This window comes from Gekko japonicus, unplaced genomic scaffold (assembly GCF_001447785.1).
Source record: "Gekko japonicus isolate JY-2015 unplaced genomic scaffold, Gekko_japonicus_V1.1 scaffold135, whole genome shotgun sequence".
In the NCBI taxonomy this organism is placed as follows: Eukaryota; Metazoa; Chordata; class Lepidosauria; order Squamata; family Gekkonidae; genus Gekko; species Gekko japonicus.
This window is the reverse complement of record NW_015175359.1, coordinates 868,004-939,138: the sequence shown is the minus strand read 5'-3', so window position 1 is coordinate 939,138 and position 71,135 is coordinate 868,004. Positions and strand designations below refer to the sequence as shown.

General features: G+C 45.8%; 1 long non-coding RNA gene across 1 annotated transcript; it reads left to right on the top strand.

Moving 5' to 3' along the window:
- The first annotated feature begins 11,637 nt into the window (after nt 1-11,637).
- LOC107122290 lies at nt 11,638-68,223 on the top strand. The gene is made up of 3 exons (XR_001482903.1): nt 11,638-11,700; nt 22,477-22,517; nt 68,062-68,223. It is a non-coding gene; the product is annotated as an uncharacterized LOC107122290 (long non-coding RNA).
- The last annotated feature ends 2,912 nt before the right edge of the window (nt 68,224-71,135 follow it).

Genomic DNA, 71,135 nt, shown 5'->3' with positions numbered 1-71,135 from the left:
GAGTCTCAAATTACAAGAGAAAAAAAAACATAAACCCTCTCTCTTCAATCCACAGTGCCAATCAAGTGTTTGATTCCTTTGATTGTAATGCTTCATTATTGTTTAAAATCATCACTTTCAAGTCAATTCTTTTAGGCTTTTTTTTTTTTTTGTATCTGGGATTAAAAGGTACCAGTTCAAATCATCACCTTGGATTTTGATGCAGGCCCACAGAGCATACAAAAATTAAAAATAGTTATTGGAGAGAGATGATCAAAAGGAACTCTTTTTGAGATTGTGCAGTAGAGTGAGATTTCAGGGCCACCTTGGATCTTAGCTTCATATTACAAATACTTAGGGCCTCGATATAATCAGATCCAGGTAGAGAGGGATTCTGGATTCTGTAGGAGTCCAGCTTTGCCCCCTCCCCATCCCATGTTACAAGGTCTATCAAAACATTCCAGCTCTCACACATTGTCTCATGTTTGCACGGAGGCCACATTCTGTACATGGCCACTATATATTGCCAGGATGATACCAGCACCCGTACATGCCAAGTTTCTTCGAAAATAAGCCTCGACTAATATTCATCTTTGCTTTCAGATGTCTTCTGAAAAAGCTTTTCCATTCCTTTGTCCCATGTGCTGCCAGGGAATTAATGGTGTGCTGTGCCCAGGTGTTATGTAGGATCAGGCACACCAAATGAACTCACCTGACCCCCCCACCACTCTGGGCACAATCCAGCAAGTTGCTGGCAGCAACAATTAGTTAAAACAAACAAACAAACAAACATAAGAGACTGATAGATTTATTGTGGCAGGTTTCATGAACCAGATTCTACAGTAAAGGTAAAGGTTCCCTTGCTCGAAAGCCAGTCGAGTCCGACTCTAGGGTTGCGGTGCTCATCTCCGTTTCAAAGCCGAAGAGCCAGTGCTGTCCGAAGACGTTTCCGTGGTCATGTGGCCGGCATGACTGAACACCAAGGCGCACGGAACGCTGTTACCTTCCTACCAAAGTGGTACCTATTTATCTACTTGCAATTTCTTGCTTTCGAACTGCTAGCTTGGCAGGAGCTGGAACTAGAGACAGGAGCTCACTCCGTCATGTGGCATCCGTGTCTCGAACTGCTGAAACTACCGACCTTCCACAGTCTGCAGTTCAGTGTCTTAACCACTTGAGCCACCGCAGCTCCAGATTCTACAGTACGCAGTGTTATTCTTGATTGCCATACACACACACACACACAAGCTGCAGACCTGCAAGGAAACAAGCAATATGGAAATCCTCCAAAACCTCCCCCTCCAGGATTCTCTAAGCCAAAGGTCCCTGATGTGGTTCCTGTGGGCACTATGGCGCTCACTGACACCTTTCCTGGTGCCCACCAAGTATTTTTAGAAAGCGGGTGGAGCCAGGAGCGGCTTTTGCCCAGCAAGGCTTTTGCTTGGTCATTGGAGATGTGATTGGCTGTGCAGATATTTAAATATGTTGTTTTGGCAGCAGCCACCACCACAGCACAAGGATCTTCACTGCGTGACTGAAGAGATAAGCTGCAGCTGCCATTTTCTAGCTGGCACAGTCTTCTGCAGCAGCTGTTTTGTGGTAGCCATTTTGTGGCTGCACCCACCACGCTGTGTCAGAATTCCAAAGGTGCTTGCAGACTCAAAAAGGTTGGGTATCCCTGCTCTAAGTGCTCAGAAAATTGAGCAGGCTGATATCTTGTTCTCCCCCCATCTTCCCTTTAACGGTTCTCAGCTGCTTTCAATATTTCAGCCCTGCTGGAGCATTTTCAGACCTCATCAGCCAAAATGGTGCAGTGGTCGGAGCATCGAACTGGGATATGGGAGACCCAGGCTCAAATCCCCACTTTGCCATGGAAGCTTTCTGGGTATCCTTCAGCCAGTCACACACTCACAGCCTAACCAACCTCCATCATTGCTGTGAGAATAAAACTGAGAAGAGAAAATGGTGCAAGTTGCTTTGGTTCTCCATTGTGGAGAAAGGAAGGGAAAGTCAGGGATTTTTAAAGGGTTTCCCTTTCTTCAACAAACACAGTTCTCTGCATACGTGGGGAATCTCCTAAACAGGAAGAGTCTCCTGTCTTCTCTGTGTGTGGACCCATTATGCAACATCAGTTATCCTTATAAGGGACAGCCACTTGACTATTAGGTGATACACATGGGATCAGAGAAAGGGAAGCAATGGAACCAAACTCCCTGCAATGCAAAAGGTAATGGGTCAGATCCTATGGATCTATTCTGCCAATAGATGCGTTTTCGCAAGGGAAGTTACTCATGCTGGAGGAAATCATCTTAATTAGCAGAACAGAGCTGTGGTACCTAACCCACAGTGTGCCACACTCGTATGCAAAGCTCAAATGTACAAGGACACAGTGGCCCACTCACAACAGCAGTAATTGCTAGGAAGACTGTGTTATCACCAACAAGTTCTGTTGTGATACTTATCTTGTATTCAACAGAGCTTTTTATACAAACAACCCAGCCAGGACCACTTGTTTTTCATAGCTTTTTTGCTTACCATTTTTCCCCCTTTTACATTTCTTGCTCATCTTTTCGTCCTAGTATGAACCCCTACAGCAAGGCTCGAGCTGGGCTTTGATATCTACTAAATGACAATAATGCTTCATGCATCTGATGATGTGGGCTCTAGCTTTTGCCACAATAAAACTGCTAATGTCAGAAAAACTCTTTTTGGTTTTGATGCAACAGATACTATAGCACCGTTCCCCCCAAATATGCTGCAATTGATTCCTGTTTAAATTAAAAGGATTGATAAGTCACAGCTAAATCCCATCCCATTGCTTCAACTGCAGCATAAGAACAGCTAACAATAGCTAGCTTGTTCCTTCTTTATGTGACAACGTCCTAAATCAACGGCTGTATGCCTTCTGTGATTCAGTACATGCACAGGAACCCCCCCCCCCATAATATTTGCTGTTGGGTGAAGAGTTCACCCCAACCAAATATTTCACTCTTATTGATGTCTTTGAACCTAAAAGTGTACTCTGTAAGATTCCAAGGTTTCATATCCTTGCATAGCTGCAAGGATACTATTCAAAATAAATACACCCTTTTATTTGATCTACAGGAAACAGGAGCTATCTGTGGTGTCAATCCATTTGGGAAAAAAAAATTACCAGTAGAGTAAAACCTTTATCTAGGACCAACTAAAACATCCTAAACTAGTGTGTGAACTTTCAAGTTTGGCAGAATTCTTCTTCAAGTTGGATGTTCAGTTAAAAAAACAACAACACAAGAAAGGTGTAGAAAAAAGAATGTTGAGTTTAATGGAAAAGGGCCAGTGGTCAGATGGCAGAACTGTCTGCTCTTGAAATAAAAAACTCTGGTATCTGGCCAGAGCCGGGAACATTCTGGGCCCAGGGCCAGAGCCATGAGCTGGTAAAGAAGATATCATCCAGCAAGACAGGTTTCAGCTCAGCAGAAGCACTGGCTGTGCTAATATATGTACAACTAAATACAATCTGGCAGAGGGGGGAAACGGGCCTTGCGTCAGGTCCGGCATACACAATTGGCATCTTTGGGCATCTGGTAAGTTCCTTGGCCCAGTGAAGAGCCATCCTACCAGAGAGATTCTTGGTGCATCTGCTCCCACCAGGAATGGGAGATCACTCCAAAGCCCACGTTCCCTGCTGGAAGAAGTCCACGGAAGCAACAGAGTGTGGTTCTCACAGGAGATAAATGCGCTCTGCTGCCTCCCCATGCTTTGCTGATCAATATAGCAGGGGCCTCTGGGACAATGTCTCATTTACTTCTGGGAGTGCTGCCCCGAAGAGTGCCACAGCACAGTTCTTTTGCCACCTTTTGCACCTGAGAAAGTTGCCCTCCACACCCTCTGGCTTTTGGACCAAAGAGGGTTCTTGTATTCTGGAAGAGGACTGAAGCAAGAGTTTTCCATGATGATCCTCCTACCCTTGCAGGCACCAACAGGGTTTAAAGGAATGCAAGAGAGTCACGCTCTGCTCCCTCCTCCAGGAGACTACTCTATGTGTGCGCACACGTGCATGCACAAGAGGGTGGGGTGCATTCACGGGGAGGCCACTGGAGCGTATCTTCCCAGGATCCTCCAGAGCCTGGAACCAGCACTGACTTGCCCTTTGTTGACTAGGCCTGATTTTCCTCTGCTAATTGAACAACCCTCCTAGGCTATTGTGCTACATTTAGGTCCCGTCCTTAGGCATATAGCCACAGTGCTGACAGGTGGGTGCATTTTCAGCCCACAGTGGCTCATTGATAACACCAGCCAGGCTGTATAAAACTGGCAGCCAGCAGGGCCGCAGTAAACCCTGAAGGAAGAAGACAAAATGTGATGAGTGGAACTGAAGTGTGAATCAACCTGGATCTCAGCATTTTTGCAACAACCTGTAAGGTAAGCTAATATTACGGTACACAAAGGCTGAAACCAAGAAACAGTGGCTTGTTTAAGGCTATTTAGTGAGTCTGGGTTTCACATGAGATTTCACCCAAGGAACTGCTGGCTGTTGACTAGCTTCTCTTTCCTGAAATTGCTGCCAGTGCCTTGGCTCCTTGGTCTTTTGACCCTTCTGCTTCTCCTTCCTGAAATTGCTGCCAGTGCCTTGGCTGCTTTCTTTGAGAGAGGAACGAGTGAAAGAGACAAGGAGGCAGTCACTGTACCTTCTTCCCTGTGGGTGGTCCTGTTGACTGGGGCCAGAGGGAGAAAACAAATAGGTGGTGGTGAGATGGTGGTCCCACCACTAAGAAGATCCTGCTCAAATTCCATGGCCCAGGAAAAAAACTGAATTCTGAGCTACTGGAATCACCCTACACCAGCTTTCCACTATTCTACTGCTGCTTCTCAAACAACCTTTAGCAATGAGTTGATAGGTGCAGCCAGCATGGCATAGAGTGTCAGACTACAACTGGAGAGATCTGAGTTCAAATCCCTGCTTAGCCATGAAGGTCACTGGATGATTTGGGCCAGTCACTTGCTCAGCCTAGCCTACCTTGCAAGACTGATGTGAGGATAAAATGGAAGAAGGGAGACCCAAGTATGCTGTCCTGGGATCTGGGGAGGGAGGGGGGAAAAATGCATAAGAGACAGGCAGAAGTAAACAATACGGGATGCTACTAAGTCCCAACTGCCCGTCCCCAATCTGTATCACTTTAAGATAAGTGATCATCTGCTATGTGTTAAGATGGTTGCCCCCAAACACTACATCACTAAGCTCCTGCTTTCCATGGCTTTTTTTTTTGAACTATTGATTTTGCTGGCCATGACAGTTTCTAGTGGCAGAGTGTTCCACAGGTCAGCAGCCAGTGTGAACTTTTTAAAACAAAAACAAACTCACTCCTTTTATTTTAATGTGTTAAGTTCATTGTGGCTGCATGTCTTCTTCTAGCCTCGCTTCCATTTTGCCTCCATTTCAGTCACAAACAAGAAAACCTTGCCTCTCTGGGTTTTCACTGGGTGGGTGGGGCACATGCAAGATGCATAACAACCCCTGGGACTGATTTGTTTAGGTGAAGCATACTGATTAAGGAGTAAATCCTACTGAACTCAGTGGGGCAATTTCTGATTAAACACGGTTCAGACTGTGCTGTTATTATTAAGTTTTGGTTTGGTCAAAACATGATTTTATTGAGGCAGGGGGGAAAGTGGGGGAAGAAGGAAGACTTCCACTTACACCTTAGGCTTTAATTTCCACTGAATGCTTAGCTCAAGAGGCCATCTAGTCTAATAGGTACAAAAGTATAATCGTAACCTGTTTTCCAATTACGCTAAACAGACCCCATTTACTGTGTTTCAAAATGGCCCCTCAGAGAGAGATGGATATCAATTTTCTGAACCATATGGAACCTGCAATCTTACAACACACTCAAAAACACTCCTGGGGTGGGGGGAGGATTTTTTTAATGCTCTCACTTCAAAGTTAAATCCCTTTGCCCTGGAGGAGATGCCTAACACTAGCAGAGACCTGGGTAAAAGAACAAGTGTGTTCCTTGTTAAAGACCTGGGTAAAAGAACAAGTGAAAGCACATACAATGCTTTCTCTTTGCCCATTCTCTCACACTCTCACCTATTAATATATATTTGTGTACAGACACACAATATATCAATACTATCACTCCATCAACACACTGCACTCTTACACGTGACTTTTGCTTATCGGGGTCTTGATGTTGACCAAAACACAAGGATAATACTGCCTATTCCCTCCTCCAAGGTTTTTCAATCTGTTGGTCGGGACCAGTGTTTCCTCTAAGCTGAGTTAGTGTGAGATAGCTCACAGTTTTTTAGCCTCCGGCGCACACATTTTTGTCTTCGCTCAGAAAGGATAGCTCCAGAGCAAACTAATGTAGGCAGCAGCCCAATCGCTCGCTCACAGCTTTAATGCCAGTAGCTCGCAAAGTAGTTATTTGCTCACAAGACTCCACATCTTAGAGGGAACAATGGGTCGCGAAGCCTCTGAAAGTGGGTCACAGGCCAGCTCTCCAGAATGGCTGCCCCTGCCCTTTCCATGGCTTTCTTTTGAATTCTGGAAATCAAGATCTGACCCCAGAAACAGTATCTTCCATGTCACACATTAGTTGGTACTTTTTTCTTCCCTGCATATACCTGTTGATCAAGTAAAATGTGTCCTGATGGTTACTAAAGTGAGTTTCCTAAAATCTTATGAGGGATTAGAGGGAGTAACAGAGAAGGAGAGGGTGGTCAAGGGCTGGAATCTAAACTCCACACACAAATCCTGTGTGTCATGAGAACATAAGAACATAAGAGATGCCAATGTTGGATCAGGCCAAAGGCCCATCCAGTCCAACACTCTGTATCACACAGTGGCCAGAAATACCAGTGCCATCAGGAGGTCCACCAGTGGGGCCAGGACATTAGAAGCCCTCCCACTGTTGACCCCCCCCCAAGCACCAAGAAGACAGAGCATCACTTGCCCCAGAGCCCCTATCTATACCTTGTGGCTAATAGCCACTGATGGACCTCTGCTCCATATGCTTATCTAATTCCCTTTTGAAGCCGTCCATGCTTGTAGCCGCCACCACTTCCTGTGGCAGTGAATTCCAAGTGTTAATCACTCTTTGGGTGAAGAAGTACTTCCTCTTATCCGTTCTAACCCGACCGCTCAGCAATTTCATGGAGTGCCCACGAGTTCTTGTATTGTGAGAAAGGGAGAAAAGTACCTCTTTCTCTACTTGCTCTTTCCCATGCATAATCTTATAAACCTCAATCATGTCACCCCTCAGTCGTCCTTTCTCCAAGCTAAAGAGCCCTAAGCGCTTTAACCTTTCCTCAGAATGCCATTTGCTTGGGGTTCATCATGGGGGCAGCTGCGCCCTTTGTGTAATGTTTGCTGGGTTCTCAAAGACATGTGGTTAGCTAGTTGGGTGCTAAACTAGTTGGGTGCCAAGGTCATAGTTTCCCTAGGCTGGCAAAACACTTGAGTCAGCGCAGGCTGGGTCACCATACCAAGTAAATCTGGACTTGTGGGTCGCCATACCAAAAAGGCTGGAAACCACTGACCTACTCTGTCCCGCAACAGCATGCTGCCCTGCCTGTCCCTAGGCCTTTTGGCAAACAGACATCTGAGAAGTCTGAATGTTCATGAAGTTTCCATGCCTTCCTAATACATGAGGCAATGTCTCAGGCTTGCTCACTTCAATATATGGTGTGCCTGCATCCAGAGCTACTATGCTGTTGTGTGAGACCTTTTGAGCACAACTAAAGATGGATTTGACCCATAAAACATAACTATATTAATGCAAAATCCTATGAAATATATTTATATTCTATTTAAAGAAGAAGAAGAGATTGCATTTATACCCTGCCCTTCACTACCCAAAGGTGTCTCAGAGCGGCTTACAAACTCCTTTCCCTTCCCCTCCCCTCCCCACAACAGACACCCTGTGAGGTAGGTGGGGCTGAGAGAGCTCTGACAGAAACTGCTCTTTTTCAAGAACAGCTCTTATCAGAACTACGGCTTGCCCAAGGTCATCCAGCCAGGTGTAAGTGGAGGAGTGGGGAATCAAACCCGGTTCTCCCAGATTAGAGTCCGCGCACTTAACCGCTACACCAAACTGGCACAACATTAAAAAATAACCCTCATTTATATCTCCAACCACTAAATGCTTTCCCAATCTTAGAAGTCTAATATAATGGCAATCGTCAGATGTTAAACTTCATTGCCAGATGTGGGTATGCCCCTGTGTATATAATTTGTATTCTACACATCGGATACTTAAGAAGAAAGCTTATCTGACTGACAACCAATTTCTAACAGAAGCCACATTCTGAATTGGGCAAGAGCCAAAGGGCTAGCAACACAGGTTCTGTCCAACCGATTCACTCCCTCATAAGCCAAGTTGCAGGCAAAGGGCTCTTTAACCTCCTCTGCTCCAGTATAAGAAGCCTTTGCATGGTCCTCTTCTTATTGCACACCTCAGCTGCTCATGTCAAATAGGCAGGCAAAGGCCACTTTCTCTCATCCCACTGGGTGTTAACAGCAAGAGTGCTATAAATCAGAATGCTCTTTTTACACTCCACAGATGCTGATTCCTCATCCATGAGCCTAGGAGGCAAATGGGAGTAGCTGAAGAGCTTAAGGCAAGGACTCCGCTATTGGCCTCTGCTGCTCTTCACCCTGGGAGGAAGGACGTTAAAAAGGCTTTTGCTTGTTTCCTGGCTCATACTGTAGAAAGTAGGTAAGGTTCATATGAAAGCATTTGTGCATGGGGGGGGGGGGCTATGACGAGCAGCAAATGGGAAACCCCAGGGTGAGATTAAACCTCCCAGCCCTCAGTGGGAGGCAGAGGTCTTTAAGGTATGAAGGCAGGATTGCCAGCTTTCTCATTGGCTCTGTCCCTTTGCCTTTCATAGTAACCCGATGTGCAGAACTGAAGCTTTTTCTACCATAGAGACAGAGTGACAGAGAATGCTTTCCCAGACCAATTCCTACGAGCTTGGCTTCTGTTAAAGCCATTGGAGCAGGTACAATACGAAAACTGGCAAGCCAATACGGAGGGTTCAAGCCACCTAAACTTTGAAGGACCCCAGCTCTGAGCTCCCTAGCAGCTCAAGCGGAATGGTAGTTTTTTTCTTTTTTAATTAACTCCTAATTAGTGCCTTTGAAAGCAATCTCAGCAGGGGGTGTCTGAATGAGATTTTACAAACAGCGGCACATTAATACTTAAATCTTAAAGTTCATCCTCCGAGCATGGCAACATGAACTACATAACAATGGCTTCATTTTAAAGCGTGCAATAAGAGTTGTCAGCCATCCCCACCCCCCACTACAGCTTCTGTTTGTCATGTTTTGGCCCCCTCCTCCTAGGTCTCTAGAAATTAAATCTCTAGATTCGGAAGGGGGACAGTGCTCCTTATTTTTATTATTCACACATGTAAAAGTATGTGCATGAATGCTGAGGTAGAAGGGGTTGGATCTATTGACCTGTCCTCTGAACAGTGGTGTGTTCTTCCTGCTGTTTTTTTCCGTGCTGATGATGTAAGGATGCTCTCGTGCTGGAAGAAAGCACTGCTGTTAGCAAAATGGGTCCATGGCATCCACATAAAACACAGCCTGCCATTTCCCGTGACCCAGCATTCCTTTGGTACCTTACACACAATCACAGATGACAGGGCAATTGCTTTTGTCTTCAGTCAAACTGCCTCTTAGCTTTTAAAGCCACGCATGTCAAACCACGACAGAGGAAAATTAAAGACAGTGTACAGCAGACAATGGGAGAGCTGTCTGTAACTTGGAAAGTGGTGTGTGCCTGTGCAGAAAGCACGGATCCTTGCAGGACCAGCGTCAACATACACTGAGGTGGGGCAGCTGCTGGGGCCCAGGGCCTGTCAGGGCCCATTTCTGCCCACCTCCCTTGCCCACTCACTTGCTAACAGTCTGCAACCCATGCTCCCTGGAGCACAAGCAGTGCCTGGTGCCACTGGGGAAAGGGCTGCAGGAGGGCAGAGGAGCAGACAAGGGAGGGATACATCAGTAGGTAGGAGGCATGCAGGTGGGTGGGGAGCCTGGTGGCCGGAAGAGTGGGGGGAGGGCCCTTCTCTCTGCCTGGGCCCCCAAAACCTGAAACCAGCCCAGGATCCTTGGAGAGAGAACAGGGGTGTTACAAAGGTATTTATATCTCTTAAATGTTAGAGGGCCACCTAACTAGGCCAAAACACATGATACTGGTGACAAGTGTTTGGACTTCCAGAAATGTCATGGAGATGCAAAAAGGCATGGTGTGGATGGGCTCTTTTTGTATGAGGAACTCCTTTGCATATTAAGCGACACACCCCTAATGTAGCCAATCCTCCAAGAGCTTACAGAGCTCTTCTTACAGGGGCTACTGTAAGCTCTTGGAGGATTGGCTACATTAGGGGTGTGTCGCCTAATATGCAAAGGAGTTCCTGCTACAAAAAGAGCCCTTGCCAGCTTCCCTCTTCCTCCCACTGTAGAATTTGGGGGGGGCGCATCATGAGACCAGGGAAAAGACAGTTTGGAGGGCATTGAAATGCCTTTTGAGTTCCTTTCCACAGGGCAAGAAAGCTTAGAAGGGCACTCAAGAGTGGCACCTTCAGTACATCTCCAATGATCCCCCAGAAAGGCTTTCTTGCCCCGTGGAAGGGAACTCAAAAGGTATTTAAATGCCTTCTGAAGGCAATTAAATGCCCTCTGAGCCATTTTTTCCCTAGGAACTGATGCGCTTGCTGCCGTGTCCCTTGAAAGGAAGGGCTAGAAATGGGCTCAGAGCCTCCTCCTCTAAAGACAGGCATTCAGATTCATTTAATTAAGTGTAATTTAACTGCCCCCTTAAAAATTTAAATGTCCCCCGAACTAAAAAATCCTGGCTACAGGCCTGGGTGTGGTGGAGGCCCAGGGGAAGCCTGGAGTTTCACATTTCCACCCCTGCACTGATTACCTGATCAGAAATGCCTCCCCTCGTAAGGACAAAAGTCAAGCACAGTGTAGGTGTCTGTTTTATCCCCTCCTGAGGCATAAAAGCAGCCCATGAGAGTCATATGGCATAGGGAAGAATGACCCCTTACCTTCCCCGATTCTGTGCCCTGATCCATATCCCTCTTTACAGCTGCTTTTTGCAGCTCATTGACCCATATGTGGACCCAAACAGCTTCTTGTGTGGTTTGGCCCCCAAGTGGGGGCATGAAAGATTTCCTAGAGACAAGCAAGCTCCTCCTTCCTTTCATGGAACCATCTCCCCGTCACTGCAAGAAACCCAAATTCAGGACTGCAGTGTCTCTAACCAGATGGGAAGTCTAACACTGATTGAAGCTTCTTCCGTTTAGCTCGGAAATGCTGGAAGGGCACACAGGATCTCTGGAATGAGACTCCCCTGGGCATGTTTCTTGTGCAAACAAATGCTGCTTTGAGCTGACAGCACATGTTGGACTCAAGCCATCACTCTATCTCCCGCGCACGTAAAAAAAAAAAAGAATGCCCTTGGGACTTGAGCATGCATTTTCCCCTTGGATGCTCACACAGCCTCTATTACCATCCTGAGGAGCAGCAAGAATACTCACTTGTGATGGGGCAGGGGCGTAAACATCTCCTCACCTATAACTGTCCTCTCCCCCCCCACACACACCCCGTCAGATGTAAATGTTTTCTTTTATAGGTTTAATCTTTCGTGCCTGGGAGGCCTGAACTAGTGGGCACAGGAACCAGCTGGGAATGAGCTCATCCACGGAGCAGAAGAGGTACATAACAGACACGTCCCTGTAAAATATCATTGCCCGAGGCCACTTCCTTGGTAAATGTCTTCTCTTTATTATTCATGGGTTAAAGCCTGAGCCGTTCCCTCCCCCCCTTGTGCAAAATGCAGGGTGGAGGAATGACTTTTAATACATCAGAGAGCCACTCCATTAATAATGAAGACAACTTTAAACCAACTTAGTCTAACATGGCTGTAATTGAGTCATAAAAATTTCACACAGGCTCCTTGGGCCTAAACTGAGGAAGGAAGCGGATGGGAGAATACTTACAACTTCCGTGGCAGAGGGAAAGCTGTTGTTCTGGACGGCGTGGCTGAGGAGAGGGGGGTCTGTCACCTCTGTGGCACCATTTGACTTCCTAGAGCTTTTTGAAGAATGCTGGGACCGCTTCCATTTAGCCTTGCGGCCTTCCTCCTGGAACCTGGCTCTAGGCCTAAGTGGAACACAAGGCTGAGTGGTTACTGCAGAACCTGTCTGGAAGGGGCATGTTTCATATAAGAGGGCTGCTGGCAGGACTAGGGGGAATGGCGAGGCCTGCTTGCATGTGGAAGGGCAGATACAGGCCACTAAGGGGTGATGTTCAGACTTCCCTAATAATCAAAGGCTGTGATCACACGGGCAGTTTGGCCCAGGGGTCATTTCGTAGAAAAAGAGCGAGGGGAACTCATTAACATAACTGATTAGCATATGCCACACCCCCTGACATCACCGGAAGTGTGTCATAAGGCCACACCTCCTGACATCACCGGAAGTGTGTCATAAGGCCACACCTCCTGACATCACCGGAAATGTGTCATAAGGCCACACACCCCACCCCCAACGGTCCCGGCCGGTGGACCCGCCCCCCATGAGGGGCCCGGCGGTGGACCTGCAAGGCCGGCGGGAGTGCAAGGAAGCCCCGTGAAGGCCCTCCCTGGCCCCAGGCAGGCAGGGATGGGGAGAGGCAGGGAGGAAGCAACTTACCCTCCCTCTTCTCCTGCCTCCTCCTGGCTGAATGAGGTCTGGAAGCGGGGCGGCCGGAAGCAGGGGGCGGGGCTTCGTCATGTGCCCCGCCCCCCGTACCTTACCCGGGGGAACTGCGTTCCCCCGCGTTCCCCCCCAAAATGACCTCTGGTTTGGCCCGACACAGCCACTCCTCCCCTCCGGATCAAATGGGCGTAGTCAAACAGCCACATCTGTCAGGCGTTCCCCGGGCATACTTATCCCGTCATAGGACAACCTGGAGCCGGGTTAAAAAGGCATCACATCACAAGTGGTGTTTTCGGTTCCCCGCACAGTCATTGCACATGGCCGGATATCTGAACATGGGGGAGTGCACGAAGAACGGATTTGGCAGTCTGAACCTGCAGGTCTGTTCTGCCGCTAGGGGGCATTTTTTTTAAAAAAAACCCTGCCTATGTGTGCATGTGTGTGCATGCACATGAGCGCATGTGCATGGACACTTATGTGTGTGCATGAATTTTGGGGATTTTTTTGCAGTGCGCTCTGTCGCTGAGGTGCAGCAATAATGTGGATGCTTTACCATGGGATGTCTCCGTGGGTAACCCGCAGCAGGCTGTGCTGTGTGGCTGATATATCCCACAACACTTTAAACCGGTTCAATTAGAGGCGGCACCATATTGCACCAAGCCACCAGTGTGACCACAGCCAAAGTGTCTTGAATGCCATTTCAGCTTTCTAGGATGGTGCAGAATTACCTCAGCCATCTGTGGTACATTTTGAGTTCCTTCTTTATGGGCCACTGAAAGGTGGGATACACAACTGCAGGAGGCTGGAGGCAGGGTTGCCAACCTCCTCGTGGGGCCTAAAGATCTCCTAGAATTACAACTCATCTCGAGATGACAGAGATCACTTTCCCTGGAGAAAATGGCTGCTTTGAAGGGTGGAGTCTGTGACACTATATCCCACTGAAGTCCGTCCCCAAACCAACCCTCCACAGGCTCTTCCCCCCCACTGGAATTTCCCAGCCTGGAGTTGGCAACTCTAGCTGGTGCTAGTGTCTCTAATTTATCTTGGGTATATTCTTTAGAATATGTGGAGGGCCTAGAGTGAATATTTGTCAGGCTTGTGGTGACTCTTCCTAGCTTTGACGGACAGATGGACAGAAATCCTGTTTCAAACCTGCCCCCACCAGTAAACAGGCAGTCATGGGCTACATCTGATTTCTAGGTCATGAGAAAGTACCCTGATACCCCATGAGTGAGCTGAAGTGTCTATTGTACACCTGAGCACCTTAAAAACCAGAACACTTAACAGTGCAGGCCTAAGCAGAGTTACAGCCATCTAAGTCCATTCCCTTCAGTACATGTTGAAGGGTATAACTCTGCCTAGGACTGCTCTGTATGTGCTTTAAAAGGGCCTTCTTGCAGTTGCCCTCAGGCTCCGGAATGTGCTCTCCCTGCTGATGTGTAGAAACCTACTTCTCTGCCAGGTGACAGAAGTAGCTGTAAAGCTCTCCTGGTTTCAGCACGGCTTTTACACAGGATGAGCTGTGATTTTATGGCTGATGTTTTATGGCTTATCTCATTGCTGCACTTGTGATATTGGTTCCCCCCAATGTGTACGATGTGTATGATGCTAGAATTTTATCCTTATGTTATTATTTTGTTTTGGAAGGTGCCTCGAGCTGAGTTAGGTAAACCAAGATACACATTTTAAAATAAAGAGACAGAACCTCTCACTTCAATTACCCTACAATGAGGATGCTCACTTTCTTTTCCCTGGTGAGTGCTTGTGGAAGTTCACCACCAGTCTATCTGAATTCAACAGCCTGATGCTTGAACAGACCAGTGCCTGCTATTTTTATTCTTGTTTATTAAACTTTCTTACATTTTGGTGTAGTGTTTAAGAGCGGCGGACTAATCTGGAGAACTGGGTTTGATTCCCCAGTGTTTCACAAGCAGCCAGCTGGGTGACCTCGGGTCAGTCACAGTTCTCCAAGAGCGGGGCTATCCTGGTCATGGCTCTTCTGTTTCTTTACACTGATTATTATAAAAGTTCTCTTTATCTCTATGGGCCAGTTGCTGGAACACTGCATTGAGATTTCTGATTCTATTTCTGCCCCCTTTTACTTTCGCTTCTCAACTATCTTTAGCAATTATAACAGTTTCATCAGTCATCCACTGAGCCTTTTCATTTCTTATGACTACAGGAATACTCTTTGTGCATTCTTTCTTGATAATATTTCTGGTTTCAACCCACAGTTCTTCCAGTTTCCATTCACTTGAACTTAGTAATATAAACCAGTTCTTTACATGGCCTTTAAACTTTTCAGGAATGTTGTTTAGATTGTATTTTGGCACTATGAATGTTTTGGTGCTTTTATGAAGCTTTATTCTAATTTTTGACATTTAACAGTTCGTGATCCATACCACAGTCAGCTCCTTATCTTATTTTAGCAGCAAGAATAGAGCTTCTTCAACTTCTGCTTCTGATTATGTAATCTATCTGATGTCTGTATTGGCCATCTGGTGATGTCCATGTATACAATCATCTGTTCACTTGCCTGAAACATGTATTCACAATGAACAACTTGTCTTCGCAGAATTCTATGAGTCGCTTTCCTGCTTCATTTCATGTTTCTAGCCCAAATTTTCTCACAATATTTGATTGTACTTTGTTCCCCACTTTTGCATTCTAGTCACCTATGAGTAATAGCATATCTTGTTTAGGTGTGTGATCAGTTTCTTCCAGGACTCTTGCATAAAAGCTTTCAATTTCTTCCTCTTCAGCATCTGTAGTTGGGGCATGAACTTGAATGATGGTTATATTGACAGGCTTTCCCTGAAGTTTGATTGATATTATTCTATCAGATAGCGCATTGTATTGTGCTACACCTTGTCTCACTATTACAACAAATCCGATTCTTCTGCATTTGTTATTTCCTGAGTACAATACTTAGTAATTTTAGGACTGAAAATGTCCTAATCCACTCCGCTTCAGTTCATTCACTCCTAGGATTGTAGTGTTTGCAAAGGCCCTAGCTGGGATTATAAGAAAAAAGATGATTGGTTTCATTTAGCTTTGGTGGGAGTTTTAAATTGGCACCTACTTTTCAATTGGTCCAAAATAGGGAATTCCTTTCCCCTAAGAGCCCTAGTAATAGAGGTGTCATAGAAGTAAGTTTTTGCCAGCCTGGCAGTTTGCCAGTGGATGAACAGTGTCAGCCTGTCATACCAAATCCAGACATCTTCTGGGGAAAGCAGTTTGCTGTCCTTCCTCTCGGAGTATGAGATGTATGTACACTAAATGTCTAAACAGGACCAAATGATGATTTCTTTTATTTTCTATATTTCTGTAGCATTACACCTTTCTGCAGATTTGCCCTACTATCTTGTTTTGTATGTGTTTAATAATGAAAACTATAAAATGTGATACGTTGGTTGGGAGAGACATTCTGTATTAGAGTCCTCAAATGCAGATGCCTGAGCTCAGACTGTAATACGGACAGGGAAAAAAGAGCACACAGAGCCTTCCACGCACACAGATATACACTCAGCAACTGATGTAAAAACTAAGCTGGGGCAGTCTAGTTTTCATAACGTTTAGATTTCACTCCAAAAGGTGGCAGAAGAAAACTACCGAAGGGTGTACCTCTGGGAGCTGAATATGTACAGGATTTACACCTGGGGCCAGAGGAACACAAGGGCCTGTTACAAGGTGTGTAGCACCTAACTATAGACGATTACAGGTATGAGCAACAAGCATTTTGTGTCAGGTAAAGGAATCCTGTAGTGAAATGAATGTGGCCTTGAGCCAGCTGATACAAAATGGCGGAACCCAACCTGTGCACGGCATGCTCACCTGCTTCCACAGCTTTCGGAGAAGGAATTAGTGCTCTCTGAGCCAGAGCGGTAATGGTGATGGTGGTGGCGTTGGGACTTTCGTGGCCGACTACGAGCACTTTTGAAAAGGAAGAGAGGGGGGGAAAAATAGAACATTAGCCTCCCATAGGTGTTGGAACAATTTGGCAAGCTGCTCCCAGGCTTGTCCGTGGCTATGTGAAATTAATGAAAGCTCAATATCAAGGTATGAAGCAGCAGCTCTATGTGGGTAACACATCTCAGACCAAGCAAGGAGCTTCATCTGTAGGAACTCCATCTATGTACCTGCAAGGGTTGCTTCTAGCCACAAACTCACCAAAGATATTATCAGAACCCTGTGTATGCTGCAGTTCAACGGGAATAAAAAACCAACTCATGTACTGAGCACAGATTTCAGCATGCTGGGCATCTGTTTCAGTTTTTAAAACTGAGACTGTTTTTAGTCCTGGTGCTTTCAAAGTTTAGTTTGAAAGTGCCTGGGGAATCTTGAAGATTTTTGAACACATCTTTTTTTTGGTCTGAGAAAAGGGAGGGGTGTTTAGTTCCCTGTAATAGTTCCATGCTCCGGCCTATGAGTAGCAGAAGCAGAAGCAGATATATACTAAATCATTGATATTTTAAAAGTATGTAAAACAAGACTTGTACGAAGGTGCTAAATTCATACCTATTTACCCAAAAGGAAGAATGGTTTTTTCCCTATTTGTGCTGCCAAGAAAACGAGGGCACCATCTTAAATTCACATACAAGTTACCGCAATGTACATGAAAAAAAAAAGCCATTTTGCATATAACCTTTACCTTAGGGGGATTGTCCTACATTTAGGCTCGTCTTCCTTTTGGGTAAATGTGGTAATTTACATAGGCAGTTTTGCTCAGCATAGCAATCTCTACTAGAGATGGGCACAAACAGAATTACAAACCTAAATTCATCAAGAACCAGGTCTGGTTCGAGGTTTGTGAACCTCGGCTTGTGCCATCCTGCCCTCACGATCCCCCATGAACCTACCAGGTGGGTTCATGTAGTTCATGTCGGCAGACATGCTGGTGCTGGGGGCGGGGCTTGGAGAAGGCATTTAAAGAGACTGTGGTGGCATGACTCAGTGAGTCAACTGAGAAGGCAGTTAAAATGCCTTCCCAGCTGGAAGTGATTTCAGCAATCCCTTTTATTCCCTCTCACTTGGAAGTGGGGGGGGGGGGAGGAGCAAAAGGGATGGCTGAAACGGCCCTTTAAATGCTTTTGCAAGATCTCCCTCCCCCCTTTCATTCTGCTGGCCTTGGGGAGTCGCTGCCAGCAGAATCAGCTCCTATTGGAGATCAGGGCCCTGCAGGACCTTCTACCATTCTGCAGGGCCTGGAAAATGAAGGTGCCAGGCCTTTGGGTGAGGTGGCAGGTGTCCATTTCAGTTGGCCTCCATGTTCTAGTTCTCAACTCGCTGAAAGGGCCATTTGATTCCATCTTGTGCCCCCAACAGATTGATATGAAATTGTTGCTAACTGTGCAATTTTATTGTTTATTGTTTTCATGATTTTAATGTGATTTTATTGTAACGAGTCTTGTACTCGTTTTTTTGTGATCCGCTCTGAGCCCACTTTGGGGAGGACAAAATAAAAATCTCAAAAATAAATAAATAATAAACAAAGGAGGGAGGGAAGAACTATGAACCTCACGAACCAAACCTCCATTTTCCTGGTTAGTGCCCATCCCTAATCAACGCCTCTCTGTTGTAAGCTGTCAATTTCTACTTTCACATTATTTTTGATATATGGTTGGGATGGGAGGGTTGTTCTGTTGCATTGTTTTCTTTTTGTTGCATTGTATTTTTTTCATAGTTTTTTAATTGAGTAAATAGTATTCTCCTGACCTGGGTGGTCGAGCTAGTTTGAGTTCATCAGCTCTCAGACTCTCTCAGGAGAGTGACCCCTAGTTAGTACTTGGATGAGAGACCACCAAGGAAGTTCATGGTTGCTAGGCAGAGGCAGGCAATGACAAATCACCTCTGTTTGTCTCTTGCCTTGAAAACATTAGCAGGTTGCCAATAGTTGACAGCAATGATGGCACTTTCCACCATCAAATAGTATAAACCATCAGTTGAGAAAGGTTTAAATAAGAGGAGTGTGGAAATTTCTAGGATCATTCTTTCTAGAGAGAGCCCCTAGCATGAACTCATTAGTTAGCCTTATGGTCTTATGGTCACTCTCATCAGCTGAAGGGCCTTAGGATGGGGAAGAAGTTCCAGGGGTGGAGTTCACCTTGGCTATTTCCCTTTGGAGGAAAGAGCTCTTGAAACAAATGGCATTTTTCTAACACTTATTTACAAATATATAAGCAGACCACAGGTAGAAGCATAGAGGCACATCCCTATAGGCTATCAGATCCCCAGAGAGCTGGAGAGGGACAGGGAGAAAGAGAGGGAGGGAGGGATGAATGGAGGGAGGCAGATAGGGAGATCCTGTCTGCTCTTTACTTTTTCTCTTGCAGAATCCCAACTGCTCTTTTCTTCACATACAACCACCAATCTTCTCCTTCCCTTCAGCTGGCAGGGGTCGCCTCTTCCAGGCCCTCATGGGTGCTTGGCCACAGCCACTTCCTAATAATCAAAGCTCACCTACCGAACCTCTACAATTCTTTTAAAAATTAGCATTCTTTTGTCATAGGCTCTGGTTCTCCATAAAGCATAGCACTTTAGGCCAAGCCCGGGAGGGCAGACCCATTCAGCTATCAGCCTCCAAACTGACAATGTCCTGCTGAGCAGTGTAACTTCATAGTCCTAACTGGTTGCATCCATATGGCAAGGATTCCCCATGTTGTTTGCATCACAAATAGAAATGCAGAACCATGCATATTGACAAAGGAGATTCCTCATGGGAGCTTCTATGCGTTCTTCTGCCTTGGTGTCTAAAGAAGTGAGCAGTGACTCATGAAATCTCATACCCTGCCACAAATGTTGTGAGTCTTTAAGGTGCTACTAGACTCTTGCTCTTTTCTGCTCCTGCCTGACAGTTCCTCATGACTGCCATTTCCCCTGTGGCATCACTAGGGTTTTGTTTTTTAAAAAATAAGTGATAATTGTTAGAGTGCTAGAGTGTTATAGCAATTTTTAATTTTTTTTAAAAAGTGCTGAACCCAAAGTGCTGGACACTGCCCTAGCTGTCACTGCCATCACGAGCTCAAAAACAAATGCCGTCTCACACCTCAAGCTAACATGGCAGGTTTGTTCCACTACCTTGCACCAGCTTCATTCACAAGATAAGTAAAGAAAACAAACATCAGTAGAAGGGTCTAACAATTATGCTAGCCAATCCCCATGCACACGAACAAATGCACAGTTTAGCCAAGGGGCACTGATGCATTCACACATGCCCCCCTACTTACTGTTTCTTGTGTTTTCTTTCTTCCTTCCTTTTGCTTTTGGGGCTTGAGGAACTAAATAAAAAAGAGCCAATTAATTGGTAGGCCGCCATTCTACTCAATGAGCAACTTAAAGGCTCTAATGCATCACCATTGTGGGAGGATCACAAAGCTTGTTTGCGTACAATGGTCATTTGGGTACATGAACACAACACATACTCTGCTTTCAAAAATGACATCTGTTCCAAGTGTCCCTATTTACCAAGCACAGTCCCTGTTTTCTGGTCCTAGGCTCTGGTAAATCACTGTCACCCCCCACCTTTTGGAACACACTTGTTAAATGATGTAAGGTGCTAGAATTGTCATTATTCAGGGTTCACCCCCTTCTTCTGAATCTCTAGATGTTAATATAGGGGCCAGTTCACAGGTTATAAAGTTCACAATGATGGTTAATACAGCAGTCTGGGAGTTCCCAGTGCAGATCTCCTGATTTGGACTGGGAACACACAGCATGGGCAGGAGGCTTAAACTTCCCATGCAGTATTCCTGACATGAAATGCCCCAGGGAGTTGCTTCACTGATGGCACTGGAAAATGAACTCTCAGGCTTGTGGCAGCCTGATTTGCATTGGGACATGAGGGCTTAAGTTTTCCCTGTTGGTCTGTTTTCTCTACTTGAAACAGCCCCAGAGGGCCACTATTTGCTCCACTGGGAAAAATTACTTGCGCTGATGGCTGCATGTAAGTTCTCTAGTTTGCTTTTAAGTAATGACCAAAGCCTCCAGTGTCCTTACCTGTGTCTTCTCTTCTTTGAAGATAACCTGCAAGAAAATTGAAAATAAAAATCTGCAAATGGGCAACAAATCAGGATGTGCATCACTATAAAAGTCAGAAAGTGTTTAGGCACAAAAAAAGAATTCCTTGCAGGATTCCCAGAATTGCCATAATTTAGTCACTCAATTGAATGGAGAATCCAGATAACATGCTGGCAACGTCTGGCAACCCAGTGTCTCTTTCTTGTCCTCTCATCTTTTTTCAAACCTGATTTTTTCTCCTTCTGCGTGCTACATAAAATGCAATCATAGCCCCAGGCTAGTCAAAGGGCTACTGAAGTTTCTCAGTGCCACTCTCCCTTTACATTTTCTTCTCTTCCTTCTTTCATTGGAATTAACTACCTCCCACTCTCATTAGCATACCTATATCAATTGTTGATTATCAATTCTTTGTATTGGTGGAGAGATAATTTAACATTGCTTTTCACTTTGCAGCCAAAGCCACTTTGTATTTTATTTTTATGTAGTAGTGCTTCTACAAAAGTCTAAGAAAAATAATGAACATTTGACTTGACTACAATGTGGAGATCAGTACTCCCCTCTCCCACAAGAGCTTATAATTAAATATTGATACTGGAATACTGGGGCTATAGGTAGTCTCTAAGCACAAATGGAAAATTGCAGGGTGATGAAGAAACTTTATTGAATGCGACCTACTTCCAAGTAAATATATGTGAGAGGCAATGCTCCCTCTAAGCTGTGGAGTCTTGTGAGCAAAAATTCTACTTGGGGAGCTACTGGCATTAAAGTTGTGAACGAGCAATTTGGCTGCTGCACAAATTAGTTTACTCTGGAGCCATCCTTCCTGAGCCAGGACAAAAATGCGTGAGCCAGAGGCTAAAAAATTGTGAGCTAGCTCACACTGGCCCCGGTCACACTGGGGGAAAAGGTGCGGCTGAAGTGCGGCTTTTTTGAGCCGCATCGAAAGAGAAGCGCGGCGGCGGGATCAGACAGATCCCCCAAACCGCTACGCAGTTGCTCCCTGGCATGATCAGATGCCGGGGGGAAGCCACAGATGGATGACCGAGGAGAGCCCGCTGCACATGTGTGCGCCTGTGCAGTTTGGCAGGGGACCTCACATGCTGCTGGAGACGAGCGCGCTGGCGATCCCACGGCCGCCACTGCTGCGGATTTTCTGGTAAGTAGTAGTGTTTTGTAGGGTTTTTTTAATCCGCATCTTCGACCAGAAGAGACGGATCGGGGACGGGTCCGCGACGCTTCCCAGATGTTGTGGTGTGATTGCGCCCACTTGATGTGCCCCCGATCTGTCCCTCTCGCAGATCAAAGCCTCCCGTGTGACCGGGGCCACTAACTCAGCTTAGAGGGAACACTGGTGAGAGTGCAACTTGCTGTACTTTGTGTAAATTTCTCACTACCTTAATTGCTGTGTGAAACCCCGGTTTCAATCATGCTTGCCACTGATTGCAGCAAAGGAATATCTGAGCAGGGCAAAAGTGTTCTAATGTGGAAGCAGCTAGGATCAACAAAAAGCATCTTTCCTCCAAAGTCCACCCTCCCCCCCTGCTTTCTAGACTGGGTTGGTGGATTAGACCCAAGTATTCTGCCAAACATTAACTTTGATCATTAAAATTCAGAAGTAACTACAGTCTCTTGCATTAAAATAATTTCCCTCTTCTGATGATGGATCTTTCAGAGCTGGAACAAAGTCTGGAGCCACGCAGAATAAAATACCAGAGCAGACATACCTGTGTCTTTTTCGTTTCTTTGAGTTCTTCTTTTTCTTCTTCTTCTTCACAGGGGAGGGACTACAGGATGGAGATCTAGGGAGAAGTCATCAGGTAGTGTAATTTGTTTCTTAATTGTCTGAAACATTTTTTTTTGCTTGGGGTGAAGTGCTGGGGACTCACTGCCTTTCTCTTTTTAGGATGCATCCAGATGGGAATTTCTCCCAAGCAAGCATTGCATGACTAAAACATAACCACATTGTGTTGGGGTAGCCAACTGCTGTAATGGCAAGGGTCATTCTATTTCTGTACAGGGGGTGGGGCTCCATAATCAATTTGGTCCTATTTGAGCACATAAGAATGTAAGAAGAATCCTGCTGTTTTGGACCAGTTTGTCATCTCTAAACAGTGTGCAATGACCAAGCAGACAATTCTAGGAAGTCCACAAACAGAGCATGAGAGCAGCAACATTCCCCTCCCATTTAATTCTCAGCAGCTAGTTGTCAGGCACACTGTCACTGAATAGTGAAGGATCCATTTGGCTATCGTAGCCAGGGCTATTTTTGGGCAGGAACGCACAGGAACGGAGTTCCGGCTGGCTCCCAAGTTGGCCACGCCCAGCAGGAATCCATTAGCATAATAGGCCACACCCAACAGCAGAAACTCATTAGGATTGGCTACATTAGCGGTGTGTGGCTTAACATGCAAAGGAGTTCCTGCTACAAAAAAAAGGCCCTGGGTTTTGACAACAAACAAGGTAAACAGAATAAGAAGCAAAAGGTGGGTGTGGCTGGATGACCACACTTCTGGTAACACATGGGTGTGGCCTAATGTGCTAATAAGCTGTGCTGTCAGAGGTGTGGCCTATTATGCTAATGAGTTCCTGCTGGGCTTTTTCTACAAAAAGAGCCATGATCGTAGCTATTGACAGGCCTCTCCCCCTCCACAATTTTTTTGAATCTCCTTTTAAAGCTATCTAAGCTAACAGCCATCACCTCTCCTTGTTGCAAGGAGTCCCATGAACATTGTGTGAAAAGTGCTTTCCTGAATCAATTTAATCAGTCAAACTCAACTTCTAGTATTATGGGAGAGGGGAGAAAAAGTTCTTTCTACTAGTTCGTCCTTTTCACAGTAGAGCATAAAGGGTAAATAAGTACATTTCCATATTATATACCACTTACATCGGGGGGGGGGGAAGGGGACCTATATTGTGTTTGCTATGTTACTGGTGAAAAGGCAGGCAAACATTTTGCCATACCATGATTAAACTTCAGCATGGTTGCCAAGGGCTACTATATAAAATTTGCCTTGGCTGCTCAATAAGACCCAGGGGCCACCAGTTGGTCATCCCTGATATAGCGGAAAGAAAACACAGTGCCCCAGAAATACTGGAATTCTGCACTATAAACCTAGCTAGTTGCCTTATGCCAAATAACTCTGTAGCTTGGCAGTTTGAGACCCTAGTGCCACGTGACAGGGTGAGCTCCCATTTCTGGCCCCAACTCCTGCCATCCTAGCAGTTTGAAAGAAAGAAATTGCAAGTAGATAAATAGGTACCACTTCAGTGGGAAGGTAACAGTGTTCCGTGCACCTCGGTGTTTAGTCATGCCGGCCACATGACCACGGAAACGTCTTCAGACAGTGCTGGCTCTTCGGCTTGGAAATGGAGATGAGCACCGCCCCCTTGTGTCAGATTCAACTAGCTTTCGAGCAAGGGAAACCTTTACCTTTAGCCCAGCTTTGGCTGTTCTGACTGGCAGTGGCTCTCCAGGGTTTCAAACAGAGGTCTTTCCCAGCTTTATAATCTAAGATCTATTTAACTGAATCTGCCAGAGATTTAACCCAGGACATTTGCCATGGAAAATACATTCTATTCCTCCAAGCTATGGCCAAGCGAACTTATTTCTATGGAGATTTGCTTAGCATTACTCTCTCAGGAAGATAAACTCTATACCCCAAATGTCATTGCTTGTGGTGCCAAATTCAGATCAGGTTTGTGGAATCAGTGTGGAGTAGTGGTTAGCATGTTGGACTAGAATCTTGGAGACCCAGGTTCGAATCTCTGCTCTGTCATGGAAGCTTGCTGGGTGATCTTGGGCCAGTCACCCATCCTCAAGCTAACCTACTTCATATGGTTGTTGCAAGGATGAAATGGAAGAGTGGAGGGTGATGCAAACTGTTTTGGATCCCCTTTGGGGGAAAAGGTGGGGTGTAAGTGAACCTAATAAATACTAACAGTTATATTTGAAAGGTGGGATATAAATGAAGTAAGTGAGTGAAATATATTTAAATACAGAAAAGAACAAGAGTCCTCTAGCACCTTAAAGACTCACAAAAGTTATGGTGGGGTATGAGCTTTCGTGAGTGTCTGCTGCTGACTTCTTCAAATGCTACGGACAAATTTACACAGCCACTCATCTCGACCTGTATTTAAATCTGCAACTTGGAAAACTGGTGTTCACATATGAAAAACAAAAAGGCAGTTTTACACATTGGGATGGGTTTCTGAAGCAATAGAGGTCCAAGCAGAAAAGGAGATTTACTCTTTCATTCTTGTGCCGGATAATGCACATACGAGTTTGGCCTTAGACTCTCAGCATGATGATGAGCCCAGTCCCCATACGGCTTGCAGGCATCACTGTCAGACACACTGATTTATCTGGACTGCTGCTCACAGGCCCTTTCTTCTGCAAGACAATTGATTCCAAGTAGTTGCTGGGTATTTCACCTGCTTAGGGAAAATTTATTTGGTCTCTGAGAATGTTGCTTTCGACTGTTTTCCAGATATTCCCTGAATATATGAGTCTTTACTGAGCATTCACCAAACATTTGTCATCCTGTGATATTTTAGTTCAGTATTTGATATTTGACTGCATTTGATAATGACATATGATGGTATTTAGTTTGATAACATTTAATTATTACTATATAATAATATTATTAATAATAGCAGTTGTGTTTTACAAATTTCGTGAGCTGGGGGGTTGTCACTGGCCAAAAAGCAGGATACAAGTTCCATAAATTAAATTAAATATTTAATATTTGAAAGGTGGCATGCAATAGTATTTAGCATCTCAATGATTCTGAAAATTGGCGTGCAACAGCATTTTGTATTTGACACGGGTATGAGATTTCTCATCTGAATGACTGCAAGAAACAATTAACGAACAAGTCCTCATAAATGCAATCTTAAGCACAATTAGGCCTGTCTAAACCCACTGGTTAACCAGTTCGAGACCTGAGTGTGATGCATGACGGAGTGAGCTCCCGTCTCTAGTTCCAGCTCCTGCCAACCCAGCAGTTCGAAAGCAAGAAATTGCAAGTAGATAAATAGGCACCACTTTGGTTGGAAGGTAACAGCGTTCCATGCGCCTTGGTGTTTAGTCATGCCGGCCACATGACCACGGAAATGTCTTCGGACAGCGCTAGCTCTTCAGCTTTGAAACGGAGATGAGCACCACAACCCTAGAGTCAGGCTCGACTGGCTTTCGAGCAAGGGAACCTTTACCTTTAAACCCACTGAAGTCAATGAGCTTAGAAGGGTGCAACTCGGCTTCGGATCAATCTGAATGGAAAACTGCAAATGTGAAATTTGCTGTTCGATACGTTACAGATGTAAATTGAAACATTTGCCAAATTTTAAAGAACTCTAGTACTTTCTCAACAGTAAATGCAATTGCTAACTGGTGCCCAGGGTGGGGTTTGTTGCTGCCTTTTGAGTTCAAAACAATTAAGCTCTGTTCATCTTTTATTTCCACCCCAAGGGGAATCGGGATTTCTCCCTCTGCTTGTAATGGGAGCGAAGCAAACCTACTGGTGTTACACTTACCTCCTCCTCTTCTTCCTTGATTTCTTCTTCTTTTTCTTCCCCCTGGCGGGAGGTGGTATAAAATCCTCATCACAGGATGGGCTTTGGGAAACAGAGAGAAGGGGGGAAAAATCAGATCCCAAGTTTGCAGGTGTCAATCATGTCCGTTTGTCAGTTTCCCTGACAGTTCTGATCCCTGAAGTGTGGCTGTCTGTGAAGGATGGAATTTCGTGGCAGATCTGCAACCCAGAGTGAATGTTTAATTGTCACGTTGTGGATAATTTGGTCATGCTTGAAATTAACTATCTCCTCTAAGGATTTAATGCAGATATAATGGGAGAGTTACTGTATGTTAAGCCAGTCGTCGCTGAATTATTTAAGGCTTATTTATTGAGGTTAAGCACTCTGTAATAGATTTATACATTCGGCTTCCCTTCGTAAATATGTTTTAAAATAAATTAATCAGCAATTAATTTGCACAGGATGATGGCTGCAAGTACAGGCACCCGCTTAACATCTTGTTAAAAGAGAGTTAAAGTATATTAAATAGCGGTTTCTTATTCAAGACCGAATCATGGGGCATTTCATAAAGATGGCATTTGAGGAGAGGAGAAGAGAGACCCCAGGCCCATGAGAACTTTATTTACTTGTTTTTTTAGATCATTAATTACCCTGTCTTATTCAAAAGACTCAGGGTAGCAATCGGTTTGAGAAAATCCCCAACTGTTTATAGGAACACGAGAAGAGTCCTTCTGGATCACACCAAGGGTCCATTTAGCCCAGTATCCTGTTTTCCACCACTGCCAACCGGATCCTTCCAGGAAATCCATCAGCAGAGCATAAAATCCATAAGCAGAGCATAAAAACAATGGCCTTCTGTTCTGGTATGTACCCAGTATCTTTGTTTTTGGTCCCCAGGTTTACTGTTTATGTAATTATGAACCAGCAGCAGAAAATAGGATTTCCCATTATGGTGTTTGCCCTGAACTTGGATGACCAAGGCCAGCCTGATCTCATCATATCTCAGAAGCTAAGCAGGGTCGGTCTTGGTCAATATTTGGGGGAGATCACCAAGGAATACCGGGGTTACTATGCAGAGGCAGGCAATGGCAAACCACCTTTGAACACCTCTTGCCTTGAAATCCCTACAGGGTCACCATAAATCAACTGCAACTTGACAGCAAGCAAGCAAATAAACCTTGGTATCTGTGTGTGTGGGAGTAACTGTTTTGATATTTGTGTATGTATTTGAAAATATACGCCCTGGAAAATTCTTAGTCGAATGGTTCCCAAGAGGGCTTCCAAGTTTTAAAACAATAAAACACTCATACGTTAAAAAATTATATAATCCTGGAATAGGAACATAAAATAGTACTTTAACTTCCCATGATGATAAAAGCCAGAGTTGATAAGCATATAAATCATAACAGTCAAGAGTGGAAACATCTAATCAGAGCAGCAAAACATACACTCACAGACATCAAGTAGAAGGCTGATTCTCAAAAGTGTTCACCACCTAAAACTGGATGACCTACCCCCCAGGAAAGCAGCTGCAGGGACTTCCAGTATCATGGGCCCACCACTGAAAAGGCCCAGTCTCCAGGGACAACCCACCTCACCTCTGAACTTGGAGGCACAGTGAAGACTGCATCCACAAAAGATTTTAATTGATGGGCTGGATCCTATGGGAGTGGGAGGCCCCTTTAAATATACAGACCCTAGGCTATTTAGGGATATTAAAAGTAATAACCGATACCACCAATTGTGCCTGGAAGCAAAATGTCAGCTAGCCACTCTCCCAAATCATTGAGGGAGGTCATAAGGATGCGAAGTGAAACAAGGGACAAAGCCTTTGTTGCTGGGAGCTGGATCAGGCTGAGAGAGCCTTGAGGGTGGATTTAAAGTGGTGTAATGGAGAGAGGCTTTACTCTCCAGTCCGTGGTTCTTAATTCAGGCACATATTGTAGTTCTCGTATGGGAGATCACATCCCATTATCGTTGAAAGGGTTCGTCTTGCTTTTACGTTCTTCCCCTTGAGGGTTTCAAAGATTCCAAGGAAGATTTGTTAAGAGATGCACGTGGCTCACGCTGCCTTTCTGATAAGGCCTCAGACATACCTTTCTATCTGCATTAAGATACAAGGGCTATCTTTACCAGGAACCCTGCTGTCTTTCTTTAAATCAGACAATATTTTCAGAGCCTTGCGTTATCAGCACGAATGCATTCGCTCCTGCAATGCAGAAAGTCAGTTTCCAGGAATGAACGCCCCCATCCCCCCCACCAATGTTTTCTTTTCCTTTACTTTTTGGTGACATTTCATATTATCGCTTTGGGGATTTCGACCCAGAGACTTGGCCAGCAAGACCCAGTCATCTTAGTCTCTGCACCAACATGGTAGCTCAGCAGAGCAAGGAGTGGCTTCTCTGCTTCCTGCCTGGGCTTCTGCAATAGCACTGCTAGTGACCGGAAACGGGTACTGCAGCTGTCTGCTCAACAGGGGGGGCGAGGGACACGAAGGACCGGTGGGAATACCCCTTGGTCCCATGAAGTTACTTATTTAGTATATGTGTTCACTACCTTCCTCCCTGAAGGATTCCAATTTGCAAGAGTATGACATGAGTTCTCTGTGAGCCTCCTCCCCCACCTGTGCCACCTCCTGCCCTTTGGCCGTTGCTCCGCTTTACTTGTGCAGGGTTTCCCCAGGTCTCAGAACAGCAAACCACTCAAGTCCCCCCTTTCTTTCCAGGAGCGGTGTTCCTCCAAAGTACAGTACACTTAGGGCTGCCAGCTCCAGGCTGGGAAATACCTGGAGATTTTGTGGGTGGAGCCTGAGGAGGGCGGGGTTTGAGGAGGAGAGGGACTTATATGAGGTATAATAGCATGGAGTCCACCTTCCAAAGCAGCCATTTCCTCCAGGTGAACTGATATCTGTTGCCTGGAGGTCAGCTGTAATAGCAGGAAATCTCCAGCCATTACCTGGAGGGTGGCAACTCTAAGCACACTCCTCCTTTCTTCTCCTCCCTGGCCTGGTTGTGGAGTCACCATTTATGCTTCCCCCCCCACCCCAATGGCCTGAACCATTATTTGGGTTAGGGGTTGGACACCACTCCCCTCAGTCTCCTCCATCCTTCCTGGCTCTCCCCCTTTCCTGCACTGGCTGGTTCCCGGGAGGTCTTCAGCCAGGCCCTTCTCTGGGCCCCACCCATGCCATCATGGTTGGACTTCTGCTGGCTCACCAGCTGGCCCGATGGCCTCTGAGGCTTGCTCTTCCCTGGCATCAGCTTTGGTGTCCTGGAGCAGGGAAATGATGTCATTAGTCAGCGCCCAAAGCTCTGGGGCCCAGGAAAGGTGGCAAGGCCCACGTCCAGTTGCTGCAACTACCTGACACCCAGTGTCCCAACCTGGGAGTTCTGGCCGAGTCAATGGTGGCTGCTCAAGGCATGAGGGAGGGGGATGGGTCCCGTTTGGCTGCTGCAGCTTTGGGGAAATCCCTGACTTTGCCACAGGCACTTTGGCCAAACCAGGCACTGGCCCTGGACACTGTCTGTATAACTAGTTTGAACTTATAGAGCACTTATTGTATCTTACCAGCTTGCTTTCAGAATGTCAGCTCTGACATCTTCTACCTGCTCCCCCAATCCCCCTGCCTCGAGACAAAAAAAATCAGCATAACCTACCTGATTTCAAAGATTTATATGAATAAATGAAGTTGCCGTATATTGAGTCAGACAATTTCATCGAGCTAGCTGTCTACTCTGATTGGCAATGGCTCTCCAGGGTCCCTGGCTGATAAAGGTCATTCTTAACATCTGCTGTCTGAGACCATTTAATTAGCAGGAGATGCCAGGGATTGAACCTGGGACCTCTGGCATGCAAAGCTTGTGCTTCTCCACTGAGCCCCTCCTTTGCCTTTTTTGGAAGCAAAAGAATCTTTGATATGGCCAATTAACATATCAAGCTTTCATCAAAACTCTGCAGTGTGAAAAGTTTGGATGAACTCAAAAGCTAATTTCTCGCTTCTTTGTTACTTTATAAATGGCTCTAATAATAATTATGCTACTTTTGCTTTTGGATTTGTTTCTAAAGGACCAATATGGTCACTTGCAATATTTAGGTTACCATAGCAACATGGAACTGAACTGCAGCACTGTGAGTTTTTGGAGTGGGCACTATGACACCGTGCTAACATGAGAATCAGTCCTCGGTTTCTTCAGAGGCTATCTTAGTATTTATAATTCATATATTAGTCAGAGAGTCACCAGAAGCACAGTACATGACTTGTCACAATACAAGATGCTGATCTTAGCCAAGGAATTCATAAGATGGTTAGGACCATCCATGGTAGACCATTTTCTGCACTTCATCTCACTGCGATCTGCCACAGGTACCTTCTTAATTGTTCAGTATCTCCATTGTGTGATTGATTGATTGACTGATTGATTGATTCAAACCTTAAGGGAGTTATGAGATAGTTGTGAATGGTTGTGTGAGTGTATATAAATATTGTTGTAGATCACCGAAATGATTGCATCTTAATTTCGTTGTACTATGTACAATAACAGTAAAGTATATTATTATTATTATTATATTTCTGTGTCACCGTATCTCCTCAGACTCAATGCAGATAACAAGGCAGCAACCAGGTTGCACAGACACAAGTTATAATATTTCAATTAACAACATCAAAACATAGAATTTTTTAAAATCAGTCAAATTATAATATTTAAATTAACAACATTAAAACATTTAATCTCAAAATTTAAAACAGACAAGAATTAAAAACATGCAGGAATAACAAACATGAGCAAATGAATGAGCAAACCCAAATCCGCTCAAATAATTGTGTGTGTTAAGTGCCATCAAGTTGCTGCTGATTTATGGGGCCCCTATAAATTAATGACCTTCAGAATGCCCTATCATTAACAGCCTTGCTCAGGTCTTGCGAACTGGAGGCCGTGGCATCCTTGACTGAATCAATCCATCTCGTGTTGAGTCTTTCCTCTTTTCCTGCTGCCTTCAACTTTTCCTAGCATTATTGTCTTTTCCAATGAGTCTTCTCATAATATGACCAAAGTACAATAGCTTCAGTTTAGTCATTTTAGCTTCTACAGAGAGTTCAGGCTTGATTTGATTTAGAAGCCACTTATCTGTCTTTTTGGGTACCCATGTTATCCATAAAACTCTCCTCCAACACTATATTTCAAATGAATCATCTGTCTTCCTGTTTGCCCAGCTTTCACACCAATATATTGTGGAAGGCTTTCACGGCTGGAGTTCATTAGCCTTTCTTTCATTTATTAGCTTCATTGACCAGAGGTCTTAAGCCAAACGTACAAACAGCTACTATAAAACACATCACATGTAATTACAAGATAATTTAGACCAAACATGTTTACAATAAAAACTAATAAACATACTCATAAACAATATTAATAGACATTTTATAAACTTCCTTAAACTCTATAAAATTCTATGATATTATGGAAATTAGTTTTAGAATTTAAAAAATTTGTATACATAAAACTACCTACAGCATTTCAAAGCCGCTTTAAAAATGGCACTATTGACAGATATTTTGCCACCGAGTGAGTCGTTTCAGGGTCCTCATCTGCTAGGAGTATGGTTATCACCCAAGGTTCCATAGGGAGGTGATGTATATGTGAAATAGGAGTAATCCAACAGGATCTGGGGCCAATCCACTGGTGGCAAAATAACAGAAGATGATCTCTCTCTTGCACATGATCCACAATCACACAATCTATTTGAATACTGTTTTTTAGCAAAATGGCCAATTAGCTCTGCAGTTGGAAAAACATTCAACCTAGCAAGTGTGAAGACATATCTAAATCTAGGGGATGTAAGGAAGCTCATATATGAGGGAATTTTCTTAGGTGGCACAACCCCTAAGGCAGAGTTGGAGCATACTTGCCTAGCATGAATTGAGGTGCTGAGTCAGTCAATGTTTGTCACCCTCAATCTAATCAAATTTAGTGCTTCTTGATAGTTTATATTGTTAAGCACTGTAGGGGCAAGACCAATCCTCTCCAGCTTGTTATCTATATGTTTTTCCCATGTATATTTCTAATTATCCTCCTTTAAAAAATAAAGAAGACCCCCCTGGGCGATGAAGTTCATTAGCTATTGTAGATTTTCCGGGGTGTATGGCCGTGATCTTGGCATTGTAGGACCTGATGTTTCTGTGTTATATCTCTGAGGATGCCAGTCACAGCTACTGGCGAAACGTCAGGTCCTACAATGCCAAGACCACGGCCATACAACCTGGAAAATCTACAACAGCTAATTTCACACCAATACATAGTAATGGGGAATACTATGGCATGAATTAACTCGATCTTGGTCACCAGTGACACATCCTTACAATTAAGGATCTTTCCTATTTCCTCCATGGCTGCCCTTCCTAGTCTCAATCTCCTCTTGATTTCTTGGTTGCAGTCACCCTTTTGGTTGATGATGAAGCCAAGGAATAACAAATCTTTAACAATTTACTCTCCACCAAATGTCCTCTGGAATAAGATCATCTTACATGCATTCCTAAATGTAGCCAGTGGAGGTGCTCACTCCGGTAGGCCATTCTAAATGCCTATACAACGTGACAATTGTGGTGGTTGTTCCACTCACAGAACTTCTTTCTCCTGAAGAATCAGCTACATCCAGGCCTAGGCATTTTCTAGGAGTGTGGCAAGGCCTTCTTGTTTCTATAGGGGCCTGGGCCAAAGTGGGTAGTTTCCTGCTGGAATGTGAACTTGCAGTGGACTCAGCATGGAGGAGGGGACTGAAGGGGACTAGTAGGAGAGCAGCAGGAAACAGTCCAGTAGCAAGGGCAGGTTCTGCAGGACCTTGGAGAGGGCCCCATGAATGCAGAGGTTGATTCTTCAAAGCCTTACACGGCCTGGGACAAACATATTTGAGGGATTGCCTCCCTATACACCTCAGAGAGTGCTACGCTCTATGGATCAACATCTCCTGGTGGTCCCTCACCTGAAGGATGTCCGTCTCGCCTTGACCAGGGCCGGGGCTTTTTCTGCCCTGGCGCCTGCCTGGTGGAACATGCTCCCTATTTAGATCAGGGCTCTGCGGGTTCTTCTTCAAGTCTGAAGGGCCTGCAAGATGGAGCTGTTCCACAAGGCCTTTGGCTGAGGCAGTGGGCATCCACGTATGGCCTCCCTGAGGTTGTTGTCACCCACCCACTGATAATTAGCCATTATTCATCTGTTACCAACAGCATGATAAAAAGTAGAGACATCACCCTGCCAACAAAAGTCCGCATGGTCAAAGCAATGGTATTCCCAGTAGTCATGTATGGCTGCGAGAGTTGGACTATAAGGAAGGCCGAGCGCCGAAGAATAGATTCTTTTGAACTATGGTGCTGGAGAAGGCTCTTGAGAGTCCCTTGGACTGCAAGAAGAACAAATCAGTCAATCCTCAAAGAAATCAACCCTGACTGTTCCCTGGAAGGCCAGATAATGAAACTGAAGCTCAAATACTTTGGCCACCAAATGAGAAGGGAGCACTCACTGGAGAAGACCCTGATGCTGGGAAAGATTGAAGGTCAAAGAAGACGGGGACTGCAAAAGATGAGATGGTTAGACAGTGTCATCGATGCAACGAACATGAAATTGAGCCAACTTCAGAGGACGGCGGAAGACAGGAGGGCCTGGCGGGAGATGATCCATGGGGTCGCGAAGAGTCGGACTCGACTGTGCGACTGAACAACAACAACAACATCTGTTACCAATGGGCCAGGGAACTTCTCGCAGCCAGCTGATTTTTTTCTTTCGAGCTGTAACCACCAATTTTAATGTTTATTATTGTGTTTGAAATTTTAACTGCATTTGTTGTATTGTTTGATGATGTTACCTACTCTGAGCCCGTTTGTGGGATGGGCGGGCTATAAATATGAAAAATAAAATAAAATAAATAAAATCCAACAAAGTTCAAAACTCAACCCCAGCTTTTCATTCCTTTCTCAGGTAGGGCACGATAACCCCCACCATCAGAAGTTGGTGGCAGTAGAGTTTTGGTGGCAGCAATTATACTATGGTGCTACCTATCCAATAAAATCATTCAGCTCCATGTCTTCAAACAGGTGATCAAAACTGTCCTTAGCCTATGGGCATTGTATCTGACACTAATTATCTTTAGCTTTTGTGCTGTACAGGGTGTCTTTTTTTACCCCTTCTGTTTGGTCTTGGTGAGACCTTCTTATTTATGACTGGATATGATAGATTTATTCTTTATTTCTATCATTGATTTGAATTGTTTTTTATGTTACATTTTGTTAGCTGCTTTGCGGGCCAAAAAGCAGGATGCCCTCATGTCAACGGCATTAAGAACAACTTGGATACTGGTTTAGCTACATTGGATCATCTACAGCAATAGCCACCTGCACTTAACTGCACTTTTATATATATACTGTTGTTGTGAAATTTTATAGTAATTTATTGTATTGCGCTCTCTCATCTGTGTTTTATTGTATTTTAACTGTTGTACGCTGCCTTGAGCCTGCCTGGGCAGGCAAGGCGGGATATAAATAGAAATAAATAAATAAATACATTACAGAGCCGGGGGGGGGGTGAATGCTAGCACACAGCCTGATACAATGACATCCCTTCTGGGTTGCAGGGGAAGTGACATCATGAGGTCAGTACAATGTCAACCACTCCCCCCCGGCTTCCCCCACTATTTTGCACCTGCTGCCCAGTTGAGTGGTGGCAGGCACAACTGGGTGTACATGCCAGGTTCCCCACTGAAGAAGGAGACACGGCCTCCCTTGCAAAGGACTGAGAAAGCCAATTCCCTCCCCCTTCATCTGACTGTCAAGTGCTCTCAACATTCTGTGCTTCCCGGATCCTACACAGTCCTCACCAGGCCATTTTTAGTTGTCTTTCTTATTCTTTTAATGTACAAAACCATCTTTTCTTGAATACCTAGGAGATCCTCCAGGTATGCAAAACTCCCTACCTTGTCTTTAGGTGGCCTAGTTTCGGTTTTGCAATTGGCATGAACTACCCAGTTCGCTATTAGATACAGTGATAAACAAACACCCCACGATAGGCTTTATACCCTTGGCTTTATTTGGCATACTGAAGCAGCTTTGACATGAAGCCTGAATATCATTTTCAAGAGACAACTTCTTTGCCTTTGATGTCTCCTCAAGCTGATCTAACTTTAATTGTTTCTCCCTGATTGTAATCAAAGTCTAATTAAAAATGTGCTTTAGATCACTGCACTGGCTGGAAATCTGGAGATACGTAGCAGACTTGCTCGCTTGCTTTTCCCTTCTCCTGGCAGCTGTTTGTAGCAAAGCAATATACTTTAATTCCAGGGACAGCGTAGCAAATGAGGTCCTTTAAATAACTATTTGCTTCATTACTGACTTCAGTTCTCCCCTTTGAATCATCAAAGAGGAAAGACTGGGAAGATCAATCACAGAAGGAGTGCTTGAGAATTAGAAGGTGTGGAGAACCAGCTTGGGTTTTCTACCCATCATAATTTATATTGAGCGGCTTGGGTCTCCCCTATCAATCACATTTTTATCTTACCCTTCCTCCAAGGAGCTCCAAGGGACATGGTGGTCCCTTCCTTCATTTTACCTTCACGACAATCCTACAGGGTGGATTAGGGTGACAGAGAATCACCTAATGAACTGAGTAGGGACCTGAACACACACTCTCCCGTTCTAGTACTATACACTAACCACCACACCTCACTCATTTAGCAATATTCAGGCCCTCAAAATGAGGGACAATAACACCCTTCAAACACTCCTATTTATCAGGTACACCACCTGTTTTTGGTACATAGTAGACTGCTGTTGGGATGTGGAATGTATTGTATAGCCCAATCTCATCAGATCTCAGAAGCTAAGCAGGGTCGGTACTTGGATGGGAGACTACCAAGGAAAGCTTTGCAGAGGAAGGCAATGGCAAATCATCTCTGCTTCTCACTTGCCAGAGAGCCAGAATGGTGCAATGGTTAAGAGTGGTGGACTCTAATATGGAGAACTGGGTTTGATTCCCCACTCCTCCTCCATGTGAAGCCTGCTGGGTGACCTTGGGCCAGCCACAGTTCTCTTTCAGCCCCGCCCAGGTCTTTTTTTGTAGAAGAAGCTCAGCAGGAACTCATTAGCACAGCAGGAACTCATTAGCATAATAGGCCACACCCAACAGCAGAAACTCATTAGGTCACACCCCCCATGTTACCAGAAGTGTGGTCATCCAGCCACACCTACCTTTTGCGTCTTATTCCGTTTACCTTGTTTGTTGTCAACACCCAGGGCTTTTTTTTGAGCAGGAACTCCTTTGCATGTTAGGCCACACACCCCTCATGTAGCCAATCCTAATGAGTTTCTGCTGTTGGGTGCGGCCTATTATGCTAATGAGTTCCTGCTAGGCGTGGCCAACTTGGGAGCCAGCCGGAACTCAGTTCCTGTGCGTTCCTGCCCAAAAATAGCCCTGGCCCCGCCTACACAAGGAAGGGAAGACAACTGTAAGCCACTCTGAGACTCCTTAAGGTAAAGAAAAGTGAGGTATAAAAATCTCCTCCTCCTCCTCGCCTTGAAAACCCTATGAGGTTGCTATAAATCAGCTGCAACTTGACAGCACTTCACACACACGTGTACACACACGCAGACTGCCATCCCTATTTTGTCTTTTGTGAGTGCGTTTAAAAGCCAATAATCTGTGCAATAGAGCTGTCATTTTAAAGGCTTGAGTCTTCTCCCAGAGGACCTTCTATATTAAATCCATGATGGGGGCAAACAATTCTTAGATGGCAGACTGGAAACTTTAACTGATGCAAAATATGGTAGTCTGGACACTGCAGAGGTCCACTGCAATAAACATACCAAACCAGAGTTTCATCAACTGCCCTGGCTCCTAGTTTATTTCAAAGACTAATTCAAAGGGCTGGTTTTGAATGTTGCAGCCCTCAGTGGCTTGGGTCCAAAGAACCTGAGGTTTTATCCCAACACAAAAAACCTCTGCCTAGGTTCTAAATTCAGCTGAGGCTTATGCTTACAGTAACCTGCATTATCTGAGATACAGTTGGCAGGGATTCGTGGGAGTGCCTTTGAGGCTGCTTTCTCTAAGCTGTGAAACTCCCTCCACGAGGAGGTGTGATTGGCACCATCCATGCAGGCTTTTGGACATAATTTGAAAACATGCTTATTCCACAAGTCCTTTGAATGAAATTTGATTGTCAGTGCCTTGTGGTTTTAACGTTGTCTTTTTCTGATTTAGTTTTCACTGCTTATTGTATCTGATACTTTTATTAACTGATACCCGCCTTGGGTATTCTCTGAGCAGAAAGGCAGCATGTGAATTAACGAAATAAGAAATAAATCACTCCAAAGCACCCGAATGCAAATGCACATGTGTGAGCACTATGGTATAGAATGCCATTTCATGCTCTTCAATTGCTGATGTTCATTTGCATGTAATTCTAGGTAAATGGACCCCCCCCCCCACGTGGCAACTCTATAAAAACTAGAAAGGGGTAGTGGGTAGCCACGTTGGTCCAAAACCACAACAAAAGTCATGAATTATCTTTTATTCAGACCAAAATAATAATAATAATAAGATGGCACAAAACAGTATGGACACTTTTGAGTTCTCCAGAATTCTTCAGGCTGGATAAGAGTTCTGAAGAACTTGGAAACACGCACATTCTTTTTTGTCATTTTGGTTGACCTTAATAAAGGGTATTACACACCTTGTTTTTGGACCTAGAAAAACTTGTTTTAGGGAACAATGGAGTGGTAAAGACCTATATAAGGAGAACAAAATTTTGCTATACATTATAGAGTGAACAATATGTGACTTGCATTTGCATGGGTGTATGCCCAAACTTATGCTGTATCTTAACCTGCTGGTGAGAACTATGTTTTAACCACCACCACCTATCTATTATAAGTGAGAGACAGGCATTTCTGGATAAAGCGTTTTTACAATAACTGCTGCTCTGAAAGCCTGCAACAATCAGGAGCTATGGGGAACCCAGGTCTCTCCATGGGGACTGATTTAGGTATATGTAGTCCTTTCCAAGAATACGTTAACTGAGCAATCTAGACAGTCTCTTTCGTAGAACGTGGGTGCAAATGGATACCTTTCAGGCAGAACTCTAATTAAATTAAAATGTTAAATTAGAGAAGCAGCAGAAAACACTGTGCTTAAAAAGTAGCAAAAAAGGAAGGCTTATATAAGCAGATGTATTTCTTTTACTAGAGCTCTAACCCCCCCCCCCCTTACTCATTCCTGAAGTCTTTTGTTCAGGTCATTTCAAAGAGTACAAGGTGGCTCTGATCAAGCAGTGCTTTTAATGAGGCTGTTTTTATTCATGCAAGCAAAAGGAGAAATAGGTGGCTGTTTTGCTGATTAATCATTGTGTTCTTAATGTAGTATTATTCTTTGGGGTTTATAACTTGTTTCAGCCCACCCCGGCTCTGATCTCATGCCTTCCTTCACATACTCAAGAGTGGTTTGAGTGCCATACAAGGACGGAAGAGATCAAAGTTCAAATTAAGGCAGAACTACATGTTACATCAAGGGTCAGGCAACCTGTGGCTTGGAAGCCAAATGTGGCTCAACATGGAACCAAATATAGCTCTCTGAGCACGTGGGGGCAGGCCCATAGCTATGGTGGGGCTTTTGGGGGCTCTGCTAACCCACAAGAATTTCTCCTGCAAATGCTTTTTTCAATTATTTTAAAACATTTTTAAAGGTGTGCTTCCTTAAGCACAGCGGAGTGCTGTAGTTGACTAATTCCTGCACTGAGCAAGGGGGGGGGAGTAGGTGACCTCTAGGATCCCGACTAACTCTGTCAAGAAACTGGTCTCCTTTAAGAGAGTTTTTCTGCCTGTTAGCTTTCTTGACTATAGAAGTCAACACCTCCACCTGCTGGCTTGTTATCAGAATTGCTACTTAGGCTGGCAGACGTGATTAACTTGCAGCAGCTGAGAACTGTCATCTAAAGTGGTTGACAGCTTGCAATTTAGAGATCTATCCCAGTAACAGCTTTCTTTTGGCTAAATGATTAATAGGCTAAGGGTGATTGCTAGCATAAGAACACCTATGCAGAACAGACAGCTTGAGAAGACTCAGAGAGAGAAGAGTAGCTGAGTCGTAATCCTCAGAATTTTGGTTTTTCTTTCTGCACTGAGAACTTCAGCCCCATGAGAAAATTTTTTGCCCCACATGCCACAAAATCCTGGCTACGGGCCTGCATGAGGGTACTCACTTCCAGGGCAGATGTTTCCCTCCTGCTACTGCAGCTGGCACACAGTCACAGCAAAGCACGGGGCAATCTCAGGCTGTTGCAGGAGCTCTGGACAGTGAGCGGCTGGAGCCACTTCTGGTGCTGAATGTTCCTATGCTGCAACACCATCCTGCCCAGACACTCCTAAAATGTTTGCTGCCTGCAGGGCACCTGGAGAGCTGGTGAGTCAGGGTTTTTTTAAGCCTTATGAACCAGGTAAGGGAGGAGGTAGTAGGGACAGAGGTCTGACAAGGCAGGGGAAGGCAAACCTAAAAGAGGAAAGGAAAGGACTGAGGAGGGGGTCATCACTGTCCTAAGGGGGGGGGGGCTAGAAGGTAATCAGATTGACAGAGTGCCTGAATGTGTGGGTGAAGCTGAATTTGACCCAGTGATACTGTAAGTGTCACCATAACGACACAGAAGAAGCCCCATTAGGAAAAAGATGGTGATTCTCCCATAGCCTAATGTACGGAGGGAAGGGAATCATTTGCACAGTCCTGAGGTTTTTGGGGAAAGTATGAGAGGCTGCATTATGTGCTGTATAAATATTTTAAATGGACAAATAAAATTAACAGCTAAGGTGTGCAGCAAGACACATTCCCCCCTCTCTCGTCCCCCAAACACCACTTCTCCAAACACCCACACAAAATGCTGTGCCCCTATGCTTTCACTTCCACTGGGTCCCATGTCTTAAGAATGTAAGAACATAACAGAAGCCATGCTGGATCAGGCCAATGGCACATCTAGTCCAAAACTCTGCGTCACACTGTGGCCAAAACCCAGGTGCCATCAGGAGGTCCACCAGCAGGGCAGAACTTGAGAAGCCCTCCCATGGTTGCCCCCCAAGCACCAAGAATACAGAGCATCACTGCCCCAGGCATAGTGTTCTCTATACACTGAGGCTCTGCTCCATATTTTTATCCATATGTTTATCTTACCTGTGAGATTTGTACCTGGCTGACTCCCGGCTGTCTTTCAGTGTCACACAACCATTGGTTCTGTTGGTCTCTTGAGCTGGGAGTGGCTCCAATGGGCGTTTGTCATCTGGAAGTGAAAAACTGCTTGGTGCCTCGCAGCTGTAACAGAAAAGCAAAGGTGCTTTTCAGTAAAACATTACCAGTTTGGAACAATCTAGGCAGGCATTGTGGGCTATGCGGCAAGCTCCCTGACTCTGTGGACAAATAAAAGGCCATCTGGGGCCAAAGGAAAAGGAATGGACAACCTTATGCTAGCAATTACACACTTTAACTTATAGTTAGAACTACACATGGGGTGCATTACAACCAAGGCATACAAACTGAGATCAGTTTTATGTTAACTGCCACAGTTTTCCTGGGAACTGTAATCCGGCGAGGCTCCTGAGAATTCACTGTGAGAAACCTAGCCACCTGAATTCTATTTCTCAGAATTCCCTGGGAAGAAGTACTGATTTTGTTAACCAGTTCCAGACAGATATTCCCACATAGGGTTGCATCTAAATTGGGTACCATTAAAACACAACAAAAGTTTTCAGAATAGCTGTAAAAAAGATTTAGTTAATTTGACTGGCTTTCGAGCAAGGGAACCTTTACCTTTATTACCTCAGGTACAAAAGTACTTTAGTATCTAGGACTCCTTCCCCAACATACCATCTTATTTATTTAAAATGCTTTATTTAAAACATTTAGAGACCACTTTTGTCTTGTACAGTCACAGTGTTTTCCAGATGTACAGATAATACAATGCACATTAAAACCAACAACAACAGCTTCATACAACCAGCCACAACTGCAGGTCAATTTCCAAAAGCCCTTTAAAATAATTCAGCCTTATGTTTTTGTTCCTAAAGAGTCCCAGGGATCCTTTCCCATACTTATCTAGGCAGGCCATTCCAAAGGACAGTGGCTGCCACTGAAAATGCCTGAGTATGAGCTAAAATCATCCCAGTCTTTCTTCGTGTTGTACATATTAGATTCCATGTCAAAAATGAAGTCAAATGAGGAGGAAGATCTATGTTTTATTTCAATTAACAAAAAAACAATTGGACCAAATAGTCCATCCAAAAATGACTACTTTCTTCTCAGTATATTTAGCAAATATGCTTCAATTAATAGGAAAACAATTAGACCAAATAACTCATCAAAAATTGACAACTTTCTTCTTTTTCTTTTTCATCTTCTCCTTGAACATATTCAGGAAATACATGATATTTTATACATGGACTGACATCATAAAGAAAACAATATTCAAACAGCATAATTGGTTACAAAAGACAGTGGTAATTTGAGTAATAATCCTCTGATTGGCCAGATATAAAGAAACATATATCTACGTCAAACTAAGTAAAACCTAAGTGTTTACTTAACCTAATCTAAATGATAATGGGTAAGGATTCTTCATACAAGACTAAAATCTTATCTGACCCAGACATTGAAAGGTTTGCCCTAAGAACTACAGAATCATGAACTTTGTACCTATTATGTTGTCTGCTAACAATATCAGACCTACAAGAGGAAAGCCTTCTATATAACAGGCCTTTCTAACGTCCTAATAAAATATTACTTAAAGAATAAATCTATAAAAACCAGAGAAATATGAATATGAACAATCAAGAAGAAAAAAACCTATATATAAAAATCTTTATATTCCCAGTCATACTACATTCGTGCATGGGACATAGAAGAAAAGATTGGATTTATACCAGAGCGGTTTACAATCTCCTCTCCCTTCCCCTCCCCACAACAGACACCCTATGACATAGGCAGGGCTGAGAGAGCTCCTTCAAGAGCTGCTTGTGAGAGAACAGCTCTGAAAGAACTTATAACTGACCCAAGATCACACCAGCAGCTGCATGTGGAGGAGTTGGGGAATCAAACCTGGTTCTCCCAGATTAGAGTGCATGCTCCTAACCACTACACCAAAGTGGCTCTTGTTGTGACAAGCACAGTTCTCTTCTTCTAGGGCTCATGTCTTGAGTCGCCCAGTTTGGCTCGAGCTCGTCAGGGCTTGGGAGCAAAGCGGGGTCGGCAACAGACAGTACTCAGATGGGAGACTGCCAAGGAAGATGAAGTTGCTACGCAGAGGAAGGCAATTGCAAACCATCTCTGCTCATCTTATCCCCGTGGAAAGGGTTACTGTGAGTCAGTTGCAACCAGCAAGCATGTTCCTTCCTTCTGTGTTAGGAGAGGTGATCTTGCAAGTATGTAGGTTACCAGCCATTCAGAGATTTAAAGCACTTTAAATTGAACTCAGAAACAAACTGGCAGCCAATGCTGCCATTATCAGATGCTCTCCTCAGTATCAGGATATGTCCTTCCCAGTATTAGAAGTAACCATCTATATGCCATATTCCTCCTTTAGAGAATGAACTGATAGATCTTTTCTAGCAGAAACTCTGGGCATGATAGGTCCCCACCAATCTGAAAACTATGGCCCGGGAGGGACTGCCTTGGAATAGGTTGGTTTAAGGGTTGCTTGTGACAGGGAAGTGGGGGGGGGGGTAACCTGGCAACCAGCCCTCCATTGTAGGATAGTGTTACAAGAGGGTTTAATTATTGTATTCCTCTGCTTCTCAGGGTGGATGGGCAGCTCTCTTGAGGCAAATTGGTAATTACTTGTTTAAGGCACTGTAAATCATCCAATCCCCTCCATATTTTATAAACCCTAGTAAAATTATATGGTAGAAACAAGGTTCATGGGTTATTTAATCATTTGAAGGATTCATGAGGCCACTAAAGAAAAGTATCCTATGGGAAAGTGTCCTTTGACTTGCATATTCATCCAGTTCTAAAGCCCTGAATGGCACAACCAGAGCTCCATAAGGAGGAAAGGGGAAAAAATATATTGAGCTTTTGTATTTATCATTTCCATTTGTGACAATTGCCACTTCCGATCCTACGTCCTGATCTCACCTCCCCCACACCCCAATTCTCCCTGGAAAAGTTGCTTTTGGCAGCTCGGGATGAGAAACCAGTAAACCAAATCAATACATCCAGTAACAAATAGGGCTGCCAAGTGGGGGTGGGGGGTGGGTAAACCCCTGCTTCGGAGGTCCGATTTCCGCCGCTGCCGGAATCGGCCCCGGGGGGAACGTCGCCCCCCGAAGCACAGCGTGGCTTCGGCTGACATCCCTAATAAGGCTTAAATGGATGATACATTGCTCTGAATACTGTGTGTGCAGCCCCCTCCCCCAGCAAAAAGCACCTCCAGGGCCATTTGGGGTCAGGAAAATTGCACAGGAGGAGGTTGAAGTCCCTTCTCCCACACTGCTGCAGTCCTGATTAGGCTCGCAGTGCGGTGCCTGGGGAAATAGGTTCCCTGCAGCTGCCATGGGGCTGCGGAGAATGCAAGTCAGGCCAGGAGAACACTGACTGGACCTCTGGAGCAACATATTGTATAGTTCAGCTCTACTCATTCCCACTGCACTTGGAACTGCCTCCCATGATACCAAAACCGTTCTGCCTCTCAGATCTATCTTCAAAACTTACATTTCCCTTGAAGCCTTCAGCTTGATTGCTCAAACTCCATTTGCAATTAAAACAAAGCGCATGAACAGATAAATTCAATTGCTTATCTTTGTCACTCTCACACTTCCTCTTACTTCCTTTCCACTCCAGTTTCTCCCCTACTCGCTCTCAGGAAACTGGAAGGTCCTGGGGCAGGGACCCTTATTGTTGCTCATTTATGTTTTTTTTAATTGGTTAGGTTCAGGCCTCGGTTCCTGCCCGAGCGCACCGGAGCACCGCTCCGCCAGTCAGGAGCCCAGGGGCTGGGCACATAAGCCCCGCCCCCTGCTCCCATCAGCCATCAGTTGGGACATGGTGTGTGTGGGGAAACGTTCCCCGCCTCCCTGAGCCCCGGGGTGGTGGCCTTGGACTCGTAGGGCCAAATTCCACCTCTCGTGCGAGAGGTCATTCTGGCTCCCCCAGCTCTCCTTCGGGGCTCCTTAACAAGTTATGGCCGCCACTATTCTTGGCGGCAGCTGCGACGCCCGCACAGGGGTGGGGCGAAATGTTCTCCTGCCTCCCTGAGCCCTGGGGTGGTGGCCTTGGATTCGTAGGGGGCAAATTCCACCTCTCACATGTGATGCTGCTCGGACATCACACGTGAGAGGTCATTCTGGATCCCCCAGCTCTCGAGAGGAGCTCTTTAAAAAGTTATGGCCGCCATTGCTGTTCTCGGTGGCAGCTGCGATGCCCGCGCGGGGGGAAGGGGTGGGGCAAAACATTCCCTTGCCTCCCTGAGCTCCGGGGTGGACTCATAGGGGCAAATTCCACCTCTCGCGTGTGATGTCCGAGCGGCGTTGCGTTGCCGGACATCGCACGTGAGAGGTCATTCTGGCTCCCCCAGCTCTCGGGAGGGGCTCTTAAAAAACTTATGGCCGCTGCCGCTGTTCTCGGCAGCAGCTGCGACGCCCACAGGAGGGGGGAGGGGGGCCGGGGCAAAATGTTCCCTTGCCTCCCTGAGCCCCTGGGTGTGGCCATGGACTCATAGGGGCAAATTCAACCTCTTGCAAGAGGTCATTCTGGCTCCCCCAGCTCTCGGGAGGGGCTCTTAAAAAACTTATGGCCGCTGCCGCTGTTCTCGGCAGCAGCTGCGACGCCCACAGGAGGGGGGAGGGGGGCCGGGGCAAAATGTTCCCTTGCCTCCCTGAGCCCCTGGGTGTGGCCATGGACTCATAGGGGCAAATTCAACCTCTTGCAAGAGGTCATTCTGGCTCCCCCAGCTCTCGGGAGGGGCTCTTAAAAACGTTATGGCCGCCATAGCTGTTCTCGGCAGAAGCTGCGACGCCCGTGGGGGGAGGAGGGGCGGGGTGAAACGTTCCCTTGCCTCCCTGATCCCCGGAGTGGTGGCCTTGGACTCGTAAGGGCAAATTAAACCTCTCCCGAGAGGTCATTCTGGCTCCCCCAGCTCTGGGGAGGGGCTCTTTAAAAAGTTATGGCCGCCGCTGCTGTTCGTCGCCCGCGCGGGGGGGAGGGGCGAAACGTTCTCCTGCCTCCCTGAGCCCCGGGGTGGTGGCCTTGGACTCATAGGTGCAAATTCCACCTCTCACGCGAGAGGTCATTCTGGCTCCCCCAGGTGTCCTTAGGGGCTTTAAAAACGTTATGGCCCCCGCCTCCGCCGCTTTCCGTGGCAGCTGCAACCACGGGGGGGGGGGAGGACTGCTGAGCTGCCCTCCCCGGCTTTTTCAGGCTCGGTGCCTAAAAAACGGCCTGCAGAGCCGCCGCCCCCGTTCCCCCTCCTTTTTCAGGCTCCGCGCTAGAACGCCGGGCCTGAAAAAGGGCCGAGTGAGAATACAAACCTGGGTCTCCCCATGTCAATCTGCATCTCTGACCACTGTGCAGTGCTGCCTCTACTGATCTGTAATGTTCCAGAGGTGTTGTAATGTAATACTCAGTTTCTCAAATGAGTGTATGCCTGTCTGTTGGTCCACTTAGGAGTCTTGATCCTGGTTGTGTGGTGGGCTAGTTGTGGCAAATGGTAGGGAAGCTCAGTATTTCTGTATACAGTTGTAGGGGCTTTATTGCAATGTGGTATGGCCTGATATTATGTTCTTATTCCAGTGTGGGGTGTGTGGGGGGCAATGGAAGCTGAGTGATAGGGTCTCTCCAAGTGATTGCCAGAAGTGAGATGCGTCCTGGTCTTGTGTTTTACAGATAATCTTACAAACAGTCCTTTGCATTTATATCATGCTTTCAACTTTAAAAGGATCACAATGCTGATTGTGTGAACTTAGGCAAATCACGAGGTAGAGCAGGAAGGGTTGCATCAGTGCTTAGTTCTTGTGGCCCTTTCTTACACGCCCAGGGAAATGCTGATCGCCACTTTGGGGCCAGGAAGCAATTTTTATCCAGGCCAGTTTGGCCCCCAGTGATCCTGGAGGGTTTTTTGTATCATATTCTGGGCGTGGAACAGGGGTCACTGGGGTGTGTGTGGGGTATTGGTGAATTTCCTGCATTGTGCAGGGGGTTGGACTAGATGACCCTGGAGGTCCCTTCCCTCTCTATGAGTCTATGATTCTATAATTCACCCAGGCTGGCTGTGGGCACGCCAACACCTCTGTCAGGGAGAAGCACCTGAGATCCTCCCCCTCCCCTTTTCCTTTGCCCGACTTGGAGGCGAAGGGAAGGGAGAGGGGGGAAAGAATGGATCCCAGGTGCTTCTGCCTGTCAGAGGGGCTGGTGCACACTTCCGGTGATGTCAGGGGTGTGTGGGATATGCTAATAAGTTATGCTAATGAGCTCCAGCTCTTTTTCTATGAAATGACCCCTGGTTGGGTTTCAATCTCACCTGCTGTCCGTGGATTTTAGTACAAAGTACTGCCCCCCCTTCCTATTTTATTCTCACAGCAACCCTGCATGGTAGGATAAGCAGATAGTGTCTGGCCCAAGGTCCCCCCAGTGAGCTTCATGGCTGAGAAGAGATTCAACGCAGGACTCCCTGGACTACTCAGTATTCTGTTATAAACCATACGGGTTCTTATGCTGGAAATATGAGAGATTCTGAATTACATTCCTTTCCTTGTCCACTAGGCATCCCCAAGCCCCCCACCCTGTTTGCAGGGGGCTGCTTTTGAATGGGAGGGTGGGCTTTAGGATTCATGTGAGAGGCTTTGGGGCAGTCTTAAACCACCTCATTTTCTTGTTGCAAACTTTTATCGCTCAGCTTCCAAGACCAGTTGATTAACCAAGCATGCTCCCCAATTTTCCATCAAAGGATTTGTGTCTCCTGCAGTACCTGGGGAGGGACGGGCTTTGGGCATTTCTCCTTGATTGCATTTCCTGCAGGGAGCTTTGTGATAATCCTTTCCTTTAAGATTAGAATAATCATTCATATTAAATTGCAAATGCTTCCCCATCACAAACATGAAAGTGTACGAGAGGGGGAAAAAAAACCCTATCCAACTGACATCCCAAGAGCCTGATCCAAAGGGATTACTAGCGTTTTAGCGCTCTGAGAAGCTCTGGGATTCAGTGAGAAGGAATCCTGGGTTGATGTAAAGGTAGCCTTTGATGGGATTGGGGAACAGTTATTTCCATCAATAATTGCTTGCAGCCTTGAGGGAATAGCTCAGAGCTCTTTCCAGAACAGTCACACTTGATTGTCTGAAGGCTAAGGATGAATTAACCCTGGAAACCAACCACTATCCAAAAAAAAAAAAGAATACTACTGAGAGTAAAAAACCCTTGTTGATTAAACTTTAAAGTATTATTTGGCTACCCTTTTTCCCTGATAAAGTACCACACTGCTGCTAATGGAATGTCGGTCAAACCTACAGTGCCAAAACGCACATACACACAGAGAGAGTGGTGTTGGTTCATTAGCGAAAAAAATCCCAACTTTGTGTTTTTTAAAAAACAAAACCCTTGTCACCACCAATCAAACATTAATGAGTCTTTCCTCTTACATCTCCACAACAAAAAGGGTTAGAGATTTAGCCTTTGTTTGGGGAGGGTAAATTAAAACGGTGACTTCAGAGGTACTAGCAGATTGTGTCAACAGGTCATTATAATGTTAACATGCAGTAGCAATCCAACAATTGCTGATTTTTGAAAAACCCTGAAAAAGCCCTCAGATGGTACAGGAGGAAAATGGCTTCTGCAGGGGCTGAGGCAAAGGAAATAAGGCAGATGTGGCAGGCCTTCAAATATATGCACCTTCTTGTCCACACGGCGTGCAAAACTGCTTGGATTGCGATTGTCGTCCCCCCCCCCCCAAATTGTTATCAAATGAGGTATAAGAAAGATCATATCAAATCAGGAGAAACTCAGACAGTGGACAATTAAGGGATGGTATCATTTGTATGCTAAAAAGGCCTCCCCCCCAAACATAACCACCATTCCAGTTTGGACGCCAAATGGGCATAGTTTTGGCAGGTTGCCAACATCATGCAACCTCCCACCCTTGCTGTCCCATCTCCTGCTTAATGGAATGGCAGGAATAAAACAGGGAAGGGGGGAAGCATTGCATAATGGCCTGGGAATTCGCTACGATTTCTCTATGATTTTTTTACCATAGATTTTTAGGGAATTCTCAGGCCAAAGGCCCATCCCATCCAACACTCTGTGTCATACAGTGGCCAGAAATACCAGGTGCCATCAGGAGGTCCACCAGTGGGGCCAGGACATTAGAAGCCCTCCCACTGTTGACCCCCCCCCCAAGCACCAAGAAGACAGAGCATCACTTGCCCCAGAGCCCCTATCTATACCTTGTGGCTAATAGCCACTGATGGACCTCTGCTCCATATGCCTATCTAATTCCCTTTTGAAGCCGTCCATGCTTGTAGCCGCCGCCACTTCCTGTGGCAGTGAATTCCAAGTGTTAATCACTCTTTGGGTGAAGAAGGACTTCCTTTTATCCGTTCTAACCCGACTGCTCAGCGAATTCATGGAGTGCCCACGAGTTCTTGTATTGTGAGAAAGGGAGAAAAGTACCTCTTTCTCTACCTGCTCTTTCCCATGCATAATCTTATAAACCTCGATCATGTCACCCCTCAGTCGTCGTTTCTCCAAGCTAAAGAGCCCTAAGCGCTTTAACCTTTCCTCAAATGCCATTTCTCCTGCTCTCCACCTTTAGATGCTCTCTCTCCCCCCCATACCTTCCTGGCTGGCAACCCTGAACAGGTTGTGTGGAAATGGATGATGATGAAAGCTTTCCCCTGCACTGTAGCTCAAAAACTAAAAAAGAACTGGGGAGTTCCCAAATTTTAAGAACTAAAAGCAGAACATTATAAAATCCATTATAACATCAATTAAAACCACTAATAAAACATGTATAAAACCCAGCAATTAAAACACAGAACAAAGCAGAAAAGTCCTCACCTGCTGGAGGAAGACAATGATTGAAAGGGAGAGGGAGGGAGTTCGACAGCTTTGGTGCCATGACCGAGAAGGCTCTCTCTTGAATTGCCTCCTGCCTAAACTCAGAAAGTGGGGGCACTCAAAGCAGGGCCTCAGAAGGTGATTGTAGTGATTGGGTTGGTTCATATGAGAGTAAGTAAAGGTTCCCTTGCTCAAAACCCAGTCGAATCCGACTCTAGGGTTGCGGTGCTCATCTCCGTTTCGAAGCCGAAGAGCCAGCGCTGTCCGAAGACGTTTCCGTGGTCATGTGGCCGGCATGACTAAACACCAAAGCGCACGGAACGCTGTTATCTTCCCACCTAAGTGGTACCTATTTATCTACTTGCAATTTCTTGCTTTCGAACTGCTAGGTTGGCAGGAGCTGGAACTAGAGATGGGAGCTCATTCCATCATGCAGCACCCTGGGTCTCGAACTGCTGAACTACTGACCTTCCCACAGCCTGTAGTTCAGAGTCTTAACCACTTGAGCCACATGAGAGTAGGTGGTCCTTAAAGTATGCTGGTTCCAAACTGTATAGAATTTTAAAGATCAGCATTAGCACCTTGAATTGGGCCCAGAAACGGATTGGGATCCAGTGAAGATGGACTAAAACTGGAGTATTGTCCTTACAACCCACGCCGGTCAGCATCCTGGCTGTAGAATTCTGTACCAATTGACATCTCGGAGCACTTTTCAAGGGCAGCCCCATGAAGAGCTCATTGCAGTAATCTGATCTGATCTAAAATGGCTATTGTCTGTTTTTAAGTGGCAGACTTTCCAACTGTTCCTGTTGAATGGAATCCGTTGATCTTTGATGCACCCAAGTTGTGTGCAGAAATATTAATACCGGAGCATTTGTTTCAACAGGAAATAAGGAACAAAGTTTGGCTCCCGCGTCCCATGCTGTGAGTTGGCCACTTCTTGGAGCTAAAACTCCAGCAAAATGCACCAGAAGTAAAATCTAAGCCTATCCTACTACTTTGCACTAAATCTGATTAAGCATTCCTCTGTCTTTCAATCTACCGTGCCCCTTATCCAGCATCTCCAGGGGGCTTTTGGAAACTGTCTCTTTCAGGCTGCAGAGCAATATTCTCCCTTTGATTAACTGCAGGTCACTCATGCCAGCGCCGTTGTCTCAGAGGTCTCCCGTTACTGGCACTTCCAACTGATGCATTTCAGTGATGGGCAGGTGCACCAAAGGGCAATTATATCCCACCCACCCTTCCAATGAGGACTGGGACTTTGTGGTTCTTGCTTTCAAATTAGTTCTCCTGTTTCTTTATAGGACCAGTAGCCAATATACCTTGCGGCAGGGCTCATCCCTCATTATATTTCAGCCATTTTCCCCAGCTCATGCTGATTTTCTGGAGACTTTCCTGCCTCCTCCATTCTATCATTCATCCTCATCCAGGGCCCTGGAGCTCCTCACAATCCCTGATGAATCTCGCTCTTACAGTACTTGGGGTATAAGTTCATGTCTGGCTCCTTTACTTCTGGGTTTACAATTCAACCATACTCCTTGGTATGATGGGGCTGCTTTCACATGGGGGTGCAAAACTGTACCCCTACCCTGGTGGCAGCGGTGGCTGCAGCAGCAGCAGCAAGTGGTGTAGGAATGGGGGGGCAGCATCCATACACCCCTGTCCATTCATCATTGGCTGCTGTTGCCACCTACCCATCCTGCTCCTCCCCTCCAAAAAATCACAGGCATGACAGTGATCGCACAGGGATCTCCGGAGCCCTGAAACCTCCCCTTTCCCCTCACTTCCCCTTTTCCTACCAAGCTGTGCTGTCACGTGGCTCAGCAAGAAAGCGGGAAGAAATACCTCTAAAGTGCGGGGGGGGGGGGATGGTGCACACCAGTGAGCTGCCCTGCACTATTTCCCCTCCCTGCAATTGCGGTAGTCAAACAGTCACTCCCTTGTACCCACCTTACAGATCCCCCTTTAAACTGGAGTGAAGTGAGTTGGTATTGTTTTCCAGTTTAGAGGGGAAAGTCCCAGAAATGCCACAGATCATGCTCAGCATGAGGTCATGTGGATATTCCTTTTGCAATGGGGGGGGGGGGGGGCTCCCAGCTTTCCCCACTGGGGAAAAAATCCCAAGGTGGAAGCACTCTATATTATGCATTTGTATCAACTCCCTATGAAGAAGAAGAAGAAGAAGAAGATTTATACCCCGCCCTTCACTATCTAAAGGAGTCTCAGAGCAGCTTACAAACTCTTTTCCCTTCCCCTCCCCACAACAGACACCTGTGAAGTAGGTGGGGCTGAGAGAACTCTGACAGAAACTGCTCTTTTTCAAGAACAGCTGTGCCAGAGCTTGTGACTGACCCAAGGTCACATCAGCAGGTGCAAATGGAGGAGTGGGGAATCAACCCCAGTTCTCCCAGAATAGAGTCCGCGCACTTAACCACCACACCAAACTAAGTTATGGCTAGATTGACTGTGATTCAGAGGGCTTTCATCAGGAGAAGGGAAGAAGAAGGCATTAGCAACAATGGGATAGGCTCTGTAATTGGTTCCAGAACCACCGAGAAAGATTCAAGTGACATGCACCGCCATTGGTCATGATGCTCTGTAGGAAAAAAGTAACACTGCGTGCTTTGGCATCTCTATAATGAGTGGCAGTTCCAGAGAGGTGATCAACAACAGGAAAACGTGAAGGGGGAAGTGTTCACTCCCCTCTTCTTGCACCTTGGCTCCAGTATAAATTGGGGGGGGGGGGGCTACAGCTACTAATAACACTTTGAAAAGCCCCAAAGAGTGTGCCAATAAGCACTGCAGTGGTGTGTGACTGTAGGGATCCCTCCCCCGCCTTATGTCCAGAGTCAAACCAGAAGTAGTTAAAGACTCTGGTGTGTGGTTGCTTGGAAACTGCAAGGAGTATTCTTTGCCACTGCAACCATCCCATTGAACCTACTGTCTGAGATCCAGAAGGTTACCCACACTGTCAGGGCTCTTTTTGTAGCAGGAACTCCTTTGCATATTAGGCGACACACCCCTAATGTAGCCAATCCTCCAAGAGCTTACAGAGCTCTTCTTACAGGGGCTACTGTAAATTCTTGGAGGATTGGCTACATTAGGGGTGTGTCGCCTAATATGCAAAGGATTTCCTGCTACAAAAAGAGCCCTGCAAGCATGCAGCTTGTCCAGTCCTATCACTCCAGAACTGCAAAAGGGCTAAGGCCACGCCAGCTTCTCCAAGGTTACAAGAGCCTCTGTAGTATAGTGGTTAGAATGTTGGACTAAGTCCTGGGAGACCCAAGTTCAGATCCCCACTCTGGCTATGAAGCTCACTGGGTGACCTTGGGCCAGTCACTTACTCACAGCTGAGCCTACCTCACAGGGCTGTTGTCAGGATAAAATGACGGAGGCAGAACCATGCAAGCCACCCCGAGCTCCTCAGAGGAAGGGTGAGATGTAAATGAACTACAGTTACTCAATAAGATCCAGAAGCCGAGTGCAATAGGGTGTGTGGGGAGGGGAGCTAAATTGGGAAGGGGCTAAGCAATGGAGGCAAGAACAGAAAAAAAGGGAAGGGGGGTGAAGAGCTAGAAGCCTTCCCCCCCCACTCTCAGCCATGAAATTTCACATGCCTTTAAACAGAAAACAGCAGCAGCAATTAAATATCATGATGTAGTTGCCCTGTGGCAGGGCCATGACAATGTGCCCCCACCCACATTATTGTTGAATAAAGGGAGAAACCTGGATGTTATCATTGATGGATTGATTTGATTTTTATCCTGCTGTCACTTCAAGGAGCTCAGTGTGCACGGTCTCTTCATCCCCCTCCCGCTGTGGTATTATCCTCAAAACAACCCTATGAAGTAGGATTGCGAAAGGAAGATGGGGAGATGGCAGAGAAGCTTAATGCCTTTTTTTTTGGTTCTGTGTTCACTGTGGAAAGTGTGGGGCACGTGCCCATGCCACAGTGCCAATTTTCAGGAAAAGAGTCTGACGAACTGAGTCAAATTGAGGTGACCAGAGATGAAGTTCTAGACCTAGTAGGAAATTAAAAACCGACATCTCCTGGTCCTGATGGCATATACATGAGAGTTCTTAAGGAACTCCGATATGAGATAGTTGATCTAATAACCTGTATATTTAACCTATGACTAAATTCAGTGGCTATACTAGAAGACTGGAAAGTAGCAAATGTTACACCAATTTTTAAAAAGGGATCCAGAGGGGAACCAGGTAATTACAGGCCAGTCAACCTAACATCAGTTTCAGGCAAATTAGTAGAAACTGTAATCAAAGACAGAATTGTTAGGCACACAGAGGGACAAAGCCTGCTGCAGGAAAATCAGCATGGCTTCTGCAAAGGGAAGTCCTGCCTTACCAACTTTTGGAGTTCTTTGGGAAAGTGAACAAGAATGTAGATAATGGTGACCAATGTTCCCTCTAAGCTATGGAGTCCTTTGAGCAAAAATTCTCCTTTGTGAGCTACTAGCATTAAAGTTGTGAGCAGATGATTTAGCTACTGCATAAGTTAGTTTGCTCTGGAGCCATCCTTCCTGAGCTAAGACAAAAACGTGTGAGCCAGAGGCTAAAAAACTGTGAGCTAGCTCACACTGACTCAGCTTAGAGGGAACACTGATGGTGACCTGTTAGACATTATATACTTGGACTTTCAAAAGGCTTTTGACAAGTTACCTCACCAAAGACTCTTGAGTAAACTTAGCAGCCATGGGATAAGAATATGGGTTCTTTTATGGATTAAAAACTGGTTAAATGACCGGAAGCAAAGAGTAGGAATCAATGGACAGTTCTTACAATGGAGGGAAGCAAGCAGTGGGGTCCCACAAGAATCGGTATTGGGGCTGGTACTATTTAATTTATTCATAAATGATCTGGAGCTAGGGGTGAGTAATATAGTGGCCACGTTTGCAGATGACACAAAATTATTCAGGATGCTGAAAACCAAGGCTAACTGTGAAGAGCTCCAAGAGGACCGCCACAAATTGGGTGAGTGGGCGACAATGTGACAAATGAAGTTCAGTGTTGGTAAGTATAACGTGATGCACATTGGGACAAAAAATCCCAACTTCAAGTATAGGCTCATGGAGTCTGAAACTGCTGAGACTGAGAGGGGAAAAGATCTTGGAGTTGCAGTGGATAGCTCAATGAAAGTATCAACTCAGTGTGCTGCAGCAAGCAAATTCTATATTAGGGATTATTAGGAAAGGGACTGAGAATAAAATGGCCAGTATTGTAATGCCCCCGTACAGATCTATGGTGCGGCCTCATTTGGAAGACTGTGTACAGTTCTGGTCACTGTGTCTCGAAAAGGACATTGCAGAGCTGGAAAAAGTACAAAGGGGGGCAAGCAAGATGATTAGGGGGTCGGAGCATCTTCCCTGTGAGGAAAGACTGAAGAGCCTGGGACCTTTCAATTTAGAAAAGGGACAACTAAGGAGGGATATGAGAGAGGTTTATAAAATCATACATGAGGTGGAGAGAGTTGACAAAGAGAAATTTTTCTCCCTCTCCCAAAACACTAGAACTCAAGGACATCCAATGAAGCTGATGGGCAGTAGGTCCAAGACAGCCAAAGGAAATACTACTTTACACACAGAGTGATTAAAATGTGGTATTTGCTGCCAGAGGATGTAATGATGGCCACAGGAATAAACAGCTTTAAAAGGGGGTTAAAGAGATTCATGGAGGATAAGTCTAGCAGTGGCTCCTAGCCATGGCAACGGAGGGGAACCTCCGCATTCAGAGGCACTAAACCTCTGAATCCCAGAGCCAGAAGGCAACATCCGGGGGGAGCCTTGCCCCCCCCATGCCCTGTTGTTGGCTGTCCAGAAGAAATGGTTGGCTGCTGTGTGAGTCAGGATGCTGGACTAGATGGACTACTGGTCTGATCCAGCAGGCCTCTCTTTGTATTCTTAGTGAGCCTTACTGTGGACTCACATTTTTCTTGTGCACCCAGTTAGCAAAGCTAACTGCCCCACCACGCTCTGTCACTCTGTCATACAGCAATGGGCAGCACTGAGATGGAGCTTATGGACACTGTGCCCGCCTGCTCCCACGCCGCTTGCTGCTGCTACCTTGGCAAGGGTGTATTTTCACGCCCCCGTGTGGAAGCAGCCAGCACGTAGGGCCATGAATGGGCTAGAAACAATGGCGTATTTGAGAAATAATTGCACACTCCCCCCCAAAATATGGCCCTTGGTTGCTGTTCCAAGAAAAAGAGAAAAAGTATCTTGAGCCAATGTACGCCAGTTCTTTAAAAGGGGAGGCATTCACTCCCAGCTAGAAATGGCCTTCTAGATGGATGCAGATTGATGAAATCGGGGGGGGAATCAATTAAATTTAAATAAGGGGGAAGAGAGTAGAAATCGGGCACAATGCTTTCTTAATTACAGCACCTAATCATGGACTTTAGAAGAATAAGTTGCGCTCCTTTCCTTTCCTGCAAAGGTATACGGGAAGGCTCATTAACACGATGTCTGTATGACTCCACTTGAGTAACAGTTCACAAGAGAACCTCTTCAGATTCATCAACAAAATATATATAGGGGAGGGGCTGACAAGGGCAATCCCCCCCACAAATATGCCCAGCCCTCTCAGGGGAGGGAGAGGTGTGGCCTTGCTGGGTCTTCTCGCTTCTGCGGCCAGTTTCTTAATGTTGCCCCCTTTCCCTCCCCTCTGAGGGGAGCCTGAGCCACGGGGGTGGGGTGGTGGGGCTTGAGCTCAAATCCCCCCAGGGCTCAGGCTGCCATCGGAGTGAGCTGCCACATGGATGGATCTGCCCCCAATTTACCCCTCCAATAAAAAATTCTAGCTATGGGGCTTTAGCCAGGTCATTTCAATGTTTGATATGGGTCTCTCCCCCTCCACCAAAAGACCTTTGTGGTTTATCGCTTCCCCCTAGATTGTGTGTTTAAACGTGCATAGATAAGAGAAAAAATAAATAAATAAAAGGTTTTATGGACAAAATGTGATTAAATGCCTAATCTAGTCCTCTTTGTAGGCTGGTAGAATTAGGTTACTGCAGGCACATAAAGCTTCAAAGAAAACAGCTTGAATTGCAACCGGGAGACAACTTGCCTGAGATATAAATTACCTGGAATGGGATCCTCCTCCTGTAATTGTTCTCTCTCTTCCTGCGCTAGGTAGGTCCTCCCCCTCCCCCTTCCCAATTCAATAGAGGGAAATCTTAATATTTCACAGCCTCCCATCCCATCTGCAATACATAATACAATGCAACCTTGTGCTGTTTTTGTTTTTGAGAGAGCCTCTCACAAAGCAGGATAAGACAATCAAAATGGAACACACGCAAAAAAAAGCGAGCAAGAGATTTCTGCTTGGTTTTTAACGGCTTGCAGGCTGGTTCCAAAGTTAACACTTTAATATTATCCTCCACTGGAAGGAGTGCAGAGACTCACAGCAGGACAAAACAAAGAACTGAACACCTTTATTTAAATGTCTGACTTTGACACCCATGCACTTGAGGTTCCAGACCTCATAAGTGCACATGAGGACATGGTCTCAAATGACCTTCTCCCTGAAGAGGTGAGTATAGCCTGGTCTTTGGAAACTTCAGGAGACCTTGTTAAGCACTCCCGTTCACCCCAGCTTTCAAGGGAGTGTAAGCAAGTTTCAGGCTGGAGGGAACATTTGGGATCTTCTTGTGGCTTGATGCTTTAATTATGCATCATGAGCCACCTTCAGCCACAGGGAAAGGCAAGATATACATGTTTTAATAAATAGGCAACATGTCCAAGCCTAACTAAGAAACAAGACATGTATCCCTCTGCTACATTTCTGTCCTACAATTCCTTCCAAATAACTCAGGGTGGCATATAACAAGCTTCATGCCTCTCCAAGTTAAACACAATAATCTTGTGCGTTGAGTTGGCTGAGAGACCGTTACTGGCCCAAGGTCACCCACTAACCTTCACTGGTGAGTCAGATTTTGAACTCAGATCTCACTGGTCTCAAGGCAAAGTGGACCTTTAACTTACAGGGAAAGTTTCCAGTAAGCTGCTGGCAGTGAGCCTATACCTGTTGCTGTTGTTGCTGGGGCCCGGGGCCCGAGGAGACCTTGTGGTGATGCCAACGCAGCAAGGCCCACTTGGGTCAGCGTGTTCCTTAGCCACTAACATCCCTGAGCCTATCCTCACTCTCACCACTACACCACAATGGCTCTCAATGTGTTTAGGACATTGCAAACTCCAGTTTCCCCCCACATTTGGGTTGGGCTGGAGACACTTGGGCTGAGTTCAGACTGGCAGTTTGAAGCGCGAGGGAGTCATGGCAAAAAGACCCAGCACAACCTGTTCTGGGTATTCCCCGGTCACACTGCACCGACTGATGTGGGAGCATAACGGGGAGGAGGCGCAAGGGAGTGTTCACATTGTTGGCCCGCCCCTGGCAGAGGCACGGCTGTAAGGCGCGGCTTTCTTTTTGGTAATCTGGCGATGTGCACTTATGCGCATCAGCAATTGCGGCATTTGGCGTTCACACTTCCGGAAAGCGGGATTAACACGCTTTCCAGGGGTTGCTACCATTTTCACCAGGTATTTTTTAAACTCGGGAGGGAAGTGTTACAAGACGGACTGAGTACGGCTGGGGAACGCCAGACAGCTGTGCCTGTGTGAACGGCCCCTTTAATCCGTTTGAGAAACGTTTCTGAAACGTGCCTATATCGGGCCAAACTGCGAGTATGAACTCAGCCTTGGATTGGGAAGATGCAAGTCCCATTCTCTGTTCTGTCACTGTAGACTCCCAGCTTCTTTCCCCCGTCTGTGTAGGAACCTGCTTCTCCCACATAACAGTTGCAGACAGGGGTCATTTCCTGCAGGAGCACGCAGGAGCGGAGCTCCAGCAGTAAAGAGCCCAGGGGGGAGGCACATGCAACAAGCTCCGCCCCCTGCTCCCAGCAGCCCCAGCCACGAGGAGCAAGAAGCAGCCAGGTAAGTTGCAGAACCGCCATGGGGGATGGGGGGGGTGAGGGAGCTGCAGGGGATGGCTGGGGCTTGATCAGGGGGGTGGGAGAGCCTCCCTCCCTCCCCATCTGTTTGCCCTCTTTCTTTCCCTCCTTCTTTTCTTCTCTTTCTTTCCCTTTCTCTCTTTCAGTCTTTTTTTTCCTTCTCTCTTTTTCTACTAAATGACCCCTGATTGCAGAACATTACTCAAACTTCTAATAGCCAAGATACCAACTGATTTATTGATTGCACTGTATTGCTGAATTGTGCCAGGTGGCTGTATAATAAACAGATTGGAATGGAATAGCCAAGGCGTGCTTACTTTCTGAATTAATACTGGAGTCATCCTTTATGAGGACATTTAAAAACCCATTCTTTGTGTTTCTGTATAAGTCACTCTTCTGGGCATGCCTCCACTGAGGACATATAATTTTGCCGCGCCTCTCCATCAGATGCAACGGAATAACCCAATCACACCTATTGCAGGAACTGCAGAATCTTCAGCCTGAAATGAGGGCTGTTTAGAAAGAAGCAAGGCCAGAAAGAACAGTAAAGCACAGAGAGATAGCAGGCAGCCTCCTTTGTGATGGGGAACTTCAATGTTTCGCACTAGCAGGGATGCCAAAATCAGAGGGAGAATACCCCCAAGAGCTGCTCCCTCCAGGTGGGGCTTGGAGGTCTCCTGGAATAACACCTGCTCTCCAGAAAACAGAGATCAGTTCCCCTGGAGAAAACGGCTGCATGGAGGGTGCTGCCAGGGGCATTATACCCCTGCTGAAGTTCCTCCCCTCCTCAAACCCCACCAGGCACCCCCCCCCCAAATCTCCAGGAATTTCCAACCCAGAGTTGACAATCCTTTACCCTACTCATGATGGATCCATGTCTTAATTGTAATTTTAATCCTAATAAGCTATATTTGGTTATTTTATTGATCGTATTGTTTTAGATGTGATATTGTATTAATTCATATTCATTCTTTATTACGGTCATGGACCAGTATAATAGAAAACAAATAAGTACAGATAAGGGAGCAAGTATTAATTGTTATACTGGTTTTTAAACTACTGTAAGCCACCCTGAGCCGCCTCGGCGGGAGGGCGGGGTAAAAGTCTAATAAATAAATAAATACATTTCTGAGAAGTGGGAGGAACAAAAATGAAACTGGGATATTCCAATGGAACCCAACAGCTTTCGAAATGTGGCATTCTCCCCAAATCTTTCTTAGCACTTGGCATGGTGCTACATGCACCTAAACTACCTCAGGGTGACAGAATTGTAGTTTTCTGTATGAGCTTACAGCCAGAGAGACTATGCAGCAGTATTTCACGGTATACTTTCAAGCCACAGTCCCGGCTCCTTAAATTCTGGCTTGAGGGGTGTTGTTCAGGCAGTCAGATCCTGGTTGAGGACAGTCAGTTTCCAATGAATCCAAGCTGTATGGTTCGCAGATATGTATAAAATGCCCACACTGACCAAGGTATACATACACCAAATAAGTGTCATGCCATAAGTCTCCATCTTGTCTACCCAGTCCTTCTAGCAAAAAACCCAGCTTTTTGAAGGGGAAGGCAGATGGATTGGTGGATGGAGGGGCGGGGCTCCTTAAACCTTGTATTCCTACTGCAGTTCTCTCACCTAAGCTTGCCAGTCTCCAGCTGTGGCCTGGAGATCCGCCAGGACAATTGATCTCCACAGTACAGAGATCAATTCCTCTAGAGAAAATGGCTGCTTCAGAGGATGGATGCTATGGCAACAGACCCAGCTGAGGTCCCTCTCCTCCTTAAACCCCACCCTCCCCAGGCTCCACCCTCAAAACCTCCAGGAATTTCCATACGGAGAGATGGCAACCTTATTCTCACCCCATGCTGCTTTCTCCTTCTTTTCCACTATGGGTTAGAAGGTTTAATTTGAGTTAGAGGGTTTAATTTAGACGCTTAAGGTAAAAAGTCTTGATATTAAAATGTCTTCCTTAGAAGGAGAATTAGAAAGAAGGAAGTGACTCTGTGATCACTGGCAAAAGCAATGACTTGTGAAGGTAAAGATAGAGGGGAGCCCATCAAAAAGATCTGTGCATCCAAGGGGAGGGAGATTTTAGCTAATCCCCCCCTCCCATAGCCAGGGTTGCTAGCTTTGGGTTGCGAAATACCAGGGGATTTTGGGGGTGGGGCCTGGGGTTTTGGGAGGGGAGGGGCCTCAGCAGGGTATAATGCCATAAAGCCCACCTTCCCGGGCAGCCATTTTCTCTAGGGGAACGAATCTTGGTCACCTGAAGATCAATAGTAACAGCAAGAAATCTCCAGGTGCCACCTGGAGGTTGCCAACCCTATGCACAATGGCCTCCCCCCTCCTCCCCCCCGTTGTTCCTGGGGGTGGCCCCACAAGAACAGCATGGGGGCATTTGGGGCTGCAGTGGGATGGTGGAAGGGAAGTCATGTTTCTGTGCACAGAATAGACAGGGTTTAACCCACTGTCTGAGCTTGCTCACTGAGGCAGTCTAATAAAACCTGGAAGATAACTAGATTCAGAGGGCCAGATATGATTGCCAACTTCCAGGAGGTGGCTGGCAATCTCCTACTGTTACAACTGATCTTCATGTGATCCTGGAAAAAATAGCTGCTTTGGAAGGTGGACTCCATGGCATAATACCCCGTGGAAGTCCCTCCCCTCCCCAAACCCCATCCTTCTCAGTCTCCGCCCCACCAAACTGCCAGGTATTTCCCAACCCAGAGCTGGCAACTCTAAGGCCAGACTATGATGTGACCAGGGCAGTCAATGCAGGTGCAAAATTGGGTTTGCTGCTGAATCCCTACAAAGCAGCAAGCCGAGGGGAAGGATTTAAAGCAAGCACAGCATGGATGAGCAGGGAGAGGATGCTGAGCCCTCCCCCCCTCCCCCAAACTGCTTTCTTAAGGCTTGTATTTCCCCAAAAGGTGGGAAAGCGCAGGTGGGGAAGAAGGTCTGCTGCTCTCTCGCATCCAAACCGGGATATGCTTTAACTCCAGTTTCATCCTGCAAACGCTGCAGTTGGCAGGACCGAATTTAGATCCTGCCACCATTTTGTTTAAGCTCTCAGCACCATGAAAATGTGTCCATACTCCACTATTCCCCCTTAAACTCCAGCGAGCAGAAGTTGCACTGGCAGCCATGTTACTGAAGTGATGGAGAAGCAATTGGTTGCACAAATTACCCTTTAATGCTCTCTCTTTTGTCAAGTGATTGGGGGGGGGGGAAGCAGAGAGTGAGTGATTGCAAGGACCCCATGTCCCAGGGAAAAACGGGATCAAAATGGAAGATCATAAAGGTTATTTCTATGCCAAACCTCCAGCAGATGCAAATCGGTTTGATTCATAATCTAAAAATATCTCGCTGAAATAAGGGGGAAAGGAACTGAGGAGTATCATGGGGATCCTTGATTAGATTTCCCAGTGTGTAATTTAGCTGGGGGGGGGGGGGGAGCACAGGGCTTAGGGTGGGGAGAGGCTGATATGGATTTGGACTGCAGTGGCTGGGAAGACCCCTTGCCCCTATTCCCTGATCAGATATGTTGCCTTGAGCTGCTTTAAGCCCTGTTAGGGGGAAAAGACAGGAACCGCATATTTGTGCCAAGTCCCCCCCCCCAACCCTGAGAGAAGTGCCAATATGATCTAAGGAACAGTATGGGTTAGAAGAGTTAACACCACCGTCCCCAGCCCCTCAGCCTCAGACCCATATTTGGACTCCGCATGGGTGTTCAACTGCAGGACCTGATCATGGATCACCCACCATCTCTTGTACTTTGGCCTTTAGCCTTCTTTTCTTAAAATAACACACATCCAGTCCCGTGTTAACCATCTGTTTAGGAAAGCACAATAAACTGCATTGGCATGCCCTGCCCCACCTACAATATCTCACCCTTTCCTCACAATGGGATGAAGCAGTCTGCATATGCATTCTGAAACTGCTCCTCCACTGATAGGCGTGGGGAAGACGGTGCGTGCCCCAGAGCTGTGTAGGCACACACCATCCTGATCCCTAATTGGGTGCCATGCTTGGGACTTGCTCAGACAAATACACTCTCTACATGCTCTAAAGGACTCAATGACCGTATTTACTTCATTTATGTTCTGCCTTTCTCCCCAGTGGGAACCCAAACTAGCTTAGAATCATAGAAGTTGGAAGGGGGCATTACAGAGCCTCTAGCCCAACCCCCTGCTCAATGCAGGATCAGCCTAGAGCATCCCTGACATGTGTTTGTCCGGACGCTGCTTAAAGACTGCCAGTGAGGGGGAGCTCACCACCTCCCTGGGCAGCTGGTTCCACTGTTGCACAACTCTTACTGTCAAAAAGTTTTTCCTTATATCCAGCCCTTAATTTAAACCCATTATTGCAAGTCCTCTCCTCTGCTGCCAACAGGAACAGCTCCCTGCCCTCCTCCAAGTGACATCTTTTCAAATACTCAAAGAGAGCAATCATGTCCCCCCTCAACCTCCTCTTCTCCAGACTAGACATTCCCGGGTCCCTCAGCCTTTCCTCATAGGGCTTGGTCTCCAGGCCCCTGATCATCCTCATCGCTCTCCTCTGCACCCACTCCATTCTGTCCACATCCTTTTGGAAGAGAGGCCTCCAGAACTGCACAGAATACTCCAGAGGGTGCCCTGACCAATGCAATGTACAGCTTACATCGTTCTCCTCTCTTTCATTTTATTCTTCCAACAACCCTCTGAGGTAGGTTAGTCTCTCTGTGTGTCACTTTCCCAAGGTCACCCAGCAAGCTTCCATGACACAAGCAGGGATTTGAACCTGGATCTCCCAGATCCTAGTCCAGCACTTTAACCACTATACCATACTGGTGTAAAATATGTGCACAACTGCCTTGGGGACTCTACTTGTGTGGAAAAGCGACATACAAATATTTTAAATAAAATACTGCATATATTCCACAGCTAAGACCAGACCAAGTGCCAGTACTGAGTGCTCATTCAGACCCAAACCTGCCACATGCATGAGTACAGCAAGCTACTCTATTCTATGCCTAGTTCAGACAGCTTATATTATCAGTGTTTTTGCAGGGATGCCACCACTGCAGATTATACAATCACAGGGGCATTTCCCCTTGATTACACACAGCCCAAACCAGTTTAGCTTTAATCTTCTCTGTTTCCTTGCCGTCAGATGCAAGATGAGCTGCCAACCCCAAATGCATTTTAAGAGAGGGGGAAACATCCTTGTTTTCCTCCCTCCCTAACTCTCCCCCCCCCGCCCCATCCCTGGTCTCACTTCTGAACTGCCTTGCCTCTAGGACTGGAACTGCTGCTGCTGCTTTAGAATATACACAGAGCCAGTCATGGGGCACAACCTGGATTTTATTGTGTTTTACTGTTTTCAATACTATGCTGCTTTCATGATCCTCGGCTGCCGCTAGATGGTCATTTATTTTGTTATATTTGCATGGCTTTTCCAATTTGCCCTACTGTTAGATTTTAGTGGGATGTATATTTTTACCACCTGACACCTCAAATACTATTTTTAGGCTGCTTCCAAACTAGTTTTTTTTTCCCTTTTGTGGAAGGCAAGAAACCACTGCATTAAAAGGGGAACATCCACATGACGATGTGCTCATTCTCTGAACATGATTTGTGGAACTCCCTGGGCTTTCCCCTTTAAACCAGGAGAAAAAAAACAACATACCTGCTTTAATCCAGCTCAAAGAGAAGAATGCTGAGTGGCTGGGGGAAGCCTCTGTGAGGACCCTCCCCCTCCATCGCCACTATGGGGAAGAGGAGCAGAGCTAAGTGTCCACATGGAGTGTGCTCCCTGCACCACACTGTATCCTCCCATTTGAAGCTCTGCTGCGCTGCACTACGGTGTTAGAATAGAGCTGGGAAGGGAAAGGAGGGCCGAGGGGCCACGGAGGGTCCTGGCACACCTGGCACTGGAAAAAGGGAAAGAGAAATAGTGGAAGCGCCAGTAGAAGTGAGTGGCACTGGAAAGGGGATGTGCAGATGCCATTCATATGCCGCTGGGTACTGCTGCTGTGGTGGTGACACAGGTTCAGTAGCAAAAAGGTGGAATCTAAATATTCTGTTGTAACACTGCAAACCCTTATTATAAATCCATTGCAGTCAATGGGCTTAGAAGGAGGTGATTCTGCTTAGAAGAAGAAGAGCAGAGGAGATTGGATTTATACCCCCACCCTTCACTACCCAAAGGTGTCTCAGAACAGTTTACAATCGCTTTCCTGTCCCCTCCCCGCAACAGACACCCTGTGAGGTAGGTGGGGCTGAGAGCTCTCTCAAGAACTGCCCTTGAGAGGACAGCTCCGAAAGAATTTATGACTGACCCAAGGTCACACCAGAGCACCTGCATATGGAGGAGTGGGGAATCAAACCCAGTTCTCCCAGATTAAGAATCCGTGCTCCTAACCACTCTGCCAAACTGGCTCTGTAGATTAACAAATTTAAGACTATGGACCTGGCCTGAAATGCAACAGTCTCTACCTTTGGAAGACTTAAAAGTGTGCATGTATGTACACCTCTACCACAGATGATGTTTCCAGGGTGCTTCCAAAGCACATCCTTCTCTAATGAGATGTAGAAAAGCCAGGACTGGCTCTTTGCTTTGGGGAAGTAGGAAGTGGGTGCCAGGAAGCACTCTGGTACACGGCATGCACAAGCACCATCTTGGGGAATCACTGCTTTAACTTGAGTTGCTTGGAATGGAATTTGGGATTATCTATATTCAAAGTGTGTGCAATGCCATAAAAGAAGCTGATCCTCCCCAAATTTGGGGCAGGAGGCAGACAGTGCAATTTCTAAGCAAACTGAAACAGCAACACCCCTCCCCCCCCTTTAGAAGCAATAAACAACAGCCATCAACCAAGGATTTCGGCAGGTGACCAGGTAGCCACACCAAGTGACAGCAGCAACCTACGACTGCCCTGTTCAATTACTTTCATCTCTGGGTAAACAGCTCTGGTGTAATGGGCTGATTAATCTTCTTATCACACAAAGCCCATAAGTGTAATTACATCAGAGTCTACGGATCCCTGAGCACGATATCAATCAAGTGGCCACAGATTCCCCCCCCCTTTTCTGATGGAGATGAAATAAATAAGCAAAGCTCTGTGCTGATGTTCCTTTTGTATCCTGGACGGAGGAGAAATTATGGATACTGTGGCAAAAAAGGGAGTGGTTTGGTCAATGCATTTGCCTGAGGCTCATCCTAAGTGGAAGGGGTTTCTAACTGCAAACTGTGTTCTTGGGTGCACTTGATCTCTCTGCCAGCCGGTGTCACTCAGCATATGCAGGGGTGGGGCCAATGTTCTCTCTAAGCTATGGAGTCTTGTGAGCAAAAATTCTATTTTGTGAGCTGCCGGCATTAAAGTTGCGAGCCAGTGATTTGGCTACTGCGTAAGTTAGTTTGCTCTGGAGCCATCCTTCCTGAGCAAAGACAAAAATGTGTGAGCCGGAGGCTAAAAAATGGTGAGCTAGCTCACACTAACTCAGCTTAGAGGGAACACTGGGTGGGGCAGCTGCCCAAAGGCCCAGGTCTTCCAGCGGGGCCCACTGCCTTGTTGTGAGCCCTCCCACCGCCTACAGTCCTAGCTGCACACACTGCTCAGCATAGTCAGGGGAGGGTGAGTGAACACTGAGAGGACTGGAAAATGAACAAGTGGGTGGGGGAAAGATAGATGGTTAAGTAGTCGGGGAGGAGAATGCAGGCAGGTAGACAGGGAGGTGAGAGTGGGAGGCACAATGGCAAGCAGAGGAGAGGAAGGGCCCCCAGGAACTCTCTGACCATGGCCCACTGAAACCTGGAACTGGCCATGCTGCCAGTGCAGAGGGATGATTCAAAAGGAATACACCCAGGGATGTTACTGAATTCTATGAACACACTGTTCCAGTCTCAGCATCCCGTTTCTGCTGTAGGTTCTCCCCGCCTGAGATGAAACTGCAGCTGTCTTTTGTTCCTGACTATGCAACAAGATTCAATAGACTTATTACTGTTAAAATTGATGCCCCTTTTTTACATCAGTTGTGTAAAAATGGCATAATGGAAACAAATCAGGAACACTTCAGAGAAAATGTGGAAAATGAAAAGGCAGTCACAACATCTTAGGGGAGGGAAACCCTTTAAAATGGCATATTTGTATATCCTTATAATACTACAATGCAAGATAGTCGAGGCATCTGCCATAATTTTGCATGTTTGATTCCTGATTTCTATTTATTTCCCGTATTTATGAACTGTCTTTGTCACTAAAATGATCAGTGCCTGTAAATACACAATAAGAAGAATATGAATGTTTAGAAATGGAGTTCCAGAGTTTCAGTCAATGAAGTGATTTTGGTTAGGGATCTGTACAGGTCAGCCTTTGCGCCCATGTCCAAGGGCTGCGGTGGATCAAGCAGTTAAGACGCTGAACTGCAGGCTGTGGAAGGTCAGTAGTTCAGCAGTTCGAGACCCGGGTACCGCATGACGGAGTGAGCTCCCATCTCTAGTTCCAGCTCCTGCCAACCCAGCAGTTCGAAAGCAAGAAATTGCAAGTAGATAAATAGGTACCACTTCGGTGGGAAGGTAACAGCGTTCTATGCGCCTTGGTGTTAAGTCATGCCGGCCACATGACCACAGAATCGGCTTCAGACAGCACTGGCTCTTTGGCTTTGAAACGGAGATGAGCACCGCAACCCTAAAGTCGGATTCGACTGGCTTTCGAGCAAGGGAACCTTTACCTTTACCTTACCAAGGGCAAATTACAACCTGCAGTGCAATGGGCCTTGTTCGGAAGGCTCATGAAGATCCACAATAGTAATATATTTTAAAAATGATAGAAGACTCTCAGCCAATACACAGCCAGTAACACAGATTGCCATTCTTGGGACAAAGTTCAGTCTATAGATTATATATACTTAGTATGGTACGGTAAAATGTTTGATAGTCACACTTTAAAAAACAACAACAAGTTTCACTTCTCACCCAACAAACCCTCCTGACTATTAAGGTGATTGTCTAGGTGTCTTTCCCCAAAGTAACACCAGCAAGGGACTTCACAGCAGTGACTCTTCTCAAAGCTCACCATCCAAGGGGAGGGAGGGCTATGGCTCAGTCGTAGATCATCTGTTTTGCATGCAGAAGATCCCAGGTTCAATTCCTAGCATCTCCAGTTAAAAACAGCATCAAGCTGTAACATCTGGCTGAAAGATCTCTACCCCAGAGTTGCCAGCCAGAGTATACAATACTGACCATGATAGACCAATCGTCCGACTCAACGTAAGTCAGCTCCATGTTTCATGATTGTTTCCCCTTTTCATTTTCACTAAGTTCTCAGCATATCAGCATTCATTTCTTACTGTGGGGTCATCACTTAGTTTTTAAAACTGCCCCAAAATCAGACAGGTGAGAAAGGTGATCAGAGGTAGGGTAGATTAATAGCCTTGGCTATGTTCCCTTGTGACCTTCCATTTGAGGGCCAAACTAGATGAGACTGACCCATGAATGCTGCTGCCATCTTAAAGCAATTTTAAAATGTCACACAGTGCAGCAGGATGAGGCACTCGTCCTTTTAGCACTTTTTCAAGTACTAAAACAACTGTGGACACCATCACACCTAGTCTGGCTAGGAGAAAGCAATCCCGGCATACCCTAAAACTTTCCTTTCCCTTCAACAAATGTAAGTAGCCCCCCCCCCAGTGTGTTTTTCAGAAGAATGCTTGTCAGTAACTGCTGGGGGACTGAACGATGCAAATAGTTGCACTGGGAGAAATGGGACTGGTATATTGACTGATGATGTCACCCGTATGCTGAGGTTTGACTGACCACTCTGTCCTTGCACCTAGATTTCTTTTTGGACTGTGATGTGTGGTTGTATATGAATAACCTGAAAAGGAAAATAAGACAGAAATGGCAAACTGCAGACAACCGCACATGTCAATTCCGAAATGGATTTTAAAAAATACTTCAAACTGTACAGCAGAGAACAGCAAACCTACAAAACAACAACCCGCTCGCCTCTAAAAATAAACAAAATTAATAAAGTGAAGAGTTGTAAGCTTCCTATATCCACGCCAGTAACATCAGTGGGATTTTGATTCTGCTATTATATTCGGCTCACAATCTGGCTTCTAAGCTTCCTTCTCCTTTCAGGATCAATTAACTTTTAACAAGCACCTTTTATCGCCTTGCATTTGAAAGCCATCGCTTGTTTCCGAGCAAGGCTGTATGCTGCCGAAGCAGTTAGTGGCAGCCCTCCTTGTGGAGCCCCATATCAAGGAACAGTGGAACTTCAAACACTCCCTTTGGGGATTAAATGCCTTGAAGACTTGCAATGAAAAACAGATAAAGCAGCAAAAGATTTGGTGGGGGTGGGGGGTGGGGAGAAGAAAGTACCACCTGGGGTGCTTTGCAATTAAAAATAACAACTGTAAATAGAGGAGGGGACATAACAGTGAAATCCCAAGCAGAGTTACGCCATTTTAAGCCTACTGTAGTAAATGGGCTCAAAAGGACACAACTCTGCTTAGGGTTTTACGTATTCATTTATTTACGTCACTTATACGCCGCCTTTCACCGGAATGGGGATCTAAACCAGCTTACATCGTTCTCCTCTCCCCCCATTTTATCCTGAAAGGCAGGTTAGGCTGAAAATGTGTTACTAGACCAGGGTCACCCAGCAAACTTCCATGGCAGAGTGGGGATTCGAACCTAGGTCTCCTAGATCCTAGTCGGACACTCTAACACCGCACTGGTGCTGCTAGTCTTGTCTCAAAAACCTGACTAGCCTGTGCTTCATGAATTCTGTTCCTGTTTGTCAGACACAATCCCTAGTTTCTGTTACCTGTCCTCAGTAAAACAGTGACCCCTATTTTGCCTTTAGGGAATATGTTAGGCTGCTAGAAGTTAGGAAGGCCAATGTGTCTTTATTTACATTATTTATAGTCCACTTTTCTCACAGGGACAGCATAAGCATTAACATGATCTTGACTCCAGTGTACATGGTAAGTGTATGCACATAGGCACAAATTACTTCTCATCAATCCTCCCCTATCACAAGTCCTGTTCACAAGTTCCAGTGAATGCATGTAACAATCTGTGTACAGTGTGCACTTGTTTTTTCTTTATACACATGTTGAGTAATTCTCATGTTACGCTCAATGCATGTATGGTCATGTGATTGAACCCACAAATTTTTATCTAGGTACTGGTTCCCAGTTTCATTTGTAGTGTGAACGCACACTGGATGTTTCTTACAAATAGATGTGCATACAGGATGTACAAACATCTCCTGTAACACGGGAACAGGTCTAGTGCTTATCCAGATCATACAGGTTATTTATTGATGGTGTTTGAACTGTAGCTCCTGTAGCATAATTAGGCCCTAAACATTCTGTCAAGTTTCCTTTTAAAAAATGGAATGGTTCCATAAAGCAGACAGAGAAGAATTTTTAGCCATATGTAAATGTGGGACTCTATCCGTGACTCTTGGTGTAAGAAAATAAGCATGACAAGTACTCCAGGGTGTTCCCATTTTGAACTGTGAAATTCTGGGAGACATGAAATAGAGGAGGGAGCTTCTAAGCAGAGTTATACACTTTTGAACCCATTGATTCAATGCACAGCACTGCTGTTCCTGTATCTGGATTTGAAGGGGGAGTCTTTGATTTTACTTTGTCCTATGGAATTAAATAGCAGCTATCTAGTCACTTAAAAGGGATGCACTCAGGAGGTGGGGGATGAGAACACACCCTGGTGTTCACAGCATTCATGTGCATACCCCCCACCCCTACCACTATCCCATCTCCTTTCTGAGAAGCATGCATGCTATACACCTCAACAATTAATCTTTAACTGAGGCCATAATTTGAGCAAGGCCTGAAGGGCCAGCAACATCAACTCCATACATTGACTTGGTTCAAAAGAGCAGAGACAAAGGCAAAGAGCTCTTCCAGTCCCCTTCTCCCTGATGTATAAAGCAACAGAGGCTCTGGGGTGAACCTTTCCTTTACTTCAGCTGTTCAATACCATTTGTCTGTGTCTTGCTTGAATGAAGAGAGTAAGCAGCTGTGGTCCATAACAAGGGGCCAAAGACTCTTTTGCTGCTAACATTATGGAGGAAGGGGTTAAAGAGGCCTTTGCCTATGTATCCACTTGACAGAAGGTGGGAGAAGTGATTAATAGTATGTGCAAGCATGGTGTGTGTGTGTGAAGAGGATCCAAAGCTATACTGGAGGTCCAATGGAAAGGTCTGAAAGGCCAGAATGGGTTCCTGAACGTCCAGCTCCCTATGCTTAGCATAATAATGGACTCCCAGAAAGTTTGTTTTCAGTATCTTTACAGTGAATTTTCAGTATAACGCTGCAGGTTCAAAGCAGTACCTGTGAAGAAAGCATTCGATCCACCCCCAACTTTCTCTAGATGCCGTTCTCAGAAATCCTGGCTTGGTGTTAGTTTAGGTGTTTCCTTTAACATACTTACCTCCAAAAATGTGGATCAAGGGGTGCGGAGGAAACTCACAATACGATGGCCTTGACTCACATGGGGAGTTTTAAGCCGTGTATGTGAGCAAGCCACCACAGAGATGCTGGTGTGGTTGATTTAATATCAAGGTTAGCTTTCACCAGCAGAGTTGCTCTTTGCTGTATCTCAACCCATGGGTATGTACATAAATTTACAAAATAAGGAACCAGCACTTTTTTTTTTTTGGTCCTGCGAGGTGAACCCAGATTCTACTCCTCCACATTTCAAATGCAAGTGCCAACTATTTCAGAGCTTTTCTGCCATTTCCCACCATCTCCTCCAACACAATACTTTCCAATGCAGACCGCTGAAACATTCCATAGTGGGTCAGTGAGTAATGCACATGCACATAACAACCAGCATTAAGTATGAATGGCTGTTTCCAGCTTCTCTACTA